Below are 50,610 nucleotides of genomic sequence, written 5' to 3' on the forward strand. Positions count from 1 at the left end.
ATGAAGGTGGAAAATGCTGGTCTATGTGTTTGCAAGAACCCAGACCATTTGGGAGGTGTACACCCCAAATTAATTTCAGGGGATACACAAGATGGAGACTGGATTGGAGAATCCCATCGAAACCTTATTAGTTGAGGTCTATTTCTCGATCTTTACAAACAGATGTGTTCATGTATTGTTCATGTAACTAAAAATTACATTAACAACAAAACAAAATAGTAGCAAATGTACCCAAAGCAACCAAAGAAACAATACTCTTTTTCTGACCCCTATCTGACTCTTATCTCTCCTCCGTTCCTGTCACTGCCAGACTCCTGGGGTCTGCACCTCCTCTCTGCCTCCTCCCCCACCCAGGGCAATCTGGCTTCCGTTGCCAGCCCCCCGGATGCTCACCCAGGCCGTTATCAGGTCTCTGGGTTGTTACTGAATCCAGTGAATCTTCTTATCACGTTGGCCTGCTTTTGAGACTGTGGTGAGAGACTGTCTGACTTCCCTGAGCTTCTGGATCCCATCTCTCTCCCCCTCTTTCTCTGGCTGCTGCCAGGACCTTGTCCAAGCAAGTTTCTTTCCTTCTTGCTAGCCCTCCAATGTCACACTTCTCGGATGCTTTGTCCCAAGCCTCTGCTCTTCCTGCACTTCACCCCAGAACCAGCTACACAATCGGGGTGGGGGGTGCATTGCAAATGAAAATGTGGGGTCCCTTGTTCAAAATTGTTAATAATTTCAAGATAGTCACAGGAGATCATTAAACCAAGTGCACAGCGTTTCTGAGCACAGGGCCCCAAGCGACTGTGCAGGTCAGTGGCCCATAAACTCACCTTGCTTCCTGCTTTCCTGGGTACAACCCCCAGCCTGTCTCACTCCCACCCCCTGTTCTCCACCTTGATGGTGGCCTCATCATCCCCCAGAACCTGCTTTCTGAGGGTTGTTGAGGTAGACAAAATGCACCTCTCAAGATGTCCAGGCATGAATGCCCGAAACTCACGAATATGTTGATCACAGAGCAAAGGGACTTTGCAGATACGATTAAAGTAACTTACAGACCTTAAAATAGATTATCCTGGTGTGATGGTGAATCTTGTGTCCACTTGGCCAGTCTACAGCATCTGGTTATTTAGTCAAACACTAACCCAGGTGTTGCTATGGAAGCATTTTGTAGATGTGGTTAAATGTCTACAGTCACTTTACTCTAAGTAAAGGAGAGAACATGGCGGGGGAAGGGGTCTCATCCAATCAGTTGAGCAAAATAAAGGTTTCTCTGAGGGAAAAGGAATTCTGCTCCATCTTCTCCTGACCGACAGAGCTTCCAGTCAGTCCTGTGGATTTGTGTCCTGCCAGCCCTACAAGCACAAAACCCAATTCCTTGCAACAAATCATATATATATGGTGTGTATATATATATATATATATATATATATATATATAGTAAATAATCATATATATATTGTAACTAATCATATATATCTGCAACTAATATATATATATTGTAACTAATCATATATATATTGCAACTAATCATATATATATGCAACTAATATATATATATATAGCAACTAATCATATATATATGATTTGTTAACCGTATTCCCTAGTAATCAGTAGAAATTAATATTTTATATATATCTTAACTATGTAGGTATCTTAATTATATATCTTCTTTGTTTGGTTTGGATACATTTGCTACTATTTTGTTTTCAATGTAATTTTTAGTTACACAACAATACATGAACACATCCTATTTGTAGAGAGAGAAATAAACTTTGACTAGTAAGGTTTTGATGACCTTCTCCAATCCAATCTCCATCTCACGAATCCCTGTATATCTTAGTACGTGTGTGTATGTACATACACGTAGGATATGTCCTGGTTCCCTGGAGAACCCTGACTGATACACCTGTGTTACCCAGGTAGGCCCATCTAATCACATGAGCCCTTAGAAGCAGAGAACTTTCTGTGGCCAGAGGCAGGAGAGAGATGAAGAGAATGGGGAATCCAAGAGATTTGAAGCCTAGGAGGGATTCAACTCACTGCTGCCAGAGGGGAGCTTCATGGAAAGCATGAGGAGGCAGACAGCTTCTAGGAGCAGACCAGGCCCCAGCTGACAGCTAGTCAGAGCCAGGAACCTCAGTCCTATGGCCACAAGGAACTGAATTCAGCCAATACCTTGAAAGAGCTTGGAAGAAGATCGCCATATCGACATCTTGATTTCAGCCCTGAGAGGCCTAAGGACCCACCCGGACTCTGACCTACAGACACCTTGGAATAAAAAAATGCGGTGGTTGGCACAAAAACAGACACATAGACCAATGGAATAGAATAGAAACCCCAGAACTAGACCCACAAACGTATGGTATGGCCAACTCATCTTTGACAAAGCAGGAAAGAACATCCAAAGGAAAAAAGACAGTCTCTTTTTTTTTTTTTTTTAATTTTTTTTTTCAACGTTTATTTATTTTTGGGACAGAGAGAGACAGAGCATGAACGGGGGAGGGGCAGAGAGAGAGAGGGAGACACAGAATCGGAAACAGGCTCCAGGTTCTGAGCCATCAGCCCAGAACCTGACGCGGGGCTCGAACTCCCAGTCCGCGAGATCGTGACCTGGCTGAAGTCGGACGCTCAACCGACTGCGCCACCCAGGCGCCCCGACAGTCTCTTTAACAAATGGTGCTGGGAGAACTGGACAGCAACATGCAGAAGGTTGAAACTAGACCACTTTCTCACACCATTCACAAAAATAAACTCAAAATGGATAAAGGACCCGAATGTGAGACAGGAAACCATCAAAACCCTAGAGGAGAAAGCAGGAAAAGACCTCTCTGACCACAGCCGTAGCAATCTCTTACTCGACACATCCCCAAAGGCAAGGGAATTAAAAGCAAAAGTGAATTACTGGGACCTTATGAAGATAAAAAGCTTCTGCACAGCAAAGGAAACAACCAACAAAACTAAAAGGCAACCAATGGAATGGGAAAAGATATTCGCAAATGACATATCGGACAAAGGGCTAGTATCCAAAATCTATAAAGAGTTCACCAAACTCCACACCCGAAAAACAAATAACCCAGTGAAGAAATGGGCAGAAAACATGAATAGACACTTCTCTAAAGAAGACATCCGGATGGCCAACAGGCACATGAAAAGATGCTCAACGTTGCTCCTTATCAGGGAAATACAAATCAAAACCACACTCAGATATCACCTCACGCCAGTCAGAGTGGCCAAAATGAACAAATCAGGAGACTATAGATGCTGGCGAGGATGTGGAGAAACGGGAACCCTCTTGCACTGTTGGTGGGAATGCAAATTGGTGCAGCCACTCTGGAAAACAGTGTGGAGGTTCCTCAAAAAATTAAAAATAGACCTACCCTATGACCCAGCAATAGCACTGCTAGGAATTTACCCAAGGGATACAGGAGTACTGATGCATAGGGGCACTTGTACCCCAATGTTTATAGCAGCACTCTCAACAATAGCCAAATTATGGAAAGAGCCTAAATGTCCATCAACTGATGAATGGATAAAGAAATTGTGGTTTATATACACAATGGAGTACTACGTGGCAATGAGAAAGAATGAAATAGGGCCCTTTGTAGCAACGTGGATGGAACTGGAGAGTGTGATGCTAAGTGAAATAAGCCATACAGAGAAAGACAGATACCATATGGTTTCACTCTTATGTGGATCCTGAGAAACTTAACAGGAACCCATGGGGGAGGGGAAGGAAAAAAAAAAAAAAGAGGTTAGAGTGGGAGAGAGCCAAAGCATAAGAGACTCTTAAAAACTGAGAACAAACTGAGGGTTGATGGGGGGTGGGAGGGAGGGGAGGGTGGGGGATGGGTATTGAGGAGGGCACCTTTGGGGATGAGCACTGGGTGGTGTATGGAAACCAATTTGACAATAAATTTCATATATTGGAAAAATTTAAAAATTTAAAAAAATGCGGTGGTTGTCAACCATATAGGTTGTGGAGATTCTTTCCACCATCAATGGAAAAACAATACTCTCATCCTTGCTTCTCTCTCTCCTGCAAATCCCTTTCGGTTCTCAAGTCCAAGTGAACCTGCCTGAATCCCTTTGCGTTGTTAATTTCCTCTCCATTCTTGTGGCCCTGGCTCCAACTCAGGTCCCTCTCCAGGGTCCCTGCACCCAGCCTCACAGCTTCCTGGCCAGGTCCGGGAAAAGGACACTGCCAAAAAAAAAAAAAAAAATTAAGGAAACATCAAAGATTCAGTAACCAAGGTTGACAACGCTGTAACACAACAAACAAATAAATGCGACAAAAAGGATCAATAACACATCCGTGATGAACAAAATATCAAAAACTCAAATGAAGATGGGATCAGAGTGACTGATTTTTTTCCTTTTGTCGGGACCCCAGAAAGCTTTCCACCAGCCTGATCCTGTCTTTCCTTGAAGTTTTGATTTTTTTTTTGTTCATTTTATACATCCATTTTCAAAATAGGGCATTAAAATGTTCTTTATTTTAGACAAAATGTGGTCTGTCTGTGCCATGGAATATCATTCAGCCGTAAAATGAATTAAGCACCAACACATGCTACAGCGTGGATGAACCTTGAGGACACTATGCTCAGTGAGAGAAGTGGAACACAGAAGGCCACATAGCATAGGATTCAGTGTCTGTGAGACGTCCTGAACAAGCAAATCCGGAGAGACAGAAAGCAGACTGGTGGCTGTAGGAGCTGCAGGTGGGGAAATAGGGAGGGACTGGCTTAGGGATAAGGGGCTTCCTTTAGAGAGTGATGAAAATGGTTTGGAGCTGGACAGAGGTGGTGGTTGTATAACACTGGGGATGTACCAGACATCACTTTTAAATAGTTCCTTTAATGTGGTGTGGATTTAACGCCAATAAAAGTGTTTGCTAAAAATCTATATTTAATTATATTATTTATCTTGGTTACTGAGTTTTGTGTAAACCCCTCCCCCCCATCCACCCTAAATCCACCCTAAAATGCTGGATTTGAAATGCAGCATTCCTCTTGTGAATCCCAGAGGGAACTTTCTTCTTTCTTTCTTTCTTTCTTTCTTTCTTTCTTTCATTTTTTTTTAAGCAGGGCAAAGGGACGGTGAGCTTTAAGGACTGCAATTTTATTTTATTTATTTATTTAAGTTTATTTCTTTTGAGAGAGAGAGCATAAAAATTGGGAAAGACAGAGAGAGAGGGAGAGAGAATCCCAAGCAGGCTCTAAGCTGTCAGCACAGAGCCACATGCCGGGCTCAAACTCACAAACTGTGATCATGACCTGAGCCAAAGAGGGATGCTTAATGGACTGAGCCACCCGGCGCCCACCCTCCAGGAACTTTCTTTTTTTTTTTAATTTTTTTAACGTTTATTTATTTTTTTGAGACAGAGAGAGACAGAGCATGAACAGGGGAGGGTCAGAGAGAGGGAGACACAGAATCTGAAGCAGGCTCCAGGCTCTGAGCTGTCAGCACAGAGCCCGACGCGGGGCTCGAACTCACGGACCGCGAGATCATGACCTGAGCCAAAGTCGGCCACTTAACCAACTGAGCCACCCAGGCACTCCCCTCCAGGAACTTTCTAATGCCTGGATCCGACCCTGCTATCCTATCCTGGGGTACCCCTTCAGTACCCCAGGCTCCAGGACAAAAATCTAAGCTCCCAGTGGCTTTTGAGCTGATCTCTGCATTTTAGAGAGTGCTTTTTGCCTGTGGTCCTCCTCTGCTCACCTGGGCTCCCAGCCAGCTCTGAGTGTTCTTCCTCTTCTCCTCGGCTCTATAACTGGCCCCTCCTTGGAGGCTTTGTTCAAGCTTCACTTCCTTGTTACCTGTGAGATTGACTGTCTTCGCCAGCCCCAGCTCACAACTAAGACAGCCTCCTCCCTGGGCCTCCTCCCAACCAGCCTCCTCTCTGGGGACTCCACTCTCCTGGGAAGGCCCTCCCTCGTGCCTCCTGGGGGGGGATCTTCCCAACATTCAAATCTGAGACTCCTCTTGTCACCAAAAGGTGCAAATGCTCAGAGTCACGGAATGATCTTTCCATGAGCAGTGTCAGGCAGGGACATTCGCCCAGGAAACTCTCCAAAGCAGGGTCAGAGCTGCTCCTGCGGGCTCAGGGACCTTGTCTGTTTCATTCTCTCACATTCTCTTTCCCTCTCCCTCCCTCTCCCTCCCTCTCTCCTGCCCTCCCTCTACACACACACACACACACACACACACACACACACACACCACAGACACTCCTCCAACAGCTGCAATCTGGAAGAAATTACTCTTCTAAACAGCCAGACTTCCCCAGTTTCAGGAAATTCCAAGCTGGGCAGGAGGAGGGGCTGGGCTGGGAGGGGGGCGCGCCCTGTCCATCCCCCACCCCTTCTGCGTGTCCTCTGTGCGCACCCGGTCCGGCCCAGGCCCGCCCCCACACTCAGCCCGGAGGCCTCGGCTTTTCCACCACCGCTTTCTAGTCCTTTAAATCCTAGAGGCAAACTTTTGGGGGATAAGGAAGGCGGGGAGGGGCCTGGGCCTTAACCCTCTCTGCCCCAGAGGGACTGGGCTGGACTGGGCAGTGACTTCGCGGCCCGTTTGGGCTCCTACCATGGCCCCCCGAGAGGGGCTGACACTTCGGTCCCCGGTGCAGGTAAGAAGGGACCCGAGGCCAGGGCCTGCCAGGGGTGAGGGCCCGGACTCCTTGGGTCTGAGGCAGGGAGGGTCGGCGGCCTGGACCCCAGGGTCCGGGGGGGGGGGGGGGGGGGGGGACCTGGGACTCCTGGGTCTGAGGAGTAAGAGAGGTAGGAGGCAGGACCCCTGGAACCTGAGAGAGGAGGGGTCCTGAGGAGGACGCCTGGGTCCTGGACCCCCCCTCCAGGTCCCGCATGACACTTTGCCAGGTGTGATCCGCCCGGAGGAAAAAGGAAGAAGGAGCGGACTTGGGACTCGGAGGCAGAGGCGGGCTCCGAACCAAGGAGAGGGGCGTCCCAGTCGGAGCCCGAGAGCGCGCCTGCCCCACTCCGCGAGGGCCACGAGGTAAGGGGCAGCGGGGAGCCGGGGTCCCGGGGCCCCGGCTCAGGCCCGGGGGGCACGCGGGACAAGACGCGCGAAGGGACCGCAGGCGGCAGCCACGTGGCCCCAGCAAGCGCGGCGAGCCCAAGGCGGGGGGGAGGTGTCTCCCACCCGCGGACCCGGCCCCGCCTCGGCCCCACCCGCCTGGCCACCTCTCCCCCAGAGCCCAGAACCGGTCGGGCCGGGTCTGGAGCGGGCGGTTATTTCCGTCTTGGCGGGGCTGGGGCTGGAGGGGACGGAGGTGAACCAGCTGTGCCCTCCTCTCCTGCCGCTGCAGCTGCGGGCCTGCAGGGGCGCAGGGAGGCGGGAGGAGGGCGGCCCGGTCGAGTCGCGGGGCCAGGGCCCCCGGGCTCCCACCCTTGCGCCAGCACTCCGCCAAACAACAGCGCTCTGTACGAGCCTTGGCCGGCTGACGGAGTTTTTCCGAGCATGATCTCATTGTGTCGAGCACTCAGCTCTGCTAGAGGGAGACTAGAGCCTTCTATTTAAGAGGACACCGAGGCTGGGGCCACTTACCCGAGGCCCTCAGAGCTAGCACCAAGAGGCCGCGCTCCAAAACGATTTCTAATTCATTGCGCTCAGTCTGGAATGGAAAAAAAAAAAAAAAAGCAAAGCAAACAGATATGGTCAAGGGTGCAGGAAATCCCGGGACTTTAGAGCATCTCCGGACGTTGTTTTTTCCATGGGGATAACACACCCACCCGCCCCATCCAAAGGGGTCTGTGGGCAACAGGGTGGCCAGCTTTAGACTCTCAAGTTTAGACTCTGCCTGGTGTCCAAACCGGGCCCCCCACATTTGTTGCCCTGTGACTCCGGGCAAGTTACTCCCTCTCTCTGTGCCTCAGCCACCACATCTGTAGAGTAAGGGTCTCCTCCCCTCACTGGGTTGTTCTGAGGATTGAATGGGTTTGTTTATTTGAGTAAACCATGTAGGCCCCCACCTGGGCCAGAATAAGGACTTAGGAAATACAATATCAGCATCATGAATATACTTTTCAAGTACGCCTAGCAAACAGGCTTTCTGACTCCCATTTTTCAGTGGAGTAAACTGAGATTTAAGGTTGAGGAAGGTAGTTCAGGGTCCCACGGAAAGGTGTGTTTGGCCAGGCACTGGGAAAATGGTGGTAACGTGGCCTGGGAGAGCCACAGAAGGGTGGCATGAGGGACAAGCTAGGGCGTGGGCAGGGCAAAGAGCCAGCGGCTGAGAGCTGCCCAGGGAGGGGTCAGTTCAAGAGGCAGCAGGCAGTGGAAGTGGTAAGTCTGGGCTCCGGAGTCCCACAGAGCTGGTTTTGTGACCTTGGGCAAGTCTCTTTCCCTCTGTGAGTGTGTCCTTCTCTGGGACTTGGGAGAATGATCTAAGATGTCCACTGAACATTTATTGAACTTCTGCTTTGGCTGTGTGTGCTGGGTCCTGTGCCCAGACTTTATTGGCAACATCTCACCAGTTCTTGCAAAGGGACTGTGACGTGTTATGGGATCACCCTATGTCCCTAGGTTCCTTTTTTTTTTTTTTTTTTTTTTTCAGGAGGAAATGAGGTCAGAAAGGTTAAGTAACCTGCCCAAGGCCACACACACCACACAGCCAGACCGAAACCTGGGCGGTTGGCTGAGCTGTGATCTTTTTTTTAATTTAATTTTTGAGACAGAGACAGAGACAGAGAGCCTGAGTGGGAGAGAGGCAGAAAGAGAGGGAGACAGAGAATCTGAAGCAGGCCCCAGGCTCCGAACTGTCAGCTCAGAGCCCGACACAGGGCTTGAACCCACCAACCGCGAGATCATGACCCCAGCCGAAGTCGGACGCTCAACTGACGGAGCCACCCAGGCGCCCCCATTCGGTGTTCTTTTCACCTGCGGCTCACTCCACAGTAATGATGGGCACCTACTAGCTCTGGGAGCAGATTCTTTTTATTTTACACTGTGGGTTGAGATTCATTAATGAGAAAAAGTCAGCGTTTTAAAACAAATAAAATAGATTAGGATTGAAAGCATCTGAGTGCCTTAGCTTGTAAGTCTTGTTTCATCCAATGTTTGTTCCCTTTTATTGGGGGAGTGGTGGGGAGGAAAGGCCATTACGTGCCAGGTTATAATTAGAATATATTTGCTCATCTAGGTGAGGTCAGAGGAGTTTGAGAAACACTACAGAGGTGATAAAATCAAGACTGGTTTTTCCAGGGAAATAAACGTAAAGTGTGTGTGTGCGCGCGCGCACGTGCGTGTGTGTTGGGGTGGGGTAAAGGACAATCCTCAGAACACATCCAGCCATGGTTATTTTAAATCCTTTTAGCTTTAATTTTTCTCTGCATTTTCAGTGATGTTTCCCAGAGTGCTAGTTACTGAAAGAATAGTGCTGACTGCTTTACCTTCTTCATAGGGTTTTATCAAATCTAAATTGTGTTCTAGTTATTTGGGGGGACACATCCTCCTCCTCACCCCCCCCCTCCCCAACAACTGGCACCACCAATTGGCTGGCACTATTACAAGTACAGTTTTCTTTAATTGAGATTTTTCTACATGCCCTTCAAGGAAGGTGGTGTTATTTTATCCATTTTTTTAATGTTTTTTTATTTATTTTTGAAGGAGAGACAGAGCATGAGACGGGGAGGAGCAGAGAGAGAGGGAGACATAGAATTTGAAGCAGGCTCCAGGCTCTGAGCTGTCAGCACAGAGCCTGATGCAGGGCTCAAACTCACGAACTGTGAGATCATGACCTGAGCTGAAGTCGGACGCTTAAGCGACTGAGCCACCCAGGCACCCCTTATCCATTTTATAGAGAGGAAACAGACACAGAGAAATCACATAATTTATCCCACTCATACAGCTGGCAAAGGGTGGTGCTTCAATTCAAACAGAAAGGCGATTTTTTATTATGATGACGATGATGATAACAGTGACTGTTAACACAAAAGTACAAGGTCATCAAAGCCCCTCCCAAAAGCTCCATAAAAACAGCCAGGTTCCAGGATGTGGGCAAAGGTTGGCAGGCATTTCCAGGTACCATAGAGCCCAGGGGAGCCACGAGGTAGTAACACAGCTATTCCTGTAGTGCACAAGCAGCCAGCTTCAGATTTGCACTGTTCTTGCTCATTTTTAGAGAAATTTGCAAAAAGTAAGACATTATATTGTCTCTTTCGGAATCAAATACTCATGATAAAATGCTGTGCAAGTATACAGATTCCCAGGCCCACCTTAGACCTAAATTTGAGTTTCCAGGCAGGCCTGCATTGGGACTTGCTTGTGCCCTAGGCAAAGGTCTCGTGGACATATATTAATTTATATTTTATAGCTGTGTTGGTGTAAAGGCAAATCTTTCCCACACGTTTTAAAATAGATTAAAACATTTGAACATTCTCTTAGGCCTCTCCAAGTGTGGTGAGTCCCAGGCACTGTGCCTGCGTCCCTCCCCTCCATGGACAAAGTCATCCCGCCTTCAGGGAAGGGGCCTGGGAATCTCTGTCGGGCAGAAGCCAGAGTTTCTCCGTCAAGTTTAGGAAACACTCGGAAGAGTCGGTGAAGCACCGTTGCCTGGCCTGTAGGGAGACTCGAATGTTAGTAATTAGTGGAATCAGCATGGCGTGGTGGTCGCGGGCCAACCTCCATTGGGGTCTGCGACCTCGGGCCTCTGGGAGCCGCTGTTTCCCCACCTGTCAAATGGAAGTAATCCCTCCTTTGAACCGCTCGCTGCCTTAGGCCCAGGGTGGGAACGCGGCCTCGCTCGCTCACTCGCTCCCGGAGGAGGCAGCGCTGACCCGGCCCTACCCCGCAGATGCCGGTGCTGAAGCAGCTGGGCCCCGCGCAGCCCAAGAAGCGGCCGGAGCGCGGCGCCCTCTCCATCTCCGCGCCGCTCGGCGACTTCCGGCACACGCTGCACGTGGGGCGCGGTGGCGACGCCTTCGGGGACACTTCGTTCCTGAGCCGTCACGGCGGCGGGCCGCCGCCCGAGCCCCGGGCGCCGCCCGCCGGGGCCCCGCGCTCCGCGCCGCCGCCCGCGGTGCCGCAGCCCCCGCCGCCGGTCCTCCGCACGCCCGCGCCCGCCGACCCGCTGCTGTCCTTCCACCTGGATTTAGGCCCCTCCATGCTGGACGCGGTGCTGGGCGTCATGGACGCGGAGCGCCCGGGGGCCGCTGCCGCCAAGCCCGACTTGGACCCCAGCTCCGGGGTACAGCACCCCAGGGCCCGCTGCCACCCCAACGCGGACCTCGAGAGGGACGACGTCATCGGCCTGTAGGCACCCCTGTTCCTGATGCTTTTACCATCTGGCACCCCACTTCTTTATACATAAATGGCTAAGGTCTCTGCCCCGGGTTCTGCCTGTTTATTTTGCACGTAGGAAGGGAACATGGCGGGGGAGCAGGGGTGTCCGTGATGGGGTCCCGGCGCCTTTAAGGGCCAAGTGTGTCACCTCGACCTCTATTCCCCGCAAAGACTGGACCGAAGTCGAGGTCGGATGATTGCCCTGGTGAGATGTGGCCCCTTTAACAGAGGAGAGGCGTGGTTAGACGGTGCCCCTTTTAGGGGCGGTGTCCCCACGTGTGGGCTTTCACAGCCTCGTTCATTCATCAATTTTGACGGAGGGCCTGGCCTGACTTGCTCCGGGGAGCAACCTGATTCACTCCAGGAGGGGGCCGCTGACTCGCTCCCGGAGGGGGGATGGGGCACCTGACTTGCGGCCGGGCCGGCGTGACTCGCTGCAGGGGAGGCTGCTGAGTCGCTCCCGGGGGGCCACCTGACTCGCTCCAGAGGACCAAGTGCAGTCCCGCGTCTCCAGTGAACCCCCTGGGGAAGCTGCCCTTTATCCTGTGAGTGACCGCACAGGTAAGTGTCCGGGAAGAGGCTGGGTCCTGGTGGAGGAGAGACCCTCCCAGCCCCAGATGCGTCGGCTCGAGGGCGACAGCGGCGTCCCATGTCACGGCTACCTAGTTTGAGCCTGCCGGGGTCCACTTGTCCCGCTGCAGGCGGGAGTGGCCAGAGCTGGTCGGGGCAACACCTGCAACTCTTAGGCGAAGGGTGGAACCTAGGCACCCCCCCCTCCCCGAGGGCCCCTGAGGGGGCGGGACCTCCATACAAATCACCAGGCGGGGGCGGAGCCAGACTCTCTAAGAACTTAGAAGAGGCGGGGCTGTACACGCAGACGCGGCGGAGGGCGAAGCCGGGCACCCTGGGGCCCCAGAGGGGGCGGGGTCGCACCGGTAAGTCTTTTGGGCTGAGGCCGCAGAGGGAGGAGGATCCGGTTCCTTGAGGGCACTGACGGAGGCCGGCACCCAGGAGGCGGTGCTGAGCGTGAAACCCTTTGGAGCGGGGAGCGGGCCACACACGTGAATCGCTGGTCCGCGGAGGAGGCGGGGGCCAGACTGCCTGAGGGCACCTCCGTGGAGAACGGTCCGCCAGGCCCGGGATCGGAGGCTCCGCGAGCGAGCTTGCGCCGTTCCCGGGGCGGCGGGGGCGGGTGACGTCACGGCCGGGCCTGCGGCGGCCCGCAGACGCTCTCGGCGCACTCCGCTCCCATGGCGGCCGAGCCCGAGTCGCCGCCGTCGGCCTGCCGCTTCTTCCTGGAGGGCCGCTGCCGCTTCGGCGCCCGCTGCCGCCAGCCCCACCCCGGGGCGCCGGCCTCGGCACAGCCTAGCCGCGAGGCCGAGGCCGGGGCCAAAAAACCGCCGCTGCGCACGGCGGCGGCCGTCATCCAGCGCATCCGCTGGGACCCGCGCCTCGACCCGGCCGACTTCTCTGTGGGCTACGTCGACCGCTTCCTGGGCGTGCGCGAGGAGCCCTTCTGCGCCTTCTGCTGGGACGAGCCGCTGGCGGCGCTGGGACCCGGCGTGCTGGCTGTGCCGCAGCACCGGGTGCGCTACTTCCGCTTCCGGGGCCGCCTCGTGTGGGACCGCGCCTCGCGTACAGACCACGTCTTCGGCTCGGGCTTGGCGGCCGGTCGCGGGCCCACCATCCTGGACGCGCTCGACAGCGGGGGCGCGCACGACGGTGAGGATGCCCATGTCGGCGAAGACGCCCACGGGCCCCAGGACGTGCATGATGGCGAGGACGCGCGTGCCCGCGAAGACGCCCGTGCCCGCGAAGACGCCCCTGAGGCTGGGGATACGCGTGACAGCAAGGATGCCCATGTCGCCGAAGACAACGCCCATGGGCCCCAGGACGCGCACGAAGGTGAGGATGCCCATGTCTGCGAAGATGCCCACGGGGCACGAGATGCGAGTGACAGCGAGGATGCCCACGGGCCCCAGGACGCGTATGATGGCGAGGACGCGCGTGACCGCGAGGATGCCCACGTCGGTGAAGACACCCACGGGGCCCAGGACGCACACAGCGAAAAGGATGCGCTCGGCGGCGTAGGTGCCGCCCCTGCCAACATCCGAGTGGAAGAGCACAGAGCACCCCACTGGACAGAACTAGAAGTGGGGCGGAGGCCAGCCACCGCAGCCAGGACCACGGAGCCACAGGGCGGGAAGGAGCAGGCCCAGGCTGCCCCGGGAAGGCCCGCGGGAGATTTCCTGGAAACCAAAGCAGAGTGGGGTCCTGGGGCCTGGCCCTCGGACTGCGGAGAGGCCGCTGGGGCCAGGGCCGCGGGGCCTCGCCAGCCCCGCCCCACGCATTTTGTGGCTCTCATGGTGACTGACCCTGGGCTGCAGGCGAGAGTAGCCAGGGCCCAAGAGGAGCTGGTCCGAGCCACGCCCTCGTGCGCCGCGTTCATGGTACCCGCAGGCGCGCTGCACCTGACACTGGCCCTCCTGAGGCTAGCAGGCCCTGGGGAGGTAGCCGCGGCCCTCGGTGCACTGAGACGTGCGCTCTCGGCTCCAGGGCTTCAGGCACCCCCGCAGGTGAGGTTTAGGCGCCTGCTTCTCCTGAGGCACCACGTACTCTGTGCCCCTCCCTGCCCCTCCCTGGAAAATATGGCCCAAGTGCTGAGACAGAGGCTAGAGGCGGAGGGGCTCAGAGTAGTTCAGCCCCTAGGGGGGCTACACCCCCACCTCACCTTGGCCAAGGTGCCCCAAGGTTCTCAAGTCTGCCTCCCCGAGCCCAAGCTCATCCCTGGACAGGAGCTAGGGAGCCAGCCCCTGGGGAAGCTCTGGTTGTGCCGCGTGGGCAGGGCAGGAGATACCTACCAGCCCCTGGCTGAGATGCCCCTGGGGTGACCGCCCCTGCTCAGACCTCTGGGGGAGGCAGATCTCCACCCTAAAGAACAAGAGAAGACCCAGTCTACGCAGGAAGGGACAAAGTGCTCTCTCTCTCTCTCTCTCTCTTTAATTTTGGTTTCTCTCAAGCTTCCAAATGGTGCTCAGTGATCCAAGGAAAAGAATGAAGGAAGGAGAAGGGAGGGGAGAGGGAAGGGAGGGGAGGCAGAGGAGGAACATCTGGAAAAAAAGCAGCCTGACAGTCCAGCTGTTTGCAAACTCATTGCACATCCTCCAGTTACATGGCAGAAGAGGGGGGAGGGCCAAAAAGAAAAAGGGGAGGAAGAAAAATAACTTAAATAAACACACACAAAAAGAAAAGAGAAGGAAACATGACGTGAGCTGGTGATCCATGAAGGCAGGGAGGGAGGGAGGGAGGGTAACCGTTTTACCTGTGCTGAACCAAAGAAGGGTGGGGAGCAGGAGGAGGAGGGAGGGAAGGAAAAAAAAACCAGAAGAAACACTGGGGTGGAGGGAGGAGGGACACGGAGACAACTTAATACAACTGCAGACGAGGCGGCCCGGCCGAGGTCCCGCGATGATGGCCTCCGGAGTCCTCAGTGTGCAGTGGCGGCGTGGACGTGGCGGCGGCATTTCTGGCGTGGGGGGCTGAGGGTGGGGCACAGTCTCTACGCGGCTCCCCTAGCCCCAAACACTGAGGCCCCGGAGGGCTGGGCAACAAGAGTCTGTGGTGAGGCGGGCGGGGGGCAGGAGGCGGGCTGGTGTGCTGGTGCCCCCGCCACAGGCGGGCACGGGCGGAGCGGCCTGTCTTCTTCCGGCCCCCCCGGCATGGGATGGGCCAGGGTGCCAGGTCGGTACCGGAGTACAAGCTCGAGAGAGAGAGAGAGAAAACACTGAGACAGCATTAGTAGAGGTGCAGGTGGACACAGAGCAGCCTACAGACCATGCCCCCAGCCCTCCGCTGTCCCACCCCCTCCTCCCCCAGTCCCGTCCCTCTGAGACAAAAAATAAAAATGTAGAAAAAAATCTCTGTACAGACTCCCCGGTGGGAAAACGGGGACAGGGATGACGGCTCTTCCTGGAGCCCGCTCCCCGTGAATTAATTTACAACCCAAGTCCATGGCTCAAAAACAAAACGGCAAAGGCGGCGCTGGGGAGCCACAGCCCTGCCCCCACCCCGCCCCCATCCGCGCTGGTGCTCAGAAGGCTGATAGCTGCGCCAGGCTGAGGCGGCAGTCGATGCTGGCGTTGTCCGGGCCCGTGTAGGCCAGGCCCAGGGGCTCTAGGAAGGCCCGGCAGGCGGCCTCGCCCTCGAAGGCCAGCTCGGCCTGCAGGTAGGAGACTGGCAGCGCAGGGCGGAAGCTACGGAGACAAGAGGAGAATGTGATGAGGCGGGCGGCGGGCAGGGGAGGGCCCCACGAGCAGGCAGTGGGTGCCCCCCCTTCGGGCACCCAAAGGGCTTCCTCGGCACATTACCTGCTGACCTCTCATCACCACCCCCGCCCGACCTCCCCACCTCCAGGGGCTTGGGGGGGCCCGGGGCAGGGGTGGTGGCCCCAGCCCCAGTTGTGCCCCCCTTCACCCTCACTTACCTGTACGGGGGGACCCAGGAGAGGGGATGGGAGGGAAGGGCCCAGCTGGCTCCTCCGCTGCTCAAGGGCCTGAGCAGGCCCTCAGAAGAGGGCCCACTTTGGCCCAAGGGCAGGGGCCAGGCAGAGGGAGTGACCCGAGGGCACGGGCACGGGCACGGGCACGGGTGGCAGGTCTGACAGCTATTCTGGGGAACCCGCCCTGCCTGGGTCTAAGTGCCTCGGGAACCCTGGGCACAGGGTCAACCCCCACTACACCCTTGCACACTGGCAACAGTCACTTGCAGTTGCACACAAGAGACTTGGCACGTTCCAGAAAACGGCTGTGAACTGGCTGAGCTCGCTCCCAGAAACCGTGTCACCCCTACCCTTTACAAACACACACGAACGAACCCGGAGCTCCAAATCGCACAGGGAGCAAGCGGCAGAGAGGACAGATGCCTCACGCCCATGCCGCATGGTGGCCCTTGATAGCCACGGGGGGCACGAGACGGCCTATTTCTCCCCACATCTGAGCTGGCCTCCCGCACGCCCTGCCAGGACTTGGTTCTGGAGGCTCTGGGAGGGAGGGACGTGTCTGCCAGGGAGTAAGGAAGGGGTGAGAGAGAGCGTCTGGCCAGTGAGAGGCCAGGACCCCTGCTCCCAGGCCCAGCCTGCCCGCGTGACACCCTGGGAATGGCTGTCCCGCTGCAGAGGGCAGACGGAGGGACAGCCCCCGGGGCCTCCAGACATACCACCTCCCCATCACCCCTGGGTACGCAACCGTGTCCTGTGTTTCCTGCCGCCTCCGTGTCTCTACCCCACATCCTTGTCTCTCCTTCTGTGGCCTCTGCCCTGGCTCCGCTCTGCCTCAAATCTTCTGGACCCGAACTGGATCCCGGAATGTGTGCATCTCCTAATTTCAGGGTGACTGTCTCCCCTCATCTCCACACCATCCCTGTGGCTACGCTAATGGATGCGGCCCCTTGGACCTACCAACCTCTGACCAAGGGTTTTCAACCCTGGCAAGACTGACACTGGGGCCGGGTAATTCTCCGTCATGGGGCATCCTGGGCACTACAAGAGGCTCTACCCACTAGACACCAGTAGCACCCCCTAGTTGTGACAACAACAAATGTCTCCTGATCTGGCCCCATGTCGCCCAGAGGCATCTCCGCGCCCTGACCACAGGTTCCCCAGCACAAGCACGCACGCGCACACACACGGCACCAGTGACATCTATTGAACAGAGAACCGCCCTGACCTGGCTTGCCCCCGAATCACACGGGTCTCCCTAAACACTCTGCACTCTTCAAGGAGCTCAGAAACAAACGGGGTCTCGTCCCATTAGATCAGAGGCTACCAAGAGCAGGGCCGTCCTTCCTAGTCTGTCTCTACCGAGTGGGAGCTCAGTGACGGGAGAGCCTTCAAAGGTGAACAGAGACCTCGGAGGAAGGAAACCAAGAGCCCAGAGCAAGAAGACAAACCAGGGTCCGGGGTGACGTGAGCAGGAGAAACAGAGACTCAGAGGGGTGCAAAGGGCGCCCTGGAGCAGCGAGACAGAGTGGGGGACACAGGAGACGCAGAGGGCGAACTGAGTGAAGGGAAGCAGGAGGGACTGGGGAGCAGAGCGTATGTGGAAAGAAGAGACGGGCAGAGAGGACCACAGGCCCGGGGATAGGAGCCCAGGAGGGTGCGGAGGGCAGAGGGGAGAAGGGGTGGGCGGCGGCGGGGCCGGCAGAGAAGAGGGGGCAGGGAGAGAACCCAGCTTCACATACGTTTTGATCATCGCCTTGAGGGCAGCTCTGCGCTCCCGGTCTGCAAACTTGTCCACCAGGTACCCGGACATGCAGGGTGCGTGAGAGTAGAGCCGGAAGAAGCGGTGGTAGTTGCCCAGAGCCCAGGCTGCCCTCAATGCCAAGGCGTGGGCCACGCAAGGGTCTGCCTTCAGTTCCCGAGTCAGGTACGCCAGCTCCGTGGTGATGTCTGGGGCCCGAGACAAATGAGGTCAGCAGCACCCAACCCTGGGGGTCTGGGGCCAGCCCGACCTGCAGGCGGCGCCTCCCACCTCCTGAGTTCTTGGTGAAGATGTAGTAGAGGACCCGGTAGGCAGTGAACTCGCCCACGTTGCCGGGTAGGTTCTCGGCGTACAGCGACTTGAGCTGCGTCTGGCACTGGTTGAACTCCTCGTGATCGCCCTGGAGCCCCGGGCGCAGAGAACGAGAAAGAGAGTGAGGCCAGGACAGGGAGCCCCAAAGAGCCCGAGAGGGCCCCGGCACCCCACTCACCTTCTCCAAGGCGATGCGGGCGTGCGTCTCATACACCTCCACCGTGAACTCTGTCCGCACGCCTTGCACCTGGAACAGCAGGGGGGAGCGGTGAGGCCAGGGCAGGCCAGGACTCACCACGGCAAGGCCCTCCCAGCACCCCCCTCACCGTCAGGTCCTGCCGAATCGACTTCATCTGCTCGCAGGCAAAGGCGTAGTCCTGTTTCTCTTTCCAGTGGGACTTGACCATGCACAGTGACTTTTTCAAAACCTGGGAAGGGATCCAAGTTAAGGCTCAGTGTGCTTTTAGCAAGGTGAGCAAGGCTATAACTAACACCCGTTACTTCTTTTTTGTTTTTTTTAACGTTTATTCATTTTTGAAAGACAGAGAGAGGCAAAGCACAAGCAGGGGTGGGGTGGAGAGAAAGGGGGACACAGAACCCAGAGCAGGCTCCAGGCTGTCAGCACCAGAGCCCGATGCGGGGCTTGAACTCACAAACCGCGAGATCATGACCCAAGCCAAATTCAGACGCTCAACCGACTGAGCCACCCAGGCGCCCCACCCATTACAATTTCTTAAACTCCGTGTATAAGAAAAAAAGTACAACATCAAAGCCACTTAGCATCTTGCTACCAACTTCATAAGGAACCCAAAACACTCGGCAAGAGTGCCAGCTCCCGAGCCCCAGCTGCCCACATCAGCATGTACCCTGGGCACAGGGTCAGCCACGCTGCCGCTGCCCAGCAGAGAGCACAGTGGCACGATCACCCGTCTCCCAAAGCGCTGGCCTGGGGAGGCGGCTTCCCTCCCCCTGCCTCCTCAGCAGGAGACGGCTGCTCAGAGCCGAGGAAGTCTCCCGAGGAGGCCACGTGACCGGGACCCAGGCTCCAGAGCACGTCCCTGCGCAGCCACAGGCTCCTGCCGCCACCCACAGCCCCCTGTGCCGGCGGTGGCCCCGCAGGGGGACCGGCCCCTCCCAGGCACTTACTGCCACAGGGCGCACAGTGGACGGGTCGGGAGCACAGGTGAGGCGCAGGTAGTGCTTGGTGATGTCAGGGCAGGTGCCCACGATCTGTAGCTCCTGCCAGTCGGGGTCCGCGCCGCTGCTCTCCAGGCTGCCCATGTGCAGCACCAGGGGCTCGAGGCGCAGGCGGCGGGAGTGTCCGTGCTGGAAGCGGGCAGCCCGCTTCTGCTTCTTCAGCTCACGCTCAGGGTCCTCGCACTCCAGCGCAGCCATCTTTTTCCGGCTGCGCTTGGTGGGAGCCAGGTCATGCCTGGGAGAGAGGTCACGAGTGAATGCGGCCAAGGTCACCGGCTGCCTCGCCCGATACTCCCCAAGAACACAGCCCTCTTCCTCCCAGGAACCCGGATCTTGGCGCTGCACCACCCCCCCCCCCCCGCCACCTGACCCAAGTCTCACCTCTTCCCACGCTGCGCCCTGCCTCGGCCTCGATCCATGTGGGCCCCCCGACCTCCTCGGCCCTTAGGGGGTGGGTTCCGGCGACCCACAGGGTGACACTCATTCCCTGAGTAAGAACTGTCTGAATCCGAGTGGGAGTCACTGCACAGAAGAAGCAGGAAGGTGAGGCCTGAAACGGCTGCTTCCCCACAAGCCCCGAGCCCCGCCTCCCATCCCCAAGTCCTCGCACCTTCTGCGGAAGTGGCGGGTGGGGGACCGGGAGGAGGAACGGGAGCGCGAGTCCGTGCTGGAGGAGGAGCTGTTGTCCTTCATGAAGACATTGCGGTTGCCAAACTTGGCGAAGCTGCTGCCCCGGGCTCGGCCAGCACCCCCAGCCCCCGGTGTCCCTCGCTGGGACTGGGCACCCCCGCCCCTTGTCGCTGAGCCTGCCCCCCTGGGAGGATGTAGGCTGCTAGGGGCCTCCCACCGCTTCTTCTTGGGACTCTCAGCCACAGGCTCCCGGGTCAGCCTGAGGATATAGCAGGGCAGGGCATCACCAACCCAGTGCCCCCACCGTCCCCAGCATCTGCCGGCCACCCCAGGGACACACCACCTCAGGCGGGAAAGGAACTTACCCAGGCGACTCAGCTAACACACTGCAAAACCAGGAGGCAAACCCCAGGCTTCCTCTGTCTAGAGTGCTCTCCGCTGCTGAGCACCAGGCGCCCGGGAGCCCGCAGGACCTCCCTCCCACCCAGGATCTCATCCCCAGGCAGCGCCTGCGCCTCAGCTCTCCCCTCCTGGCCTTCCACCCCGGGGTCCGACCTCCCGGCTCATTCTCAGGGCTCCGGGGACCCAGGTCTGCGGGTCTCCGCTCCGGCACCCAGAACCGCCCTTAGCCGCACCCCCTGCCCGGACTAACCCGGGGAGGGGCTCCCGGCTCCAGTCGATGGTGTAGGCGGAGCCGTCCTGCAGCCGGGCCTGCAGCAGCTCCTTGAGCAGCTTCTCGGTCCGGTCCTTGTCCTCCTCCGACTCGCAGGCAGTGAAGCAGCGCTCCACATACTCCTTCATGTCCTGCGGCCAATCGTCGGGCTTCCCGGACAGGCTCCCCCTGGGAAGGGGCACACGTGGGGCTCAGCCGGGCAGCACCCCACAGCGCGACAGACTCCGTCATCGCCGCCGCTTGCAGAGCTGACACGTGCCAGACACGGTTCAAGTGTCTTCTCTCCCCTCTCACTTCCCGCTCATGGCAGCCAAGAGGGAAGGAGGACCCCACCCCATTTCTGGAGGAGCCGACGGAGTCTGGGTGCAGAGCGCACCGGCGGACCAGAGGCGAGGGAGCGGGGACAGCAGCGAGGAGGCGGCCCTCACCGGTGGTTCTGGGCTTTTTCCGGGTTCGGCTGGGGGCCGAAGCTGCCGTGCTGACCCTCTGAGGTGGAGCTGAAGCTCTGGCTGGTGACAGCAAAGGGCCGTTTCTGAATGTTGAACTTGAGACCGCCAGTCCCAGGGGCTGCTGTGGGGACCGCAAAAGCAGAGTTAGGCCTCACCCCGGCCCACCTCAGACCGCCCCAGCCCCAGGAACGGGAGGCGCCCAGCTCCGGGTCACCTGCACCCAAAGCCTGGGGGTGCCCAACAGCCCAGGACGGACCAGCACACCATGCACCCCACGCCTACTTCTGGACCCCGCGGGCTCTCCTCTCCAAAGTCTACCGCCGACTTACGCTTCATCCGGTTCCACAGCTGTTGGCCCTTCTTGGGCTTGGCAGGCTCAGAGTAGGTGTGTGGCCCATAGGCCTGGCCGGAGGCGGGCCCTGCCTGGCTGTGCTGTGTGGCAGGGGCTGTTCCAGGCTGGGGGCCGCTGTTCAGAGTATGAGCCCCGTGAGGGGTGTTGGAGGGCTGAGGGGGCTGGGCTGCCGGCAGCTGCTGAGGGGGTGCCTGGTAGGACATGCTTTCTTCCATGCCGGGGACTGGGGGCTGGCGGAGGAAGCAGGCACTGAGGACGGGAGCAGAGGCCTCTGTGCCGGCCCTCACACTGCCCTGCACGATCACAGCACCACTCAGCCCTCAACCCTGTGCCACGACCCTCCCGCACCTCGCTGTCCCGAGCCCGCAGACAGCTGACAAGGCTCAGGCTCAGACCCGGAGCTGCTCTCCTCTGGCCCCCAGCTGTTGAATGGCAGCAGTAGACATTAAACCCTGCAGCCCACCGCCATGTGAGCACTGGCCCAACAGTGCATCACCCGGTGGTTCCCGTCTGAGCATATCCCGCGTGCCAGTCAAAGCACAGAAGTGATTACACACACTCATGGGAGCTCTGTGAGGAAATGACAGGCCTGGCAGAGATGCAGAGGTATCACGTGGCTCATAACGACCCCACCGGAGGGGCAGCTGGGGTTCCGGGCCAGGCCCACGCACCTCCCCAGCACCAGCTCCACACTCCCCACCGCACGCCAAATGCCAAGGCCAGACTGAGGATGTGGCTGTGCAGGTATGTGTGCACGCGCTGGGCGGAAATCAGGAAGATGGGCCGCCACGCTGCACACTGCTCCCGCCACCGCCCCAGCACCCGGCCCCAGGCCCCAGGCCGTGCCCAAGCCCTAGACCCTCCCTTTCAAAAGCTACACTTTGCCCTCCTCGTTATCAGATGAGGAGTTGCCCGGCAGGAGAGAAGGCAGGGGGCGAGTGGCTTAAATGATGCAGGTGTGCCCGCTGCTCGCCCGCTCAGAAAAACTGTACTCCCCTTCTTCAACATTCCGAGGAGCCGGGTACGGGCATTACCTGGTTCAGAGTCCCCTGGTGCTGGGGTGCCGATGGCTGCTGGGGGGTGGCGGAGCCATAGGAGCTGGCCACGCCGTACTGGGAGGGGGAGCCGTAGCTCTGGTACATGCTCTGCAAAGGCACGGAAAGAAGGGTCAGCGCAGGCACGGTGCCGTCCCGGTCATCCTGCCCGCTGGGGAGCCACACGCAATCTGTGATGCCCCACTTCCCCTTTCTATTTCTTCCTTTCCGCTGCATAAAGGCACCCAATTCTCTTAAAGAAAACTAAAATAAAATGGGAACCTCGATCGAGCCCATTCCATTATAGAAAATATTTACTGAGCACCAACTTTTCTAAGCACAACAGAGCCCCCCCAAAAGAGTAAATAAATAAAAAACCATGCTCTAATGAAGCCCGCGCTCAAAACAGGTGCAGTCATCACAGGCAAATACGTAGCGTGTCCAGCAGTAAGCACCATGAAAGAAAAAAAGGCCCAGGGAAGATGTGGGGCAGGGGTGGGTGGAACTGCTCTAACTACTCAAGTCTGCCAGAGGACGGGGCTCTGTGAGGCACGACCTGGGCAGCCCTCGGCAAGGCGAGGATGCAGACAGGCACGGGAACGTGGGAAGAGAGCTAAAACAGAGCACAGGTGCACGTCGAGCATGAAAGACCCAGGAGGTCTCTGCGCAGCGGTGGAACGAGCGTGGGGACGGAAGCGGCCAGAAGCAGGGGAGGCAGGTCCCAGGAGGCACCCTGAACTTGATCTTGTGGGCAACGCGCCAGCGGAAGATTTTCCAGAATTTGTCGTTGCTGGCTTCGGGCCGCCGGCTGGCCCTGGCCCCCGTCCCGACACCTCTCCCGCACCCCAGCGCGGCATCTGCCCCGCCGGGCTGGGCACTCACCATGGGGTAGTAGTAGCTGTAAGGGTAGGCGTAGTTATACTGCTGGTACCACTGGTAGTACTGCTGCTGCTGCAGAGCCGAGGCTTCTGCCTGTGACACGTACTGCGGAGAGGGACACACGCCATGAGCATCGGCAGCAAGAGCCCACAGGCCCTGCAGCCCCCCAAAAGGAGCCCGGACGACAGCGGTTAAGAGCGAAGGAGCGACACTGGGTCCGCCTCTCTCCAGAGAGCCACGGCCCCTGCCAATGATCATGGGTCACCTCGGAGACCCTGGACACATTCCCCTCTTCAGGCTGGATCCCCTAGGACGAGGACCGTGAGGTGCCCTAAGCTCTCCAAGCAGAACACACTTTGTCCCCCTCACCTGAAGGCTCCCAGGACATCTTCGGGGCGCCCTGTCCTCGTGATACCAGAGAATACCAAGCGTGTCCCTCCCCTAGCAACCCCCCCACAGGCTACCCAGGCACTGTGTGCCTCCTCACTTGTGCGCTGGCCACGGGCCCGTTGCTGCTGGCCTTGGTGGAGCTGCCGGCAGCTCCTGCTTTGCTGATGCTGGCCAGAGCCTGGCGGGCCTTCTCCCACTCCGGGTTCTCATGCATAGGAGTCTCCATGCCATTCTCTCTGCCTGCCCCGGCCACCATGCTGTACTGAGAGGACCTGCAAGAGAAGGGACACCGGTCGTCTCTCTTTTCCCTGTGCACAGTGGGCAAGGTGGAGGTAGGCACATACCCGGGCTTGAGTCCTAGATCTCCCTCGCACCACCTACTGGAGCCAAGGTTTTTTTTTAATCCAGAATATACTTTCATCGTAATACGCCGACACCTAGTTTCTGCGTCACACCTTTCTGTGAGAGATAGATTAGAGACCCAAGGCGCTACAGGTGCCTACCACACAGCAGTTCTTACAAATCAGACAAAAAGATTACCAGTACCCACAGAAGTTAACATAGCATCTGGTGCCTAGTAGGCCTAAATGTTTCGTTGGTCAGTTCTGGCTGACACCTCCCCAGCCAGCAAGTCATGATCACGCTGTTTTGGAAAAGACCAGGTATTAGCAGAAACACACAAGTATTTGAGGCGTTGGAGTCTGCCCCTTAATCACAGCTCACTGAATGAATTCTTGCAGTTTTATGAAATAAGCACCGTACTGTGAATTTAAAACAGTGCTCAGAGAGGTGAAGACCCGACCCTCTCCACCCTGCAACCCAATGCTTCCCTGACCCTGGTGGCCAGAAGAGGCCCTCATCCCCACTCCACCACACTGTGTGCGCTGCCGTCCCTGAGGACAACACTGGCTCTTGCTTCCTCTCGCCCTCCCCTCTGGCCTCCGCCCCTCCAGCCACACTAACCAATCCGTGCTACGTTGATCACCCACGTTGGCCGCCATCTGGACCTTGGGGCATAAGGGGTGGACCTCAGGAGCCAGACTGCTTTTTCACCGTCTATGAGAAAAAGAGGAGTTAGAGAGACTTGCGAAGACGCAAGAAAGAAGTCACAAAGTGGGGGACTGGAGGAGCCGGGCTCACAAGGAGCCCGGCACAAAAGGAGCGTCTGAGAAGTTAGGAGAGAATTCTGGGTGTGGAATCAAAGGGCTTCTGTGTGAGGGAAGATCTCCACCACCCTGCAGTGTTCTGGCTGGAAAATGAAGGATTTGAAAACAGGGAAGTCTGAAGAAATTTCCCAAAGGGAAAGAGGAGTGCCTGAAACCCACATGGGAAAAGGGAAGACTCGAGGGAAACCCTGAGACGGAAGAAAGGTCCAGCGGGCGGGGGGGGGGGGCCTCGGGTAAGGGCTGAAAAGAAATCCAGAGAGGAAGACAGCTTCTGAGAAGCAGCAGAAGAAAAAGGATGCTTGGAAAAACAAGGTCTACATAACTCTTCAGGCTGCAAACAGGGAAGCATCTATGGGAACCTAGAGAGAACTCCAGAGAACAGATGGAAAAAAAAATATCTGAGAGAAAGGGGGCTTCTGTAAGTTACTCCAAGAAACAGGGAGAAGTGGAGGATGCCCACGATGGTGGGGGGTCGGGGGGGGGGCGCTAAAATGAAGGAACGTGCTCTCAGAAAGCTTTCAGGGAGCCTGAAGTCAGAGAAGTCCCCAAGGTCAGAGGACAAGCCTATATAAGCGGTTCCTAACAGCGGCCAGAAGAGGCGATCCCCTGTTGCGGTCTGGAGAGAAAGCTTTGGAGATGCCTGAAAACGTCCAGAACGTCTTCAGGAAACTAAGACTGGAGTAGAAAAGACTGCACGAAAGTGAAGGGGGTGCCTTGGGGGCAAAACTCGAGGGGCTGAGAAGTATAGGGGGCTCAAAGGCGAGTCTCCGCTGGAGAACCCCACAGTCCCACAAGAAGGGAGGGGACAGGAACAGCAATCTGGAGTTGGAAGAAGCCCTAAGAAAAATCTGAAAGAGGAAAGAGATTGGGCGGCGGGGGGAGGGGCAGGAGGTGATGAGTGGGGACAGTGAGCGGGCACAGCGAATGAGGGAGGCCCGAGACAGAAAGGAGGGTGGGAGTAAGGCCTGGGGTGGGGGAGGGAGGCTCGGAGGGTCCTGGGCTGGTCTGACCGGCACCGGCCACGAGGGGCACCTGGCCATCCCGCAGGCCCGGAGGGGGCTAAGGCGTCAGGTGAAGAAAGAGCCCGTCCAGATCCCGGCGACCGGCTCCAGAGCCACTGCCCCGGCCGTGCCGCGCGTGCGCACCGCGTCTCCGGGGGGGGGGCGGAAATAAGGTGCCGGGACCGCGCGTCGCCCGGGGCAACGCCATCCTCCCGGTGGAACAGCCCGGTCAATGGGGATTGAGGGAGGGGGGCGCTCGGGGCCCAGAAATTCCGAGGGCGGGGGCGGGGAGCCGAGGCCGACCGCGCAAGCGCCAGGGTGCGCAAGCGCAGTGGCCTCCCGGGCCCGCCACACCCTGTCGTCGCTCGCGCGCGGCGTCCGTTGGTGCGACGGCCGACCTAGGCCTCAGGACCCGCTGGGTGGAGGGCCGGAAGGAAACGCCGTCCCCGCCCGACCGCCCACCGCTCCCCACACCCACCTCAGCAGTTTGTCCCCTAGAATCGTCGGCAGCGGCCCAAGGCGACAGCGACACGGCCGCAGAACTGCTCGCGACCCGGCTGGTTCTTGTCTTCCTTAGGCTTCGACGTTCTGACCGCAGCGTCCTGACGTCACACGGAGGCCTCGCCCCACCTCCCTCGACACAGCACAGCCAATGGGCGCCTCGAGCTTGACTTGAGCCCGCCTCCCGCTTGCGCAAGGACGCGTGGGCGTTTAAGGCAAGCCGGAAGACTAGGGTGGGGACGGTGGCCCCGAGGGGACACGCCCGGCGGGGTCGGCCGGCGTTGTGCCGGCACACGCAACCGTGTCTTGGCTCAGTGAGTGGTAGCCGCCGTTGTTTCCAGACACAGAGTAACGTGAGGAGGGATGTGAGACTACCTGCCGTACAGCTGTGGAAGCCCAGGGCAGAGAATGGTGAAGTCGAAGAAAGGGGGTGAGGACAGCCTCCGGGAAAGGGAGCTTCCCTACTGCATGAAACTGCCAGGCGCCCCCGGCCGAGAACGCCTGCAAACGCACGGAGGCGGGCGACGGGAAAGGCCTGGGGACCACCGCGGGAGCACGGGGGGAGCAGGTGGCCGCGGCGGAGTAAACGCGTGCGGGGTCCTGGACTAAGCTGATGGGTCTGTACAGGTGGGCAGGTGGCACACCCTGGAAGGGCAGTGGTGCCACGCTGGGAAATGTGGACCTGGCAGGTAGCAGGGTGCCCTTTGTTTCCATCCTGGATCCTGACCGGTGGCACGATCCAGTCCGGCTCAGGGACCGCTCAATGTACGCATAGTAGGCAATAGAATAATTATCTCAGAAGCCGTTTCCTTCCCGTGTTTTACTATTAGAAACTTTTCTGTTGATGACTGCGTATCATTTTAATTAGCACAGTTGATCTTTTTCTGTCTTCTCTCTTTAAAAAGAAAACTTTGTTTTAGGTTAATTTTGGGTGTACAAAAAGTTGCAAAGATAATTTAGAGTTGTGTGTATCCTACACCCGTTTTCCCTTAATGCTGTTATCTCGCATTATTGTATATTTGCTAAACCAAGAAACCAACATTGGCACGTTACTGTTAACTAAACTGCAGCTTTATTTGATTTTTACTTTTTCCACTAATGTGTTCTTTATGTGCTAGGGTCTAATCTAGAGTACCCCATTGCCTTTAGCATCCCTTTGCTCTTTTTACTTTTGAGAGCAAGAGTGAGAGCGTGCATACTTGTAGGGAAGGAGGGGCAGAGAGAGGGAGAGAGAGAATCCCAAGCAGACCCTGAGTTGTCAGCGCAGAGCCCCTTGCTGGGCTTGATGACACGAACTGTGAGATTGTGACTTGAGCCGAAATCAAGAGTCAGACACTTAACTGACTGAGCCACCAGGCGCCCCTAGCATCCCTTTACTTTTAACGGTTATATTTAAGGTGGGTTTCTTCCTTCCTTTCTTTTTCTTTCTTTCTGCCGATAGGTTTCTTGTACATAGCTTATAGTTGGGTCTTTTTTACCCAAGTGAACAATCTCTGCCTTTTAAAAGAAGTGTTTATAACAACACTTTTAGCAAGATTATTGGTATGCTTGCCTTTATACCTGTCGTCTTGCTATGGGGTTTCTATTTGTCCCATCTTTGTTTCCCTTTTCCCCTTTTGTGGCCTTCTTCTGGTTTGAGATTTTTCTTTTTTTAATAGGCTTTTTTAGAGCAGTTTTAGGTGGGGCCTTTGGGAGGTGTTCTGTCTCAGTCCCCCTTTGCTGTTCTGTGGTCAGACTCTGATGACCATGGGCTGTGGTGATTTCGGGGCTCACCGGGGTGTTTTCCATGTCAGGGATCACTCTCCTTTGCCTGATGCTGAGTCTTGAGCCCTGTTGTTTTACATATTTTGTCTGGCCTTTTGGTTGTTTCAGGAAGGAAAGAAAACCTAGTCCCTGTTCCTCCCTCTTGGTTGCAAGTGAAAGTCCTTCTATGTATGATTTTTAAAATAAAAGTATATTTATCTTTCGTAAAGGTTAGACAAAATGTCCTTGTTTCTTGGTTAAAGCTCCCGGGTTACACATCACTCCTGGACCTGTTGGCAGAAAATCAGGCGGCCTGAATCTCAGGCTACTTTTGGAATCTGCAACCCATCAGGGGGCGGTTCAGCTTGCAGGCAAGGACTCACGGTCACCAGAGGGCGGTGTTTGAGGTCAAAGCAGCCTGAGGAGCTGTGGGCAGGCCCCAGGGTCAGCCAGCTCAGCTGCAGTCAAGAGGAGAAAGTGAGTCAACACTTAGGGCCCCCAAAGCCCCTTCACTGGAAGTTGCGGTCAGTTTCTGCTTCCCAGCTTCAGGCCAGTCCACCCTGAAAGCTTCCTTGAACATTCCTTGCAGTGCACAAGATGGAAACTATTAGCAAGACTGGTCCCCTAAGGCAGGCCCTACGCTGTCTGACACCTGACACTCTGGGCCAACAGGACCTGACCTGAGACCCTCGGGTATGTGTTTTGAGCTTTAAGGATTTTTCATGGTTTCGAGAGGCAACGTGATCTGTATCCCACACAGTGCCTGGTACCCTCAGTACCCTGCACGGCGTTTGGACGTAACCCCATCAGTGTTTCTGGAGGGTAGAGATGAACATTCACACAGGCAGGGGGACTAGTCTGTTTTTGCCGCCCGGTGAGTTAAGGGAGTTCAGGGAGACTTGTGGTCCGGGAGAGCTTTGAATTTTGGAATCGCAGAGGAGGGCCTGGGGACCTGTCATATGTCCCCCGCTATGATGGGTGAGGCAGCTGAGCCCCAACAGGTCAAGTGACTGACCACAGCCATCTGATGGTAAGTAAGCAGCAGGCAAGGCCCTTAATCACAGCCTGCACATTTGTCCTCTGTGCTGCCACCGCCTGTCACACCCAGCTCCGTTCTCTCCTTTCCTAGGCCTTCCCTAAAGTCCCGAACCCAGCCAAGGGCTGTTGTGTTCCGGAGAGCCCTGCCATACGGTTATTTATTGGACTCGCCCTCTTTCTGTGGCCTTCAGCTCCGAATTTAGCCAGAAGCCAAAGTTTTGTTGCAGCAGACAACTCTTAACATACGTCCCTAGATTTAGATGCCTCTGCTCTCCTTCTGTGAAGTGAACCCCCAAAGCAGGCCTGCCTGGTCAGAGGGTCTCCACTGTTTTGATCTGATCACCCGTGAGCAGACTGTTGTCACTGGATGGCGATTCCCAATGTCAGGAGCCGCGGGTTGAGTGCCCGCACCTCCACAGCCCTGCCATCAGGGAATCTTCGCGCTGACTCCATGTTAGCGTCGCTAACACGGGCTGGAAAACCGATCCTGCTTGTTTGCAAATCACACTTCCTAATTATTAGGGTTTGAACATCTTTTTGTCTGTTCACCGGTGTTGGGATGTTCATTTTAGTTGCTTATTTTCAAGTCAAGTTGTCCTTTTCTTAGTCTATGGAAGCTTTGCAGATTTATGTAGTAATAATAACACATTTCTTTGCCATATGTGTTAAAATGACTTTTCCCTAGACTACTAATTTGCCGCTTGGCTTTATGGTTTGTTTGTTTTTTTTTTTAGTTCCACAGTTTGTCAAATAAATTACCTTTTCCTTTCTAGCTTTAGAGGATCTTGCTGAAAATCCTCCCCTTCCAACCAAGGTATACCAGATACAAAATCTCCTACTTACTCTTTGAAATATTTCTGCCCCCTCCCTTGTCTACATTTAGATTTTCACCTGTCTTGTACGTAGAATGTTTTCTTCCGGGTGGGGGGCCACCGTGTTTGCAGATCTTTGAAAGCAAGCAGCCCCTTCACTCTGACTTGACGTCTGTCTTCTGTCCTATACATACACTCTAAGATCTATTTCTGGGTGGTCTGGTCCATTCCAGGGATGTCTGCCTCTTCCTGGGTCAGGACCTGGGTCCTGCTTTTAGAATCAGGCAAAAAAGTTGTTATCGTCATTATTACTATTTAAAATAACAATATCTCTGGAACCGCCACAGAGCCTGGACGGAAACAGAAGTGCCCGGCAGCCGGGGGTCCCTGGGCCCCAGCTGGGAGGCCAGATCAGGGAGGAGAGAAATAAGGACCCAGCTGCTTGTAAAATAAAGTTTTCCCTTTTATTTCAAATCAACCCATTCCCAAGTTAGTGCCGCAAGTGGAGGTCACGGCCTTAAGCCCCCTGGGGCATGGCAGGGGCCGGGCACTTGTGTCCCTGCAAGGATGGGCCCGGTGGCCAAGGGTGAAGGGTGCGGGGCTAGCTGGCCATCCCTGCCTGCCAGCCCCAGGCCCCGGCCTGCCCCCTCGGTAGGGGTGTGTAGTAGAGGTGCTGTTAGTGGTGAGAGCCCGGTCAGGCTGGGTCAGTGGGATCTTCTCCGGCCGCCAGGGAAGGAACCGCAGGGAGAGGCAGACACAGGGGCCCGATGCAGATGGCAGGGCCGCCCTGGTCCCCAGAGTGAGGGACAGGAGAGCAGCGGCAGCTCCGGGAACCGGGGTGTCGCTCTCTGGAAGCTCACCGGGGTGGGGGTCACGGGCTCCAGTCCAGAGTGGAGGAGGGGCTCAGATGGATGACTGCCACTGCACAAAGCGCTTGGATTCCTGCAGGGAGATTGGGGACAGGGCACGGAGGGGGTCTGGCGCCGTGGTGCAGGCCCCCAGCCCCTCCCCCAGACCAGCGGGTCCACTACCTGAGGGTTGAAAGGGTCGTCATCGTCTGTGTCATCATAGTCGTCACTGAGTGGCAGAGAGGCAGGATGGGGGCTCCATGAGGAGGCTGACCCCCAACACCAGCCGCGGCCCAGGGGTCGTCACCCCACCACCACTCCCGGGACCACGCCCCCTCCCCTCCTGACCTGGGCGGGAAGAGGGCCCAGGCGCGGGGCAGGCTGCACAAGGCGGTGGCTAGGGCCCCTGCGGACAGGAGGGAGAAGAGCAGCAGGAGGAGCAGGCCTTCCAGGGCATCCTCACACAGGCCCCGAAGGGCAGCGCCGTAGTCCTGGGGTGGGCGGGGGAGGGTGTCAGCGGGCAGCGCCCCTCCCCCAGGTCCCCCCCCCCACACACACACACACAGTGTGCACGGCTCAGACCGCCCACCTGGCTGTGCCCTGCTGGGCAAGTCACTTGACCTCTCTGTGCCTCGGTTTCCTCCCCTGTCACCTGGACTCAGTCCAAGCACCCTGGAGGTGCTCCAAGCACAGTCATTGTACCTGGAGGTATAAACCCAAATGGTGGCCTCCTCTCCACTGCACCCCCAGCTGCCACACCAGCTCAGCCTTGGTCTAGTGTGGGGCTGTCCGTGCACTGGAGGATGTTGGACAGCCTCTCTGGGCTCTATCCACTGGATGCCAGTAGCACCCCCTCCCCGGTTGTGACAACCCAGACATGTCTCTGCACCCCCAAACGTCCCCTGGGGGCAGGATCTCTGGCTCAGAACCTCACTAAGAAGAGCCACGGACTCAGAATGGCACCTTGCACGTAGTGAGGTCATTTCAGGTCACAGGAAGCCGAGAGGGGACCAGAAGGCAGTGCTGGGCCCTGGCAGCAGCGGGGACGGATCCTGGCAGGAAGGCACGTGCCCGCTCGAGGCCCTGGAGCCGTCTGAAGGCTGCTGTGGCCTGTGCAGGGAGGGGGTGTGAGGGGCGGAGGCTAGGAGCAGCCCGGGCCCCCTGCAGGCGAGGCGTGGAACTGGACTTTAATCCGTGTGCGGGGGAGTGGCTGAAGGGTTTTAGTGGAGAAAGAACTTGATCGGATTGTGTGTGAGGCTCAGCCAGCTGTTAGCTGTTTCGGGGAGGACAGAAGGGGGGTGGGGGGGACAAGCAGGGGGACAGGAGAAATACCGTGTGGCCACTGGGTGGGAGGTGAGGAGGGTGACCAGGGTACAGCAGGTGGAGTGAGTCGTGCTCAGAGCCCGGGTGGGTTTCAGAGGAAGGGCCAGCAGAACTTGCCTGGGGAATGGCTGCGGGAGGTAATGGCTTGCTGACAGACAGCAAGAAGGATGCTTCTAGAAGGTTTCTGGCTTGAGTCCTTGGCTGGCGGGCAGGGGTGCCTGGTACTGAGCCAGTGTGTCACAAGGGAGGGGCCCGTCAGGGTGGTGGGGCCTTCTGTTTTTACTGTATCAGGCACCTACCCTCCTCATAGCCCTGCAAGGCAGAGATCAGCTCCCCCTCACACTGCTGCCTTTTGCAGTGGCAGAAAGTTGAAGCCCAGAGAGGGCAAGCCACTTGCCCAGAGTCACACAGCCTGGAAGGGGCAGAGCTGGGATTGGAGCCAGGTCTCTGAGGCTCCAGACCCACCCTCCTGGCACTTTATCCCTGATGTCAATCCTGATTTTAGTATGTGGGGACCCTAGAGCCTAGAGAGGGGAAACTGAGGCCGAGGGTCACATGGCACACCAGTGGAAGGTGAGACTCTGACCCACCCTTCTCCCTCCCTTCCTTCCCTCTGTCCACAATGAACCTTGGGAAGCGCAGTCCAGCCCAGTGTTGGCCTGGACCAGAGTGTGAGTGATCTGTGGGGCCCAGTTTGCCCTTCCATGGAAAGTCGGGGTGCTTTCTAGGATTTTGCAGCTCAGGTGTTCAGCAACCCTGAGTATTGCTTCATTGTGTCCCCCATGGCCCCCTTGTTAGAGTGCCAACCTCCGAAGTTTTGGGGACAGTGGGAGCTATGGAAGGGATGTGATCACAGCAAGGGCCTGTTCAGATCCCTGATAGGGTCTCCAGAACAAAGGCAGGATGCCCACTTAGATTTGAATTTCAGATGCCCGGCAGCAAAAAATTTTAGTACAAGCACCTTCCCAACACAGCATGGGACATACCTAACAGTAAAGAGGTTATTTGTTTGGTACATCTGGCAGCCCTGTTGAGGGCCCGTGAGGGCACACACCACAAGGGCCGAGGAGGCACGTGTCCTCCAGGGGGAAAGAGGCCTGAGCTGCAGTGGGCCCTTGGGATGGGGGTGGGGCGAGGAAATGAGGGCATGACACTGGGTGACTGCCTGCCTGGCTGTGGAGGCTCACAGAGAGAGGGGAACGAGGCCTCTGGGACCCAGCCCCCTGCCCCTCATCTTCCGAGTGCGTTAGGTGGGGCAAGGACAGCATTTCCTTCCGACCGACAGCGTGACGAATGAGGGCTCAGGGAGCTACCAGCGGTAACGCACACAGCAAAGCCCCGTGCGTGCGGGGAGGACGGCGGCCCCGCGCAGGAAAGCAGGCGTCCTCTCCCTCCTTTCACCGGGGAGGGAAACCGGGGTTCAGGGGTGCTCCCCTGCCAGTGGCCAAAGCGGACTGAGTCTGTAGGAAACCAGGCATTCTTTCTCTGGGGTGCCCTGCCCACCCCTGCTGCCTCAGTACGATGAGACCACCCCCCCCCCCACAAGAGCTTTACAGCTGCTGACCCCCTGCAACCTCGGTTTTATAAGCGAGGAAACTGAGGCACAGAGTAGGTAGTGACTTGCCTGAGGTCAGGAGCCAGGACTGGATCCCAGGCATGTCTAGCTCCAGAATTCCCTTACCAGCACAGGCTCGAGGAGGAAGGCAGGGAGCAAGGGAGGGGTGGGGCGAGCGGGGAGGAGGAATACAGATGATAGATAGGTGATAGGTAGGTAGGTAGAGAACAGCTATATGGCAGATAAATAATAGAGATAAACGTAAGGATTTCTCAGGGGCGGTGGGAGAAAGACCGGAGGGCTCCCTGGAAGAAGAATTTGGACAAAGGGACAGGGCTCACCTTGTGCAGGCCGCGACAGTGCAGCAGAGCCACCAACTGGTGGAAGTTTCCTTCTGTGACATTGAGCGTCTCCTCCAAGGACAGCAGAGGCTTCTGCACGGGAGTGGAATGTTACCCCACGCACTCCTCAGGCCGCGAGGTCCCCCAGGCTCCGCCCCTGTGGACAGACCCCGCCCAAAGGCCGCGAGCCCCCACCCGCCGCCCCGCCTCCTTCCCCTGGGAGCGGCCTGCGCACCTGCGCATCAGGGAACTGGGGGACAGCTTCTCGCTCCAGGCCCTGCAGCTGGGAGTGGATGTTGGCCAGAGCCCGCTGGGACAGAGTCAGCCTCTGCGGAGAGACAGAGGGAGGACCGGGTAGTCCGCGCCCCCAGCCCGCTCTGCATCCTGGCGACTGCATCCCCCCACCAGAACCTGCAGTCCAGGCCCCAGCCCGCCCTCCTCCGCCCGGCTCCCTTGCCCACACCCCTAACCTGTTGAAAGGGGTTGGAGACTGCCTGGTTGCAGAGGAAATAATAGTTCAGGATGTCTGAAGCGGGAGGGAAAGAGGGGGGAGGCCATGAGCCTGGGTCCCCAGCGCCTCCCTAGGGCAAAGGTGGGAAGGGGCAGGGCCCTGTCTTTCCACCCTCAGGGCCAGGGGCGTCTCCCCAGCTCAGGACCCTCCTGTGGTCCCAGAGGCCTGGCATTCAGGGACAGGCTAACACACCCTCCCTTCTCCAGCCACAGTCAGAAACACGCGGCTCTCCACACTCCCCTGGAACCGGATCTTCTGCAGTCCCGTCCTTGTCTAAGGTGCACTCCCATTTCCTCCCATTCCTGGGGAGGCGGGCCCAGCCCCTCCTCTGGTCTCGCCTCTCCAGCTCGTGTATCCCTCTCTTTTCCAGCCCATCAGGAGAGGTGCCGAGAGCTTCTGAGACTGAGCCCCCAACCCCACCCCAGGCGGGACTGGGCACAGAGGCCTGAGGACCCGGGGCCTGCGCTGGGTTGATGGGATCACCTGAATCGAGCCCAGTCTCCTCCTCGGTCAGGTTCAGGATGTAGGTGTCAGGACTGGAGCAGAAGTCGCTAAGGCCCTGAGAGAAGCATCAGGAAAAAGGGCTCAGACCAGAAACTTTTCTAGTTCCACACTCGCACAGAACTCATGTCTGGATAACAGCCCAGCCCCCAGCCCTGGGAAGCCAGGAGTCCAGGCCCCCAGGCCCAGGAGTCCTGGCCCCCAGCCCCTCCTCCCTCAGACCCAGGAGTCTGGGCCCCTAGCCCCCCCTCCCTTAGAACACGCGTATCCAAGGCTCTAGCTTCCAGCCCTCAGGATCTAGACCTCAGAACCTGGGATCCTGGCCCCAAGTCCTTCCTCTCAGGGTCTGCCCCGGGATGCAGTAGCCAAGGCTGCTAGCCCCACGTCCCAGGGCCCAGGGGCCTGGCCTGCAGCACTCACCACAGCTGTAGCCGCCTCCAGGCCCATGGAGCCCCAGCTCAGGACAAGAACCAGGAGACTCATCACTGCCATCCTATAAAGGGGGGGACTCATCACGGTCCATCCCATCACAGCCCCCCTTCCCTACCACCCTCTGGAGCCTGGAGGGGCAGAAATAGGGGCAGAGAAACTGGGCGGGGGTGGGGAGTGCAGGTTGTAGATCTGTGGTTGTTGACGTCAAGCTGAACAACTTCAGCTTGCCTCCCCAGGGGTGAGGGGGGAAGACAGTGAGAAGGGGCCTGGGCTGGCAAGCCAGCACCCCAGATCCCAGCCCGGCTCTGCCCCTGCCTTGCACCGGGATTCTGGGAGAGCTACCGCCTGCTTCTGGGCTCTTTCCTGGCTTTGAGTTCACAGAAGCCCAGCAAGCCGCAAACGTGCCTCCCGGGTTTGAGCATAGCTTGGTCAGCCTCCTGCTCTGTCCAGACTCCTCCCCCGAGGAGCGGGGACATAGCCAAGGCTGAAACTGCAGCCTGAGTTTTCTCTAGGGATGGGGTCTGGGCGCGAGGGTTAGCACTGGCGGGTGGTCACCGTCCGGAAGCCTCAGGGGGAGCCCGCATGGGACAGTGGCACTTCTTACCCAGGGTGGGCGTGGAGACCGGGGAGCCCCAGCAGGGCCCCCAGAGGCAGGGAGGAAGCAAGGGCCCCCCTGAGTGGCATAGGCTGGCCTGAGTCGAACACCAGCTCCAGCATTCCCTGGCTGTGCAGCCCTGAGCAGGAGGCCCAAACTCTCCGAGCCCCAGTCCCCCCTGTGTCAAATGGGGAGAAGGAAAGCATTTCCTCACAGGGTCAGCCTGCAGGTTCCAGAAGAGAGCTGGCCGTATTTAACGAGCCATTAAATCAGAGAGTGGTACTGAGATTCCCGTGAGCCACACAATGGCCACGCAGCCTCAGATGTGGCTGCCTTCTGCCTCGGTCCCTCCTCTGCACGTCAGGTGCCTGAGGGGCCCCTTGATCACAGGTGGTTGTGTGTGCACGGTCCTCAGCAGAAGTCAGCAATCACCCCCTTCCTGAGCACGACCGTTACGGGCTTTTGTCTAGGATTTGGAGCACCCGCGTGGCCTCGAATCCTGCGTTTCCAGGTCTGCCCTGTGCCTCCCGGGCTGCTCCAGGCCTGGTTTCTCTGCACGCACTGGCCCAGCCCAGGACCCTCGGGGGCAAGCCTGTGGGATGGGGGCACGAAAGCAGTGCGAGGCTGGGAAGGACAGCAGTGGTCCCTCTCGCAAGAGCGCCATGGGATGGAAAGAGGTCCCCTCGTGCTGTGACGTGAGCCCGCCTGCCACGAGGGCGCCTGCTCTTACACGATCACCAGCCACTTGCTCTGCTTTGCCAGGCCCAGGAGCGTGAAGAGACAGACCAGCAGCTCCAGCAGCAGCAGGAGGACGTAGGCCAGCCACCTGGAGAAGGGACAGAGTGAGACAAATCCAGCCTTCAGCACCCCGGCTCCCAGGCCAAGACTTGGCACAGGGGGACGGCTCCCCAACATTCATGCCCTGCTCTGCCTGACCATACGGGCCCCCCCCTCCCCAGCTGCCAGGCCCCCGGGCTGCAGCCGGCTCATCATGAAACGGGTGCGCTGGGAGGCGGGCCGCCGTAGCCCTTCAGGGCTCAGGTCCCAGGGCCAGGGCACCTGGACCCGTTCCCGGATGGCAGCGAGCAGAAGCCCGCTAACAGGCACAAGTGATTGGCCTCCTGGAGCCCCACCTGCCTCCCCAGGCTGCAGGGTGAAGTGAGTCATTCCCAGGCACGCTGAGTGTCACATTGCACGGCCTGGGGCTCGGGGCCAGCCTCTCTCTGCCTCCTAGCTGCACGCAACCCTTGTCTCTGGAACTTTGCCTCCTGTGCCTCGGTTTCCCCGCCTGTACCACGGGGGGAGAACAACAGCACCTACTCCAAGAGCTTGTCGCAAGGCTAGTGGGAGAGCACTTAGAAGGGTGCCAAGGGCGCCTGGGTGGCTCAGTCGGTTGAGCGTCCGACTTCGGCTCGGGTCATGATCTCACAGTCTGTGAGTTCGAGCCCCATATCGGGCTCTGTGCTGATGGCTCAGAGCCTGGAGCCTGCTTCCGATTCTGTGTCTCCCTCTCTCTCTGCCCCTTCCCTGCTCATGCTCTGTCTCTCTCTGTCTCAAAAATAAATAAAAACATTAAGAAAAAAATTTTTTTAATAAATAATAAATAAATAAATAAATAATAAAAAATAAAAATAAATAAAATAAATAAAAATAAAAATAAATAATAATAATAATAATAATAATAATAATAATAAAAGAAGGGTTCCAAGCACGTGGACACACTTAAATACGAGCTCGAACGCTAGCCAGGGAACTTCAAGTGTTACTTACTTAGGTCTCAGTGACTGATTCACTCTGATGGAGCACAGCCCCAGAGCGCGCTCAGCGCACGGCACGGCTCGCAGTCCTCCCCACGGGGCCCCAGAGCGCGCTCAGAGCACGGCATCGCTCGCAGTGCTCCCCAGGCGGCGCCAGAGCGCGCTCAGCGCACGGCATGGCTCGCACTGCTCCCCACGCGGCTGTGCCCAGGCTGCGGCCCCAGAGTGGCAGGGACCCTCCTTCCCAGGGAAGGAGCTGGGCCGCGTGGCCCAGTAGACCTCTATGCTTTCGCTGCCAGTGTCCCCACGGCACACGGCGCACAGCACACCGCACGCACACACCGCACATGCGCGCGGCACATGCACACGGCAGCTCACTCTCACTTCCGTCAGGGGCAGCCCAGCCTCCTGCCCTAGTTGTGTGCTGTGAACTCCTGCTCTCAGCCTCCAGGAACTCTGCCAGGAAGCTCTCCCTCCAGGGGCCCCGGTTCTCTTGCAGGAAACTGGCCACCTTCGTTGAGGGACGACTCCCAAGTGCCAGGCACTCTCATGTTGGTGCGTCCAGATGTTTCCTGTTGGTGGTGGGCCTGCCTCACCCCGGTGGAGTTCTGCACAGCTACCGGAACCCCTGGAAGGGGGCTGAGGCCTGGTACGTGCGGCCTCTGGGCTCAGCCACAAAGCAGAAGCTGTCCTCACGGGGACCCAGGCTCGTCTGACGGCCCGTGGGCCATCCTCGTCACGGGCCGCTTCAGTCCTAGTCTGCCTCCACCTTCTCCGTGTGGCCTTCCCAGGCCTCCCCTGCAGCCCCCAGCCCCTGCCAGCCTCTGGACCCAGCCCACCCCTCTCTCCTGCTCAATTTTCTCCCGAGCTCCCCCCACCCACCACCTTGGAGAAAATGTTTTACTCGTGTGTGTTCCTTATTGGCCCCCTTACTGGAAGACGGGCAGGAGTTGCCGTCTGTCTTAACAAAAACTTACATCTCACAGACAACCGTACAGAACGAGCTGGTTGCTGCTGGAAGCACTTAACGGACATGGACGCGTCTAATCCTCAACAATCCCATGAGGGGAATGCTATCCATTATTCCCGTTTTACAGATTGGGACACTGAGGCACAGAACTCGTGAGGAACTTGTCACACGGTTAGGGAGTGGCCCTCTGACTTTAGAGCTCCCGTTCCCAATCACTCGGGTATGTCTCTCTTGCACGCCAGAAGGTGCTAAATAAACGTGTGTTGAGTGGATACACGTGTCAGATGGGTGGATGACCGAGAAGAGTAGAGCCAGTCTGGGCGTGAGTGGATGAATCCTCGGGGGTGAGGGGGGTGTGGGGCGACTCGGTCCAGCTGTGTCACAGGGTGTCTCCACCTGGGCACTACTGACACTTGACAAAGGCCATCCCTTGCTGCAGGGACCGTCCTGTGCACTGTAGGACGCGTCTCTGGTCTCTGCCTACCAGGGGCCGGTAGCTCCCCGTCCCCCAGGGGTGACCACCAAGCACGTCTCCCAACATTGCCTGATGTCCTCTGGAGGCACAACCACCCAGGCTGAAGGAGCGGTCACCCACCTGTACTCCTCCACGAAGGACACATCTTCGGCCACTTGCAGGGGGCTCAAGGGCACTCCCCGCCAGAAGGCCAGCCCCTGCAGCTGCTGGGTCACAGCCTCCGCCTGCCGCCGAGCGCCCCGGGCAGCAGCCACCAGTTCCGTGCGCTGTGCGAGCACCTCCTCCAGGCTGGTCAGCTCTGTCCTCACTGCCTCACCCAGCCTCTCCACTGTCTCCAACACCTGCGTGCAGGGGTGAGTCTGGGGTCAGGGGAGGGTCTTCTTTGGGGAGGCCAGGGTTGGGGGACAGAGTTGTGAGGGTGAAGCAGAGGTGAGCGGTGGCAGGTGTCTGAGATCTAGGGGCTAGGACATCTGTGGAATAAGGAAAGGACGGAGGGGTACAGTTCTGTGGCCTCCATCAGGAACCCTGGGTGGTCAGCGGCTTGGGTCCCCAGTAGAGACCAAGTGTGAAGGGGGGGGGTCTAGGTTCGAGCCCCACGGTCCAGATCTGGGTTAAGGTCCCGGTGGCAGTCAGGGATGGGGGTCCAGGTGTCCAGTCTGAGGTCCACAAGTTGCAACCTGAACTTCTGAGTCTGGGGCCCAGGGTTTCAGGGATGGGTGCTGGGCTCTGAGTGTGGGTCCAGTTTCTCCGGGAGGTGGCCCTCTGTGCCTCGGGGATCGGTCTGGCCGCTGCCTGGCCCCTCACCAGGTGGTCTATGGCGCTGAGCGTGTGGTTGGCATGCAGCAGGGCCGAGCTGAGCTGGGACACCCCATCGCTGGTCTCGCTGTTGCCATAGAAACCGATGCCAATGCCGGCGCTGAGAGGGGAGGGAAGGGAAATCACAACCTGTCCTGGGACCCTGGGGGCCGCGTCCCCCCCACCTCCTCACACACCCAATCCTGGCTCCCACCCTCACCCCATTGGTCCAGCCCGTCGTGGGAAAGGAACGTCTCCAGCCTGGCCCCCACCGGTTGCCAAGGTAACAGGAAGCCCCCCCCCAACTCCCCCGCCCCGGGGACGTCATTGTGATGCTAATGGTGGGTGGAGGGCGGGGGGGGGGGGGGGGGGACAGATTTAACCCGAACCTCACTGGAGCCGAACTCCCGGCACGCCCAGCCCCAGGAGAAGCGCCCCCCCCCCCTCCCCCGGACCGCCGGCCCCACACCCATTCCTCATCCTTCCCTCAAGCATCCCCGACAGGACCACCTGTCTCTTCGGGGTCCCCGCCATCCCCTCCCTGCCTGCTGGGGGATCCTAGCAGTGCAGGGCCCCAGCCCTCATCTCCTGGGGGACCCCAGCCTGGAGCTCCCTGCCTTCCCCCACCCCCGGGGACCCAAGCGTCTGGCCAGCTGGGAGCGAAGCAAGGGAATGTGGGGCCGATGGGCCAGAAGCCTGAGCCCCCGCCCCTCCGCGGCCAGCACACAGAGCTCCATTGTGGGGTCTGAATGTGGGCCCGTCCCTCCCCCCCACCGCCCCCGGAGTGTCCCTCCGCGGAGGGGCCGGGCCGGACTGGGCGGAGGGAGGCGGGCGCCCGCACGGTTCCCAGCCCCGACTACCGGGCCCCACCCCCAGCCCTGGGATCCCACGCCCGCCCCGGCGCCCCCCTCCCCCCCATTGTTGGAGGGCAGACAAAGCTGCTCTTGTTCCCGGGCCGCGGGGGCCGGCCGTGTCTCTCCCCCACGGGGCCTTTGTCCACCGTTCCTGTCCACCCCCACTCAAGAGAGCCCGAGGAAGAAGCATTTTGGATATAGGACGCCCAGCCCCCCTCCCCCACAGACACCCCCAAACACATTCTACTGGTTCCTGCAGCGAGGGGGTGCGGTAGAGCCCAGCCCGCTACCCGCCCCCCCCAGCGGGTCCAGTCCTGGGGAACAGGGCGACTGTCCTGCGCTGGTGGGGGTGTGGCCTGCTGGCCAAGGCTGTGCTTAAAGCTGGCTCCTGCTGAACAGTGGGTCGTCAAGTCCTCCTTTCCTCTCCCCCCACCCCCACCCTGGGGGTCACAGAAAAAGGCAGGGCCTTGAAAAGTTACTTTCCGCCTCTCCCTGAGACTTGGCCTTTCCAACCTGGGTGTGAGTACCCTGAATCCAGGCGGGTTACTGTGGGAAGGAGTTAGACCCACTCAGGTCTGGGCCGCGGGGTCTGCTCTGGAATTCTGAATATTCCTACGATGTCTGTCTGCCTGACTAGAACATCATCAGCCCCATGAGGGCAAGAATCTTGTCCGGCCAGTTGGGTATCTCCTGGCACACAGTAGATCCCCAGGAAATAGTTGCAGAATGAATGAATGAATGAATGAATGAATGAATGAATGAATGAAGAGTTCATGAATGACATCACCAGTCACCATTTACTGAGTACCACTGTGAGCCAGGCACTGTACATGCTCTCATTTAATCTTACCATAACTAGCGGGTGGGCTTTGCTATAGCATCCATTTTAGAGATGTGGAAACTGAGACCTAGAGAGATCATATCCCCTAGCTGCACAGCTATTCAGTGACAAGGCCACCAAGCCCGAGCTCTTAACCCCTGCCTCCTCCTGCAGGGCTGGCTGTCCTTGGGAGGTCACTCCTCGTCTCGAAACTCAGTTTCTCCATCCACGCAACGGGAGCTGTTTTCCTGAGTCAAGGCTGAGGTGGGATGCTAGGACACCCTCCGGAAGACTGAGTGCGAGCATGGGGAGCCCCGTCCCCACTTCCCCACCCGCCCTGGGGCCCCATTACCAGCCGACGAGAAGGGCAGCGATACAGCTCCAGGTGACACAGCCTCCCCCGGGTGGGGGGCTCTTGGCCCCAGGGGGCTCGGGGGGCCGGCAGCAGCAAAAGCGGATGAGGTAGACAGCAATGAAAATGAGGCTCAGGCCCAAGCCTAGGCCCGCCAAGGCCGCCACCAGCAACAGGGCCTGGGGAAGGGGGAGACAGGAGGCCTCAGAGGGGCTGGAGGTCCTGGACGTGGGGGATTCCAGTGGAGGTGGAAGGCAGCCCCGGCTAGATTGGGGGTCAAGCCCAGCCTGTGGTTCTCAGTCTGTAGGGAAAGGTGGGGTCCCCAGCTCCTCCCAGGCTGGCAGCTGGGTCAGCGGAGGCCCAAATCCTGGGTTCCAGTTCCACTCTGTGTGTGACCTTCCCCTCTCTGAGACTGTCCCTCCTCACCCCCACTAGGCGGTTGGAATAGAGCCTCTCCTAGGACCTGCTGGGACCTGTCTCCGGAACCGAGTGGGATCAGGGGGTGGACGGGGGCGCCTGTTCCTGGAGATGTGTGCGCGAGGTTGGGGGTGGGCAGCCTGCCTCTCCCCTCCTCCTTGCTGCTCCTCCCCACTCACCGCTCGCTCTCTCCCCTGCTGCTGAGCTCTGCACACCCACCGCACTGTGAGTCTGTCACCCAGGGACTCACAGGGAGGGGGGCGTGACAGCCTCCATGGCAGTGAGAGCGTGTGCAAGGCTCAGAGACGGAGACTTGGGACAGAGACAGAGAGAGAACCAAGGGCAGGGAGAGAACAGGCGTATGCAGTTGGAAAAGCCTTGCGGCACAACCGGGCTCTCCACAGGGCAGGATTTGACAGCGGGTGCCGTGCACTCCTGTCCTCTTCCGCACGCCCAGAACGGGGCAGGGCGTTACCTGGAGCCACACAGCACAGTAGGGACAACATGGGGAACAGAACCAGACCTCCAGGCTCCCTGATGCCATTTCCCGTAAACTACAGGCTCTCTGCTTTTGTCCCTGCAGGGTGGAGTGTGGGGTGTGTGACACAAGCGTGTGGTTTATTTGCGTGTCTGGCTGTGAAACTGGGTGTTTTATCTTTGACTGAGTTTGTCTACCATGAGATACACCTGACTCTGTGTGTGTGTGTGTGTGTGTGTGTGTGTGTGTGTGTGTGTGTGTGTGAGGGGGGGGCAAGAATACATGTGAAAGTGGGCGAGAAAGTATGTGTATACAAGTGAGCTTGGGGTGTATGAGTGACTGAGGGAATTGTGAGTGTGTATGTCTATGTGACTGTGTGAGTATGGGGCATGTGTGAGTGTGTAAGTGAGGGCAGGAACGTGCGTGTGAGTGTGTGTATGTACATGTGACTATGTGGGTGTGTGTGAGTGTCTCTTCCAGCCTGGTGGCACCCAGCGCCTGACTTTTTCCAGCCGTGCCCACAGTGGTAATCTCCCTGGGGGGCAGTGTCCCCTCCCGGGCCGTGTGACTTTGTGCGTGTCCCAGACCTGTCACCCTGTCGATGACGGGGGCGGAGTGAGCCTCTCCGAGAGCCTCCGGCAGTGACTGGGACCGGGCCAGCTACTGGTGCTTGGCTGTGTGGGCAGGTCTCCCCGGCCGTGAGGGGGCGTCGGTGACCGGCACTGGAGGTCGTGGTTGTGTAAGCGTGAGGCTGTGGGCAAGGGGGTTGGCGGTCCCCATTTGGTGGGGAGAGGGCGGCGCGGAGTGGCAGGGAGGAGCTGCTCCCGGCTGGCACAGCCATGACCCAAATAGCTCACAATACAGCACACATCCCCCTCTCTGCTTTTCTGGGACCCCCCCCACCCCTAAGCTCTCCAATCCCCAGCCCTCTATCCCAGGAGCTCCCCCTGCACAGATCTGAGGGGCCTAGACCCTCCAGGCAGGGCCGGGGACCCTTAGCTCCACCCTGACCCCCAGCCCCACCCCACCCCCCCACCCCGCCCCCGACACACGCACTCCCCCCACCCCTCCCTGGCCAAGCCTTGCTTCTCATTAATCTCAAAGCCAAGGACTTGAATTAAACTGGGTCAGGGGACAGTTCTTTCTCCCCCTTTCTGGAGCTGACCCAGGCTGGGCCCCCTTCCCCAGGGACCGCCGCCTGTCAGGTTCCCACCCAGCCCCACCCTCCGGACCCATTTCTGTCATCCTCTGGTCCCCAAAAGGAACCTCCTCTTCACCCCCACCCCCACGCGCCCCAGCGCGCTGGACGCCCCCCCCCACACACACACCCCGGAAGCTTCCTCTGCCAGGACAGCCAGCTCAGTCCCCCATCCCTGGCCCTGAACCCCTCACGCCCCTTCCCCATTTCAGGTCTCAATCCCGTCCTGGACCGAGGCACCCCGGCCTTCTTCCTCCCCACCGCGATCGATTCCTGTCTCTCCCAAGTCGTACCTTACCTGGGACACATTCACCTGGACTGCCCCGACCCTATCAGGGGAGGGGTCATCTTTTAGGACACGGAGAGTGGACCTGTCTCCCTGGTGGCCCTGGAGGCTCGCTTCCCAGACAGCTCCCAAAACCCAGGGGTCCCTTCCCTGTGGGACTGAGGGGTCCAGGCCCCGGGCCCTCCCTCACTTAAGGAGCCAGGGCTCCGGCCCCCAGCGCCCGTCCCAGGGGAACCTCCAGGTAGGGGAGCCTCACGTCCTGCTCTTTCAGATACCCCGAAGTCCGGGCCCGGCTCCCACCTGCGGAGAACACAGGACTCTGCCACCCAGCCCCCTCCTCCCTCGGGACCCCTCAGCTCTGCCCACCCTCCGCGCCCCCGCCCCCAAGACCCCCGCGCCCGCTCCCACCTGCTGGTATTCTTGCTCTTGGGGCGCGAAGCCGCTGGGTACCGGGCGGAGCTGGAAGTCGGCGCGGGGCAGCTGGTGGAGCAAATGCACCCAAGCCGAGGGTCGGTAGCCCGGGGGCGCCCCCATAGCCCCCGGGGAGGGCGCAGCGGGACGAATGCCGGGGCTGCGGGAGCCTCGACAGCGGAGCGGGGCGCGGGCGGAGCGGGGTCTGGCGGGGCTCAGGGGAGCGGAGCAGGGGGAGGGAGAGGGTGGGGGGCGGAGATTGGGGGAGGAGGGGGGAGGCGCGGGCCAGGCGGGGACCGTGCTGCCCCTGGTGGCTGCCGGGGGGACTGCGGCGCCGCAAGCGGGCCCCCAGCGCTCCGCCCCTCGGTGACGGCTCCCACCCGTGGCGGGCGCAGGTACCACTCGGTCCGGCGACGGCCTTGTCCGAATGAGGCCGCTCATACTGTGATCTCACCCTGCAGCGGCAGAAACATGCCTTTATCTCTAGGAAGAATTTTTAGGTCTGTGCAAAGGTCACTAAGTATTTGCACAGCATTTTCCAAACGGCGGTCAATTGCACCCATAAAAAAACCTTCATTTCTGTGTGTGAGGGTACTCTGGCTTATCAAGGATGCCATGTGGATAGAAGCCCCGCGTTTGTAAGTCTGTATAAGAGCACATCTTCTGTCAACAAACCTTCCTATGTGTGCAGACCACTCTAGAAGGTACGCCTGCATACCAGTGTTAAGGACCTCTCCCACCCCTAGATAGAAGAACCCGGCTCATCTCTCCAGGGACCCCCTCCCATCCTTATAAGAATGCCTGACAGGTGTTTAAGAACCTGTCCAAGCTCATTAAGGATTACTTCAATGTACATAAGGATTTCCCACTCCCCCTATTCCTTGCCATTCACTTTACAGTTTATAAAGTATTTTTCCAGGCACTCTCGATGTTGAGTCTCACAGGAACCCACTGATGCCACACCAGTAAATTGGGAAGTAGAGACCCTTGGAGGGGACCCAGCCACTTTGACATTACTGTCCGGGCAGTCACTGTTGTAGCTAAAACTAAGGTTCCCAGAAATTGCCCCAGAGAACCTCCCACCCTTGTAGAGCTAGGCTAGACTTTGCCACGTGGGGTCCCCACCCCGGCCTCCCCTGCAAGGACTGAGATGGGCAGGAGGAAAAAGGGGAGGTTAGTACCCCACCTAGAATTCTCATCCCAATATTGTGCCCCAGATTGGTGAGAAAGGGCTGGGGATAGGTAGTTACCCATTCCATTAGAGAAAAATAATGATTAATGCTGGGGATGATAGTGATGGTGATGATGGTGGTGATGGTGATGATGATGGTGACGGTGATTATGGTAATAGTGATGATGATGGTGGTGGTGGTGGTGATGCTGATGGTGGTGATGATGGTGATGATGATGGTGGTGGTGATGATGATGATGGTGGTGATGATGGTGATGATGATGGTGGTGGTGATGATGGTGGTGGTGATGATGGTGGTGGTGGTGGTGATGATGGTGATGATGATGGTGGTGGTGATGATGGTGATGATGGTGGTGGTGATGGTGATGATGATGGTGACGGTGATTATGGTAATAGTGATGATGATGATGGTGGTGGTGGTGATGATGGTGGTGGTGATGATGGTGGTGGTGATGATGGTGGTGATGATGGTGGTGGTGATGATGGTGGTGGCGATGATGATGGTGGTGGTGATGCTGATGGTGGTGATGATGGTGGTGGTGATGATGATGATGGTGGTGATGATGGTGATGATGATGATGGTGGTGATGATGATGGTGGTGGTGATGATGGTGGTGGTGATGATGGTGGTGGTGGTGGTGATGATGGTGATGATGATGGTGGTGGTGATGATGGTGATGATGGTGGTGATGATGGTGGTGGTGGTGGTGATGATGGTGATGATGATGGTGGTGGTGATGATGGTGATGATGGTGGTGGTGATGGTGATGATGATGGTGACGGTGATTATGGTAATAGTGATGATGATGGTGGTGGTGGTGATGATGGTGGTGGTGATGATGGTGGTGGTGATGATGGTGGTGGTGATGATGGTGGTGATGATGGTGGTGGCGATGATGATGGTGGTGGTGATGCTGATGGTGGTGATGATGGTGATGATGATGGTGGTGGTGATGATGATGATGGTGGTGATGATGGTGGTGATGATGATGGTGGTGGTGATGATGATGATGGTGGTGATGATGGTGATGATGATGATGGTGGTGATGATGATGGTGGTGATGATGGTGGTGGTGATGATGGTGGTGGTGGTGGTGATGATGGTGATGATGATGGTGGTGGTGATGATGGTGATGATGGTGGTGATGATGGTGGTGGTGATGGTGATGATGATGGTGACGGTGATTATGGTAATAGTGATGATGATGGTGGTGGTGGTGATGATGGTGATGATGATGGTGGTGATGATGGTGATGATGATGATGGTGTTAGTGATGATGGTGATAGTGATACTGGTAATGGTGATTATGATGATGGTGGTGGTGATGATGGTGATGATGATGGTGGTGATGGTGGTGGTGGTGATGATGGTGATAGTGATGATGTTAATGGTGACGGTGATCATAGTGATGGTGATGATGATGGTGAAGGTGATTATGGTGATAGTGATGATGCTGATGGTGGTGATGATGGTGATGATGATGGTGGTGATGATGGTGGTGATGATGGTGGTGGTGATAATGATGATGGTGGTCATGGTGGTGATGGTGATGGTGATGCTGATGGTGGTGATGATGGTGATGATGATGGTGGTGATGATGGTGGTGATAATGATGATGGTGGTCATGGTGGTGGTGGTGATGATGGTGATGATGATGGTGGTGATGGTGATGATGCTGGTGGTGATGATGGTGATGATGATGGTGGTGATGATGATGGTGGTGATGATGATGGTGGTCATGGTGGTGATGGTGATGCTGATGGTGGTGATGATGGTGATGATGGTGGTGATGATGGTGATGATGGTGGTGATGGTGATGCTGATGGTGGTGATGATGGTGATGATGATGGTGGTGATGATGATGGTGGTCATGGTGGTGGTGATGATGATGGTGATGCTGATGGTGGTGATGATGGTGATGATGATGGTGATGCTGATGGTGGTGATGCTGATGGTGGTGATAATGATGATGGTGGTGATAATGATGATGGTGGTGATAATGATGATGGTGGTCATGGTGGTGATGGTGATGCTGATGGTGGTGATGGTGATGATGGTGGTGGTGATGACGGTGATGATGATGATGGTGGTCATGGTGGTGATGGTGATGGTGATGCTGATGGTGGTGATGGTGATGATGGTGGTGGTGATGACGGTGATGATGATGATGGTGATAGTGATAGTGGTGATGGTGATTATGATGATGATGGTGATTATGATGATGGTGATAGTGATAGTGGTGATGGTGATTATGATGATGGTGGTGGTGATGATGGTGATAATGATGGTGGTGATGGTGGTGATGGTGGTGATGGTGGTGATGATGGTGGTGGTGATGACGGTGATAGTGATGATGATGTTAATGGTGACGGTGATCATAGTGATGGTGATGATGATGGTGAAGGTGATTATGGTGATAGTGATGATGATGATGGTGGTGGTGTTGATGGTTATGGTGATGGTGCTGATGGGAATGACAGGATAATGATGGTGGTGGTGATGATGAATACAGAAGAGTAAAGGTAGTTGCCCTCATCACACACACACTCATCATCACTGCCCTGGTCTTCTCCAGCCCACCTGCAAGTCCAAATCCAGGGGCTGGAGTCATGTCCTCCACTGTCCCCAACCAGACAGGCTGCATAGGACCTGGAGACAATGACATTCCTGAGATGAGAAGCCATGAGTTGTGCTAAGTGACCCCAGGCTAGTGATTTCTGATCTTGGAGTCTCTGTTTCCCTGTCTGTAAAATGAACTGAAAGAGGTGAGATTAGCCTGTCCTAAAAGCCCTTATCGGATAATCTATATCACATCCACAGCCAGTGTTTACGGAACCAGCAGAACTTGCTAAAGGAGAGAAGAATTTCAAATTCCTAATGTGTGTAGTTGGCCATGTATAAGTGTGGGTGGAGTGAGGTGGTCACTATGAGTCAGCGACTCAAGAGCACTCAGTGGCTCCCTATTGCCCATCTGATCAAGTCAAATAAACACCCTAAGTCCTGCTTTCATGTCTCCCACCATCTGGCCTTGTGTCCATCCTCCCCATATAGGTCATATTTGAGGGTAGACGCTTTCCAACTCGTGGGACCTCAGCCACACTGACAAATACGTTTTACAACGTGATCTGTCACACACACGTGTATACACTTCCGAAGTGAAAGTTTCATAAACAAAACTGACCTCCGCTAAGCACATTGCTCTCCAACATCCTCCATGTTTATTCTGTTTCAGAAATAAAAATCTGGTCACAACCTCCTAAATTTTTCATGACTGGCTAATGGGTCTTGACTTGCAATCGAAACACACACACACACACACACACACACACACACACAACCACTAATCTTGAATTCCAGAGGTCCACGTGGGTTGGTGTTAGAAAAGGAGTGGGGCGCCCGGGTGGCTCAGTCAGTTAAACCTCTGACTTCAGCTCAGGTCAAGATCTCGCGGTCTGTGAGTTCGAGCCCCGCGTTGGGCTCTGGGCTGATGGCTCAGAGCCTGGAGCCTGCTTCAGATTCTGTCTCCCTCTCTCTCTCAAAAAATAAAGATTTAAAAAGAACAGAAAAGGAGTAACTACTACTAAAGTGGAAGTAGGTTATATTGGCTTTCAGGGGGAGCTCAGTGTTTTGTTCCTGCACCGCTCCCCCAGCATGCTGCATGCATCAACAGACAGACACACACACACACATACACACACACACACAGGTACATACCTCTCCCTTTCACTCCCCTCAGAAAGAGGTTTGTTGGGGAGCCTTGGTGGCTCAGTTGGTTAGGCGTCCGACTTCAGCTCAGGTCATGATCTCACAGTCCGTGAGTTCCAGCCCCATGTCAGGCTCTGTGCTGACGGCTCAGAGCCTGGAGCCTGCTTCCCATTCTGTGTCTTCCTCTCTCTCTGCCCTTCCTCTGCTCACATTCTCTCTCTCTCACACACACAAATAAATAAACATTAAACAAAATTTTTTAAAGAAAAGAAAAAGGTTTGTTGACTCAATCTCCCTCTTTCTCCCTGTGGCTCTTTCTCTTGTGTCTGTCTGTCTCTCTCACATATGGTTTGGGTCCCATAACGGTTCACATTCTTCAGGGGATTGCTTCTAGCCTTTACTGGTTAAGCCCAAAGCATCCATCCCAGTCAGGGCTTGGGTGCCTGAGAACCCCCCCCCCACCCCCCGCGAGCGGAGGAGGGCTCAGAGTACATGGTTGTTTCTATCTAGTGTCAGTCAATGCCTGCCATCTGGGAAGAGGGGCACAACACTGCCAGATGTTTCAAATTTCCAGGAGAAGACAGAAACGTGGATATTTTTAAAAGCAAAATCCCTCAGCTCTTAAATGTTAAAACTAATTCAAATATGAAAAAAAAATACTGTGTGGGCCAAATAAAACCTGTCTGTGGGTTGGAGCTGGCTGATTTCTAAGCTCTGGTCTAGCCACATGCTCAGCAGCACCAGAGAGCGGAGAAGGGGGCCCACGAAGGGGCTGCAGAGGAGTAGACCAGACAGGCAGGAAGGGGGCCAGAGAGAGGCAGCAATGCCACCTTCTCCAGGAAGGCCTCCTGACTGATCTACCTCCCTTGATAGAAGACCAGAGCAGGGCCTGGCTAACGGGGTTCAGCACGTACCTCCCCCCCAGGACCTAAACTCTTACACTCCCCGGCTTAACAAGGTGGTTGAGTGTAGCACAAGAGTCCTTTCACGTGGTGTTCTAGAACAGACAGGACCAACCTGCAGGACCAACAGTAATCAGAGTAAGGCTTACCTCTGAGGAGGTGGGGGCA

At 57.3% G+C, this 50,610-nt stretch overlaps 4 protein-coding genes and 2 long non-coding RNA genes across 13 annotated transcripts; 4 read left to right on the plus strand and 2 right to left on the minus strand.

Moving 5' to 3' along the window:
• Positions 1 to 6,236: 6,236 nt before the first annotated feature.
• On the plus strand, positions 6,237 to 11,331 carry CDC42EP5 (CDC42 effector protein 5). Of its 4 annotated transcripts, none has more exons than XM_023246052.2 (3): positions 6,237 to 6,616; positions 6,845 to 7,002; positions 10,802 to 11,331. In XM_023246052.2, the coding sequence occupies exon 3, from the start codon at positions 10,802 to 10,804 to the stop codon at positions 11,261 to 11,263; it is 462 nt and encodes a 153-aa protein (XP_023101820.1). In that variant the 5' UTR covers positions 6,237 to 6,616; positions 6,845 to 7,002; the 3' UTR covers positions 11,264 to 11,331. The 4 variants fall into 4 exon arrangements, with proteins under 4 accessions (XP_023101820.1, XP_023101818.1, XP_023101819.1 ...); XM_023246050.2 differs by having other exon boundaries at positions 6,244 to 6,616; positions 6,867 to 7,002; positions 10,393 to 11,331; XM_023246051.2 differs by having other exon boundaries at positions 6,249 to 6,616; positions 6,867 to 7,002; positions 10,726 to 11,331.
• A 144-nt stretch (positions 11,332 to 11,475) lies between these two features.
• Positions 11,476 to 14,711, plus strand: LENG9 (leukocyte receptor cluster member 9). Its single transcript, XM_011289599.4, has one exon. It carries the CDS (start codon positions 12,540 to 12,542, stop codon positions 14,178 to 14,180), a length of 1,641 nt encoding a protein of 546 aa, XP_011287901.3. The 5' UTR covers positions 11,476 to 12,539; the 3' UTR covers positions 14,181 to 14,711.
• On the minus strand, positions 14,272 to 26,253 carry LENG8 (leukocyte receptor cluster member 8). 3 transcript variants are annotated; one of them, XM_045047247.1, is made up of 16 exons: positions 26,108 to 26,253; positions 24,426 to 24,518; positions 23,560 to 23,734; positions 23,076 to 23,177; positions 22,194 to 22,304; positions 21,137 to 21,389; positions 20,787 to 20,928; positions 20,338 to 20,526; positions 19,666 to 19,944; positions 19,437 to 19,577; positions 19,005 to 19,290; positions 18,185 to 18,286; positions 18,037 to 18,105; positions 17,817 to 17,946; positions 17,527 to 17,734; positions 14,272 to 15,542 (listed from the first exon to the last, which is right to left on the minus strand). In XM_045047247.1, the coding sequence occupies exons 2-16, from the start codon at positions 24,461 to 24,463 to the stop codon at positions 15,380 to 15,382; spliced, it is 2,388 nt and encodes a 795-aa protein (XP_044903182.1). In that variant the 5' UTR covers positions 24,464 to 24,518; positions 26,108 to 26,253; the 3' UTR covers positions 14,272 to 15,379. The 3 variants fall into 3 exon arrangements, with proteins under 3 accessions (XP_044903182.1, XP_044903180.1, XP_044903181.1); XM_045047245.1 differs by lacking the exon at positions 14,272 to 15,542 and having other exon boundaries at positions 16,369 to 17,734; positions 26,108 to 26,252; XM_045047246.1 differs by lacking the exons at positions 14,272 to 15,542; positions 26,108 to 26,253 and adding an exon at positions 25,661 to 25,764 and having other exon boundaries at positions 16,369 to 17,734.
• Positions 26,254 to 26,393: 140 nt separating this feature from the next.
• LOC123382447 lies at positions 26,394 to 37,320 on the plus strand. The gene is made up of 3 exons (XR_006590823.1): positions 26,394 to 26,560; positions 34,508 to 34,579; positions 34,672 to 37,320. It is a non-coding gene; the product is annotated as an uncharacterized LOC123382447 (long non-coding RNA).
• On the minus strand, positions 30,174 to 44,873 carry TTYH1 (tweety family member 1). 3 transcript variants are annotated; one of them, XM_023246042.2, is made up of 13 exons: positions 44,640 to 44,869; positions 41,853 to 42,031; positions 39,836 to 39,947; positions 39,152 to 39,372; positions 36,560 to 36,655; positions 35,223 to 35,295; positions 34,785 to 34,860; positions 34,261 to 34,316; positions 34,026 to 34,118; positions 33,791 to 33,883; positions 30,920 to 31,062; positions 30,755 to 30,800; positions 30,174 to 30,665 (listed from the first exon to the last, which is right to left on the minus strand). In XM_023246042.2, the coding sequence occupies exons 1-13, from the start codon at positions 44,763 to 44,765 to the stop codon at positions 30,627 to 30,629; spliced, it is 1,353 nt and encodes a 450-aa protein (XP_023101810.1). In that variant the 5' UTR covers positions 44,766 to 44,869; the 3' UTR covers positions 30,174 to 30,626. The 3 variants fall into 3 exon arrangements, with proteins under 3 accessions (XP_023101810.1, XP_023101811.2, XP_044903183.1); XM_023246043.2 differs by lacking the exon at positions 30,755 to 30,800 and having other exon boundaries at positions 44,640 to 44,871; XM_045047248.1 differs by lacking the exons at positions 30,174 to 30,665; positions 30,755 to 30,800 and adding an exon at positions 31,535 to 31,681 and having other exon boundaries at positions 30,925 to 31,062; positions 44,640 to 44,873.
• Positions 40,297 to 42,791, plus strand: LOC123382448. The gene is made up of 2 exons (XR_006590824.1): positions 40,297 to 41,199; positions 41,675 to 42,791. It is a non-coding gene; the product is annotated as an uncharacterized LOC123382448 (long non-coding RNA).
• Positions 44,874 to 50,610: the final 5,737 nt, after the last annotated feature.

This window comes from Felis catus, chromosome E2 (assembly GCF_018350175.1).
Source record: "Felis catus isolate Fca126 chromosome E2, F.catus_Fca126_mat1.0, whole genome shotgun sequence".
Lineage (NCBI taxonomy): Eukaryota > Metazoa > Chordata > Mammalia > Carnivora > Felidae > Felis > Felis catus.

Coding starts and splice junctions, on each gene's coding strand:
- CDC42EP5 (XM_023246052.2), top strand. CDS start 10,802: ATGCCGGTGCTGAAGCAGCTGGGCCCCGCGCAGCCCAAGAAGCGGCCG.
- LENG9 (XM_011289599.4), top strand. CDS start 12,540: ATGGCGGCCGAGCCCGAGTCGCCGCCGTCGGCCTGCCGCTTCTTCCTG.
- LENG8 (XM_045047245.1), bottom strand. CDS start 24,463: ATGGCGGCCAACGTGGGTGATCAACGTAGCACGGATTG. Junction 21,390..22,193: donor ACCAGGGGACTCTGAACCAG/GTAATGCCCGTA, acceptor TTCCTCCGCCAG/CCCCCAGTCCCCGGCATGGA. Junction 19,945..20,337: donor AGCCGGGAGCCCCTCCCCGG/GTTAGTCCGGGC, acceptor CTATATCCTCAG/GCTGACCCGGGAGCCTGTGG.
- TTYH1 (XM_023246043.2), bottom strand. CDS start 44,765: ATGGGGGCGCCCCCGGGCTACCGACCCTCGGCTTGGGTGCATTTGCTC. Junction 39,948..41,852: donor GCTGCCCTTCTCGTCGGCTG/GTAATGGGGCCC, acceptor CTCCCCTCTCAG/CGCCGGCATTGGCATCGGTT. Junction 35,296..36,559: donor AGCAAGTGGCTGGTGATCGT/GTAAGAGCAGGC, acceptor CCCCCTTTATAG/GATGGCAGTGATGAGTCTCC.